We start from the raw sequence: 72,089 nt of genomic DNA, 5'->3' as shown, positions 1-72,089 counted from the left end.
GGTTACTTGATATGGGTACCTAATCAAACATAAAATCGTCACGTGCTCGCTGGCAAGTTTTGGTGCCACTAAAGAGTTCTTACTGCAGTCAACTTTGTTTACAAGTTTATAAGGATAATATACTCGACTAGAGTAGTGGAGTAATACACACTACGTCATAAAAATATCCGAAATATTCCAGACATAAGTATGTTCAAACGTACGGCTTCAAAATCGTGACTGTATTTTGAATTTTATAAAAAATTTAGATGAAAAACCTTTACATAAATGTGTTTAGTCAACGTACCTTAAACCAGCTGCTAAAATGTTACTAATTAATGTTAAGACAGTCTTTTACGCGGAAACTGACGCAAACCTCTCGGTTCTTTCACCTCACCAGCAGTATGTCTCGCGCGTAAGTAGAGTTTCACGCATCGATTACTATCCAATTTTGAGCTCACCGGATACCTGCCTCTGTCGAACATCTTTTGTCGTCCGATCACGTGCCGATGCCAGATGATTCGTCCTTTCCCAGCGATTCCATTATCGAATGCACCTTTAAAGGTTTACGCCGAAATTGTACGTACCATAGATTGGAAAAGACAGTAAATTGTGCCTTGAAATGGATCTGATATGATGGTTTTAATTGGAAGGATGTTGACTAAGTCTGCGAGTCTAAATACCTTTAAGTCTATAACAGAACAGATTTTTCTTAAAACAATAAAGATCCACCTTATAAGTTCATTGTAATGAATGATAAAAAGCAATATCGAGTGCAAGTCGAACTTGCGCTGCGAGGGTGCAGCACAAATTTGTAGATGAATATTCAGTGTCAGCAGAATCTCTCTGTAACAGTACCCAGGGTGGGGTACAATTTTTATGGTTACTGACATAAACAAGACAAAAAATGAAGAATAAAAACAGACTTTTCTTGTATAATAGAATAGAGTCTGTATTAGATTACAAATGATGAAACAAATTAATCTTAATGGTTGTGCTATAAGACAATTAATGTTTTTATGGCAAGAACCCTCCCTGAAATGTTTTTTGGTCACGGCAATTTGTATGAAAACACCATTTTTGGTTGCGTCGACTTGGAAGTTTGATTTTCTCACTGTTTTAAGACCTGATATTTGATATTGATTTCAGTTTGATACCACCACACGTTCCTGACAGACAGATAGGCAGACAGCCAAACAACAAAGTGATTCTATAAGTGTTCCACTTTTCCTTTTGAGGTAGGAACTCTAAAAACGACTAATTAACTCCTTTCTCATTTCAAGATCGTTTTATGTACTGAAAGCAAAATTTTATTTCAAAGTTATAGGTAGTCAAAGCTCGCTTTTATCTGACTTCAGTCAGACAAAGTTCAAGACAGCAATCAAACTTACTGCGTTTAAAAGTTATTTACGAACAAGTCATAAAATGTTCATGCGAGAGGAAAGTTAGAATTATAAAGAAAATTTCATTTAAAATTGTAATTGCTTATTTAAAAAAGAGTTACTTAGATAAAATATTCTTGATTATTGAGTAAAATTAAGCATCTACCGCCGGTTCGGAAAAACCTCTGTTGACAAGAATCCGGCAAGAAACTCAACTTGTTCCATTTTCATATGTCCGTCTGTGGCAAAGGCTCTAATCTTCTCCATTCTGGCCTTTCTATGGTCACCCTACCTCATGTTATCTATTTTCGCAATAGCGATAAGGTTAGATTGAATACTAAAACTATGGATTCGAAGTCCGAAATAAAATATTTGTATTATTAGTATTTGTATTTGTATGTACGAGTAATGTCGTCATCTCACCTTCTCTGCCGTCCACCTCTCTTTCTATCTACCTCATTTGCCTACTTAGTATAACAATAAAAAGAAAGTTATCCACTTATCCATCCAGCTATCTTGCTCGCTAATCCTGCCGTGAAACAGCAGTGCTTTCACTGTTGTGTTTCGGCGTGGAGAGTAAGACAGCCGGTGAAATTACTGGCACTTGAGGTATCCCATCTTAGGGCTCTGTTGGCAACGCATCTGCAATACCCCTGGTGTTGCAGATGTTTATGGGCAGTGGTGATCTCTTACCATCAGGAGACCCACTTGCTCGTTTTCCATCCAGTCGAATAATAAAAAATAAAAAAATGTTAAGACCTACTGGTTTTTAACATTAAACTATATGAACTATATTGTTCATTAAAAACGTTTCAGGCTTCCTAAATACATCATGCCAACACTACTTGTTATCAAATTAATTATAGATAAGTAACTTAGTGTCAATTAACAAAGCTTTTGTAATATCACGATCTCGACTAAATTTTGATGCTTTTTTTTCCAACATCACATTAAACAATACCATACATGCTCCTAACGAAAGCTTGAAAAGCTTGCAATCAAAGCGGAGAGTGCTTTAGGTGAAATCCTCGCTAACTCCGCTGGACCGACCCCAATCTGTTGTATCTGAAATCGCAATCCTGTATACAAATAGTTTGCAATCTACATGGCCTTGTTTCATTTCGGCAACTTTTCTGCAGCACTTAACAGATAAAAAAAATGGTTTAAAAATTTGCAGTTATCAAATCTATTGGCCGTTTGCATAGATAAACTGATTTAAGTCAAGTATTTTCGATTTTTTTTATTCCAGAAGAATAGTTTCTGCGATTGTTTTCTAAAGAATTAATATTATTCCTGTAAAATTTACTTCTTGAATAAATCGTATTTTAACAAATGTAGCAATATACCAAATGTTAACCAAATACTGTGTTGTGGATTGTGATGTATAGTGTGTATGTACGTACTTAGGGATGCAGGATTGCTCATTATGATGTTCTTCAGTCTTTCAGATTATGATAATACGATTATGACGGTGTAAATTATGATGGTGATGATAATGGAGAAAATAATTTTGTGATATCATTAAAAATACTTTCCAATAGTCAAATTCTTTTAACTTTATTATATTACAGCACGCCTTAATCTTTGTTAATCAGTATGTTTGCTACTGTTCTATTTGTAAATCATTGCTCATTCGCACATTACAAGTGTATTCTACCGAGCATGTAGTTTGCACGAGCGACAAGCGGTTCTGAAATGGTCCGAATATTGGAATTCTTGATGACGAATTGCTGTAACCGCAGTTGGAGGGATCATTTGAAGTGTATTGTAGTAAGTAAGCCTTGACGGGATATATTATGTTATGTACCTACAGTTAATATCAAAGTCGAGGTATCATTTGGGCTGAGCTAGTATAGTATCTCGACTTTAAATATTATCGTAATCTTTTGTTTCGTACAAAAGTTGCATTTAAACCCATTGTCTCTTTTAAGTAGAAATAAGGGCATTGCATAATAACTCCTGAGTTATTATTACGTTACAATCTGTATTGATTACAATCATGGCATATTCCTGTCTCCTTATCTCTCCCATATTAATCGTGTTTCCCACGACATAAAATAAATCAAACATATAATTGTACGCTCAATCATAGTTTAACGTATTATGCATTTAATGCCAATGTTGTGAAACCGTAAAATTTTCATACTACTATAAAATAAAGCGTTCCAGAATGCAGTGCTATTTTATCTATATAACTGACACAACATTAAAGAATGGCTCATAACCTCATAATAATTGCCGGAATGCAAGCAGTGCAACGCCCATTTTAGATGCGATCATAATTTTAACGAGCATCTACGTCATTGTTACGATAGTATTCTATTTTAACTAACTGGGTTTTAGTGACAATCTCCAAAGCGTTCCCAGGCCGAGGCAATGCAAAACGAAACAAGTGGAATAAATTAGAGAGCTGTAAGTAGGCAACGTGCGCCCGTCAATCCAACTCGATCTAGATTAGATTCTACTGATTAACTCGAGACCACGGTTGAAATTCATAACGTAGCTAAACATTTATAACGCTCCGATTCAATTAAAGTTTTATGTACGGGATTATAGTATATTTCAATCAAGTTCATAAGCAATTCAAATTTCGTTAATCCGTCCGAAGTATGGCTTTATACGTAGACGCAAGTTGATGGATGGTCTGATTGTTATTTTTAATGTATTTAACATTTGACAAATGCACGTGGGAGCAAGGGTATTAATTTAATTTAATTGAAATGTGTAAATTAAGTAATTACTTAGAGTGCTTTCTAAAGTGATATAAGTCAGCACAGACAACTTAATGATCTCAAAGTTAAGCTTGGACAGTAGGCCTACCATTGAAGTTAAATTGTTTTCAGTAATTTTATATTTAATTAACAAATTAAGCCGTGGGTATTTATTTTATAAATATGATTGGTCGAAACACGCTATGCCTAAGATACGTGACCGAAGTTCTGTGGCAGATGTAATGTTCCGTCGTATTTGGCCGATATGTCACACCATAAGCTCGAATTATGCGACAGAAATTCGGCTTGATTACGCCTGCAACGCTATTTCAATTACCAGCAACACATTTGCCGAAATTACGTCACATTTTGGCGTGATCAGCTACGGAATCAGTTAACACTGGACTGCATTTCGGTTGTACGCTAAACTTGTCATAATTTCTGCATTTTTTTTTATCATCATCATCATGTCAGCCGAAAGACGTCCACTGCTGGACATAGGCCTCCCCCAAAGCTCTCCACTCAGACCGGTCTTGAGCTTTCCGCATCCACCGCGATCCCGCGCATTTTTTTTTAGTATTAAAACAGCATTGCGGATGTAATCAAGCAAAAAACCGGTTGCGTAATGCGCCACAACTACCATTTATAGTAGGTATTTAACCACGAAAAACTTTTTCACGAAAAAAACGAAAACTTTATCACGAAAACTATATCACAAATATACGACTACAGTATCACGAAAAATCTATGATAAAGTTTTTCGTGAAAGAACACAAGCGCCCACAACCACATATCGTTGCGAGCTCAGCTAACGATTACGCAAATCATAAATCTCACTTAAAACGACATACACTATGACACCATTATAGGACCATTTTACAACTAATAGAAGTTATATTGTGAACATCCAGTACACCCCCGTCGCACGAAATTGCCTTTATTACGGCCGTGAGACAAGGCGGAATGTTAGGACGTTGCCCACGTCCTATAAATCACTGAGGCCGCAACCGATTCAGATTACCGACGTAGTAAACTGTGAACGGAGATGCTTACAGGATGTTGGTAACCGGCAGTTTCTTTCAAATTATTTTCGGTTTAATTAAAGTAGACTAGAGGTGGACGTTATTTCACGTCACCGTATACAGTAACTGGTGACGTGCTGAATAAATAACCAAATCACTGGTTTCACGTCAAGCGACAAGTGGTGATTGTTGTAACGAGCTATTTTTGTGGTGATGCGATTTTCGCCTCAAAGTTACAGACGTCACGAGTATTTAGCATAGAGTAAAAATTATAACCTTAACTTTATACAACGTCAAAGAAACGATTGTTAGATTATGTAATTAATGACATTACACCGAAAAACGATGCTTGTGATAAATAACGTTTCATTTCTAATTCAGTTACAGTGACTGTCACAGAACGCGTCACTGCAGGCAGTGAAAGAAACTGGTTACTAAAATCACTGTTTTTTTCTACTGGATGGCAAACGAGCGAGTGGGTCTCCTGATGGTAAGAGATCACCACCGCCCATAAACATCTGCAACACCAGGGGTATTGCAGATGCGTCACTAACCTAGAGGCCTAAGATGGGATACCTCAAGTGTCAGTAATTTCACCAGCTGTCTTACTCTCCACGCCGAAACACAACAGTGCAAGCACTGCTGCTTCACGGCAGGATTAGCGAGCAAGATAGCTGGATGGTTGGGTGGATAACTTTCTTTTTATTGTTATACTAAGTAGGCAAATAAGGTAGATAGAAAGAGAGGTGGACGGCAGAGAAGGGTAGATGACGACATTACATACAAATACAAATATTTTATTTCGGACTTCGAATCCATAGCCTTTGATTTTTGATGATGATGTTTGTTACCAGTTTCGTTTCGTTTCGCTCAAATCACGTAACGACCGCGACCCACACCTAAAGTAGACGTCCGAGTTCGAGTACTGCTGTAGCAGTAGACGCCATCTTTAATTTTATGACATTAGCGTGTCACGCGCCGAGACATTTACCTCAAGCTGAATTAGTTTTAATGGCGGCATCGCTTGTGCGAACCGTGTTAGGTCCGGCTGTCAAATTTGATTCAATAGAATTAAGTAAGTAAGAAGTAGCTTGGCGATTAAATTTTGGCATTTTACATGGATCCCGCGGGAATATCGGGACAAAAAGTAGCCTATGTGATATTCCACAACCCATACAAACTTCATCCAAATCCGTCCAGCTATTACAGAATGAAATAACAAATACATACACGCACATGCGCGCGCACGCACACTCGCACAAACTTTTTCATTTACATTTAATGAGTTGATTAGATCCTTGATTCGTTGACTGCAATTCTCAATGTTTTACAAGCCTTTTAGCGAAACAAAATGTAGGTAATGAAGTTGCATTCTGACCGGCAGCAATTTATTTCGTATTAATAAACGATCATAAACAACATGTTATGCATATAAATAAGTCACTTTTATGAATTTTATTGCTTTATTTTATTTTTGGTATGTAGGTACGTGGATTTCTTGGCATGAGAACAAACAATCAAAACGTTGTTAAAAAAATCATACAAAGTTTTCTAAAGCTATGTTAGCGCAAGTTTGATGTATGGTCTCTCAAGTAGAGGATCGTGGGTTCAATTCCGGACTTGCACCTCGTGAGTTTTTTGAAATAAGGTAATATGCAAAATTACATTAGAAATTTCACGAGTTTTACGGTGAAGGAAAACATCGTGATGAAACATGCACAAACAGCACGCGCATCATTGAATGAATAGTAGGTAGTTAAAAAAATGATTTTCCATTCGATAACACGCAATGACGAGCTTTGATACCTATATAAAAAAATCATCAAATAAAATAGACAGCAAGAACAGAGCTACATAGGTTTGAAATTCAAGATTAGATGCTAGAGAAAAGAGTTTTAGAAAGAGACAGACACACAGATTAAAAAAAAGGTTATCCAGAACGAAAATGTTCACTCCCCGTCAGTGGTAGCTCTGTACATTTCTGATATACTGCGCAAGAACTAAGCATCCGTAGAGCGAGATTGATTATGCTGTATTACTAAAAAGTACAAAACACGGGCAAGCTGCCCGCGCACAGCCGCGGGCGAGTTCCGATAGAAAATTATTAAGAAAATTAAATGATCTACCGTACGCCGTACTCAGATATGCCAATTACTGATACCATCTACGACTAGCGAGCGCCGGTGAAAAATGTGTAGGCAGCTCTAGTTGCATGTTGCGATTCAGTTATATGCTTTATCTGTTCCCCGTTTCTCTTAAGACTAATGGTAATTGATTTAGCGTTTCTAGAATACTGGTAACCGTGAGGCAGTTCGTGTCGAAATTTGTTTGAATAATGAATATTGAAAATTAGTTGTGGACAAAACGGTTTATTGCTTTTGCAAGGTAATGCTAATGTGTTGTAAATGCCTAATCTATAGTTATTTATTTGTCTAAATTGTATTATGAATTATGATTACGTTTACTAAATCGAGATCAGTTTTGATATCAATTTATAGGGTTATTATAATAAGTAAAGGCATTTACAACAGGTTAAACCAGAATTATTTATTTGAAACATTAGTTATTTATTGCAAACTACTTTTGACTACTATTAACTGGAATTCACAATTTTCATACCATATCCACTGATATAGCAAAAATATACTCGTATAGTGGATAGTGGACTCGGATAGTGGATGGGTTAGGTGTACTAGTTTACTAATTAAGCTTATTTTCATAATAATATGATGTTACTGAACTAGTAAAACGACTTTCGCCCCCTTTTTTGCAAAAATAAGATATTGCTTTAATTTGACTCATTTTAAAAAAAAAAAAAACTGATCTCATCAAATATTTAATTTAAATTAGGAGAGGCCTTAAGTTTTAGATAGATACAGCTTTTTATTTGTGCTGGCAGTAGAAAAATCCAAATCAAGCCGTTTTTGCGTTTATAATATTAGGAAGATTAAAAATCGGTATTTTCCACACTGCTGTAGAAGGCTGTATGCTGTAAAAGAATCCTGCTGCCGTCTGAGAACTCGTCACGTAGGCAATAAACGCCAGGGTCCTTTGCGAGGGCCACAAAAACTTAGCAGCCGGTCTGCACGTGAATTAGGATATTATGGATATAAGTGTTTATAGTTGGCTGATAGATTGAAAAGATAAATAGGACTGTGCCTTAATGAAAAGAAAATTGAGTGCCGAAGACGAGAATGTTGTCATCCGATTGAATTTTCATTATTTCTTAAGAATTGATGTGTTGCCACTTAATGTGCACATTAACGTGTTATTAATACAACATGTTGAATCAGAACACGTGAAAATAACAATATGTATTTTTAATTAAACAGGTTTCCTGTAAAAAGCAGTAATGGTGCGGATAATGTGTTAAAAGGTAAAAATAATCAGTATGTTATTATACCCTCACTCTCCTCGTTAATTTAAGGATTTTATCATCATTAAGATCGAAAAAACACCAAAAACAACACGTTTCTTTGTTTTGGGAGTCCTTTTTGTTGTTTTTTATTTATTTCTTGTTATAGTAGTCATAGTAATAGACACTGTGAAAATAGAGGATTGGGAAGTAAAAACATAAGATCTTGAAATCTCATCTTTTAAGTCTAGGGAGACGAAATTTTGTACGGGTATTCTTTATGCAAAGTAAATGAACTTGATATCTAAGTACCAACTTTCATATTTTGGGAATTTCCATAAGTTAAAAATTCCGAAATTTCAATTCAACTGTCTAATAACCGCATCTAAAGTTGACACGAACGAAACCGTTGTTAAGCTAGTACATAATAGCATTATTTTGTAGCTTTTCTTTAACAATGAAGCGCTACATTTGATGTTGCTCTTGCGTTTGTATGGTCACGCGCAGCGAGCACGACCGGCGTACGCGCACAGCAAGTCAAATGAATCGTAAGCTCGTGTGTAACTACGTAATTTGTATTTTATTCGTGATTTCGGTTTAAAGTTTATTTTGAAAATAAAAGCGTTGGAGTGTGTGAAGTGTTTCGGAGTGTTGCTATGAAACTTAACTTGGTTGTAATATTGTAACAGTGATTTTGAATTGTTTTTGAGTTTTGTGAAGCAAGGCAGGAGAAAAAAAACAACTTAAAGATTTTTTTGGTTTTGTATGAAAGAGAGCGTGGCTAGAGATTTGAAATTTGAGATTCCCGCGGAGTAGAGACCTATTGTTTTTTTTTTTACTTTTACCCGCGGGATAAAGCTAATTAATATACATATAAAATACATAAGTCTGAATTGAATTGCATTAATCATGGTTTTAAATTTATCGGTACGTTAAAAACAGTCTTCCATACATTGTTACCCATTGCATTCAAAAAAATGTCGCTGTATTGCATTGTCAATACTTAAACCAACTTTAACAAAATAAAAAATGGGCGCAAAACATTTACTTAGTCCCACTCAATCAAGACCAACTCCAACTCAATCGAACATATTTGGTTATCATTAACATATTTCACCTCATTATTTTATTTCACTTCATTAATACAGGCCGGTCATAGTCGCGTGCGACGACAGCGGCCCCGCCTGAGACTCGCGGGAGGACACACAACTACGCCCACTCCGCCCCTCACTAATTATTATAACCGGTTGTTTGTTGCTCGTAATTAACGGTGACCGACGGTGGCGCCACCTGTTACACTCGATTGAGATGGCGGTTTATAAAAATAACTTTTGTTTTTAATATACAAAAAAAAGAACAGTGTCACCTTTTTCGTTTTTTTTTTCGATGTGTGTGATGCTTCTAGTCTTGGTGTATGTATATAATTGAAAAAAATGTGATTCTTCTCTTTGGTCGTGCGTGGTGTTCTTTGAATGGTTTTGTGATCGTTAATTATAAATACTAGACTAGAATAATATATATAAAACTAGCTTTTGCCCGCGGCTCCGCCCGCGTGGTATTCGGTTATCGCGCGCTGTTCCCTCGGGAACTGTTAATTTTTCCAGGATAAAAAGTAGCCTATGTCACTCTCGGGCCCATAAACTAGGTATCTCTATGCCAAAAATCACATCGATCCGTCGCTCCGTTACGGCGTGAAAGACGGACAAACACACAACACACTTTCGCATTTATAATATTAGTATGGATTACTGCAGCTACATATTATTAAACACCCCGCGTTCCACGGTCGAGAAATAGACACAGGATCTTACCTACATTGTGTTTATTTGTCCAAAACTAAAATGAAACACGTGACATTACTTTTTTAGGGTTCCGTACCTCAAAAGGAAAAAACGGAACCCTTATAGGATCACTTTTTGTCCGTCTGTCCGTCTGTCTGTCTGTCTGTCAAGACCCTTTTTCTCGGGAACGCGTGGAGGTATCAAGCTGAAATTTATATCAAATACTGAGGTCTACTGACCCTTGGAGCTGTGAAAAAATTAAACTTCAAAGCCAACGCATTCAAAAGTTGCAGCCGTTTATGCTGCAAATTTTAAATTTTCGAAACTCGCAAGGGAATCAAAACTTACGATTACTTCCCGTGAACTCAGAATCTTGAAATTTGGTATGAAGGTAGCTATTTTAACACAACCAACTAAAAAAGCCTGAAAATCTTGATTTTTTATGTCTGTCTGTAAATATCAATGACCAATATAATCTGACTCTGCATACACTGAATATATTAAATTACTCGGAAAAAGCGAGAAATATCTTCAAGACACGATTCCCGTTTACTTTTATACCTACAAATGTGTAGGGAACCCTCGGTGCGCAAGTCCGACTCGTACTTGCCCGGTTTTTTTGATAATAAAGACACAGTTTCGACAGCAAGTCATGCTTGAAATATTTTCAGTCCAACTAATATTATAAATGCGAAAGTTTGTAAGTCTGTTTGTTGTTTGTATGTTTGGTTGTTACTTCATCACGTCTAAACCGCTGAACCGATTTAGATGAAATTCGGTATACAGGTAATTTGAGTCCCGGGATAGGAAATAGGATAGTTTTTATCGCGGAACATTGCATAGTTTACGCGGGATAGCGATAATCGAATTCTACGCGGACGGAGTCACGGGTAACGGCTAGTATATTTATAATTAGCCTGCGCCGGCGTGGGAACTACGACCCAAGCCCTCTGATTCTGAGAGGAGGCCTGTGCCCAGTAGTGGGACGTATATAGGCTGGGATGGAAACGATAGAAATGTATAATTATAAAGATTAACTGAATGTGTGTTTAAAATCACATCTTACTTTTTGGAATACGCGATGGAAGATCACAAAAGTTTAAAACAAATTTCTAAAGTAAAATCGTTTATTCAAATACTAGTATATGCATTTCACTGAGAGCCTTTACAACTTGCCAATAATTATACAGAGTGTACACAAGTTTCATTGAATTAATTTTCCCACTGTCATTTACCACTCAACATGGAAAATTATGCCACGAATGTTTACAAGACGATACTTATCCTGTCTGTTTAGTATCTCCTATGCAATTTCGTGTTGGTGTGAGCATCTAGGTATTTCAGCTAATGTTTTCCTTCCGCAAATTATAGTTAAGTGCAGCTAAACAGGATTCGAAATGACCAGTGTTTAAAAAGTTATATGCTAACCTGTTCGAAATACTGGCCTGCGTATTTCCTTCGTCCGTTTTTTTATTTTATGTTGATTCTAAAATTCTATTTTACTTTATGGTTCCGTAATTGAGACCCGCCAGATTAACAACCATGGCCATACATGATTTGCATTTAGGAACTTATTAATATAGTTTTAAAACAAAATAGTAGCTTTTTTAAATTTAATTTACTTGACTAGCTTTTAAAAAATGATGCACTGCGTACATGCTGGAGGGGCTTTTGCAACTTTACTGTGATGCAGTTCAAACTATCGTATTTAACACCAAAGTTATCAAGGATTGTTCAGTTGCTCGCTACCTTTTATACTTTTTCTTCTCGTAACGTTTAGTGAAATAGCTTAGCTAGTTTTTCTTAAACACGAAAAATTATTATATAGAGTTAAAATTTTATATAGATATATATAAATATAAATATTGTTAACAACTAATATATGACATTGTTGAAACCTTTAACACAAACCTTTACATCTGTTATCTGTCAATGCAACAAAATTTAACACGACATCTGGAGATTGATTCTAATTACACTTCATTTGATAATGAACCGTTGCGTGAACGGCAGGTTAACAATTACCGTAATTACGTTGAAGACAAATATTTACCATGTTACAGGTGATCCCTCGATGCGTCTGCACTGACAGGCACCCATTAATGCGAGCTCCCTGAGGCATATGGTCTTGGGGCAACATAGCAGGAAGTTCCGTGAAATATTAAATTATTACATAGGTTAGAATACTTACGCTTGGCAACTATATCCCTGAAGGTACTGTTAGATAATAGGATCATGAAGGATGAATACGATCACGATACGAAATTATGGATTGCATTTGACGATGTTCGAATGCAGTTTTGATTCCGAGAGGAGAGAGAGAAGAGCAGCGTTGTCCGTAACTATGACTGTGTCCTACGAAAACTTTGCTCTTTTCCAAGATACTCGTAAAAGTATATAGTTTGTTGGAAAAAAGAGATATTCGGTATATATTTGTATTGGTGACAGGTGAAACCAAAAATTTGTATCAGTTTAGTGGTTTCAGAGAACTCAACATAAAAATAAATACAATAAAACACAAATACGCAACCTAGTTTAGATATCGATACATTCCAGGTAGCTTTGATATTCAATGTCAACTCGTGACAGCGACTGATCTCGACAGAATTGTAAGATCTGGCAAGATATTCAGGTAGATACTATATTCCTTTTACCATTCTATCATTCTAAACCTCGCTCAGCTTTGAAATAATTTGCTTCTTAAGAAACAAAGTACGAATGAAATTTAAGAAAAATCTTTTCAAATAAACTTACTATGTTTTACGAACCGGATGCGTTTTTTTCTTAACTTTGTTAATTAAGCCAAAATGGTATAGCAATTGCACAATCCCATCAATCACATCTATTTTAGCCCACACCCACCCACAAGTGGGTATCCGCCTATTCTTTCTCACGCCTCTTGCCTGTTCGGATCTGTAATGCATTAAAACAGTTACTTGTATTAAGCACATGGAGTTATTATTATAGTAAGTCCAGTTGAAACACTTAGTCGGTTTCAAATGGTCCCACGATAAACAGTCAACTGTTTTGCAGATGTCTCACAATTATTCGTGAAGTAGGCTGCTACTACAAACTGTAAATTATTTTAAGACACAGTAAACGCGAGAGATAGGTACATTATGAACTAGAACTGGTGAAAATGAAAGTGACGCAAAATTTAAAAGCTTCTTGAAGCAAATAAAATAGTATAGCAAATACAAGGCAATCTTGAGGCCATCAACAAGAATGGTCCCACACGTTCACTCTGCATAAGCAGTTAAGATAGAATCAACTTCAAATATCTCAGCTCGATATCGCAGTGTTATCCCTTGTAGTGAAATAAAAGAACAGTACACAGATAATCGCCAGTTGTTTCATTCATATACACGCCTACAACATTCCTTTTAGGCCCATTACGGCGCTTACATTAGCGATATCGCGGAATTGTTCTGCTTGGGTATGTTTCAGTATTTACATACTGTTTGTATCTGTGTATTATGATAAGACCCTGTAATCCCGTTCACGAGCAATAAACATGTGTGCGTTATAGAGAATCGGCAGTCGTATTACGTATCTTCTATTCCAACTTATGAATCCATTATGTTAGAAAAATATATGATTTGGATTCTAGCTTGTAGCGGAAAGGGAGTTGCGTCGGATGTTTTTATAGAATATCCAGAAATAATACGTGTTCGTTTTCAGAATAATCTTTAGTATTTGCTAAAACAAAAGGAGACATTATAACATAAGAGATAAGACTCATTGTTATTACTCCTAGGTTTGCTTTTTGTTAAAATGCTGAAAACGTAGGTATAAAAGTAAAAAAATATAATATATCACGCCATAAATAATAACAAGCCGGCCACGGTTTTGCACGACCGGTGCCGCGGCTCCTTGTACAGTCACCAGCACCAATATCTGATACAACAAGCGTGCATAAATATCTGATACGACTCTATTTCTAAGGCCGGAAGGACGTGTCAGATATTTTTGCACGCTCCGCTGTGGCAGATATTAATGCTGGTGACTGTACATTGCGTACGCTACTAGAAAACGCTATGAACAAAGAAATCGCTTACCATGTCGCTGGCCAAGCGTAGTCATTGCCGGGCTGTAAATATATCTCATTCATATGATATCCAGCCTAACTATTACACGTAGACCTCCTGTCAGAATGGGAGGACTTGAGCCGTGCTCTCACTATTATAATGGATTGGGAACTTCAAAATTAATAAAAATAATTTCAAATTATAATAATTTGATATTAATAGGTGCGTATATTTAGAAAAACTCTTGGTTTGTTTGAAGTTATGGTGTTTTAACATAATACGCATTATGGCGTTTGCTTTTACCGAACAAGTTTCAAAGCAGCAACATCTTCATTCATAGTTAGCACAGTTTTTGAACACCGATTTGTCTCACCATCGATTACTAACTAAAGGTAACTACGGCTTTACTTCAAAGTATGTAATAAATTGAAGTCATTAATAATCAGAATTAAACCAAACGAAAACCAGCCGAAAAAATGTCTACATTTAAGGGACTATCCCGATTCGAAGGCACATAAGGAATAAGTAATGTGCTCAAGTTCTGTAATAAATCTTAAAAGAATGCTTTGGCCGCTCCCAAAAGGATACTCGTGGAAGCGTTCACCTTCTATTTTCCCTGTTATTTATGGGCCTATGCTTTATGCTAGAACCGCGAGCCAGGAATAAAATGGGTAACTAAAATAAATGAAACTATGTTACCATGAAAGCAGATTACTAAACCAAACATTGTATTTTAAAATTAATCGTCTTTAGACGTATGCGTGATGTAGATTCGGCTGGGGATTTAATTAAGGAGCCTAGTGTGAGTTTAAAAATGCGATTATGATCAAATAAATAAAATGAAATGTTAGATAAAATTAAAATTAAGGCGGTAGCTTTGAAGTGTAACAAGACGAGAAATTCTACACAAGCAGAAGTAGGCAACTGGAAAACGTTGGAACAGCCATTTTATTAATGCGGTCTATCCATACAAACAAAAAGCGTTTTGCCTATCTTATCTCGCCAGTGATTTATTCGACAACGTCCAACCTGTTGTCTACTTCTACCTAGGAGCTCGACTAACCTCAAATGTTAGTTCTGTCTTCCATTTACACGTAATTTACATTAAGATGCCTTCTAATTTGCATGACAGAATAACCTTTTCATAATCGTCACGTTGGTGGCTTCCAACTTAGCGATTAGCCTAATGGATTTCTCAATTTAATGAACTCCAAACTTGGTAATTGGCTTTTAAAAAGATAGGACCGAATTTACGATTGGTAACTTTTAATTTTTGTTGCCGTCTTTTCTTCGACAGCTGAGATTTTTTTCGGATCTGCTTTATTTAATCGGGAGATGTACTATCGGGGGCCGTTATTTTAAAAATATTCTGGTTAAGTACTTAAGCCCGTACGCTCGAGCTAACAACAATGATTGAAATGAAGGGTTCCTTGGGGTTCTGTGACGCACAAATCTTTTTGTTTGATCAGGCGTTTGTTGACAACAAATTCGTTGACGTTAATCCCCAGACAATGGTACTGTTCTATCCGAGAGAACCAAATGACGGTCCGACCAACGGTATCCTTTTTAAACAATGTTAAATCCAAAAGTTAATATTTATTTAAAGGATTTCGTTGAAATTATTGCTTTTAGTGAGATCCATTCAAGCGTCAAATCGATGGAAGTTTAGCCGAGCAAGTATTTTCCGAAACAAGCTTTTAAATTGTTTTGGATGGGAACAAAGAAACTTTTAAAGATTTAATCCGGCGTTCCGTGGAGGGAAAAAAACAAACATCGATTCAGGTTGAGGAATTATCCAATAAAATCGAGAATCGTCTGGATATTCGTTTATAGGGGCCGCCGCGAAACATTTAAAATTTTACAAAAAGCCAGATAATCTCTCTTAAGGTGTCAGAACCGTTCGTTAGGACGCATACCGCCGAAGCGTTGTAAATTATCCAAAGAACACTCGGGTCTAGTTTTTGTATCGTGCGAATCATTTCTAAGGCGCGAAGCAATCCAGGTTAAATTGCCTCCCATTAAACAATGTTAAAAAAGGTGTCGTGTGTGACAAAAATTGAAACCAAAGCTTTAATTTGGCAGACATATTTATTTATACTCGTTAAAGTTCAGCTTCATCGAATAGCACGTAATATCTATTTACAAATTCAAGTGAAGGTACAAAATTAATCACAAATAAATAACTTTAATTAAGCGCTTAACGTAAACTTTACAGATTTTGGTTACTTAAAACGCTTACTTGCCAAAGATCAAGGACATATTTGGCGTTTTAATTTACTCCCAGTTTCGCATTGCACTACATGACAAACTTAAGTTATTAAGTACATTGTTTAAAGCTAACATCAACTTTAAACAAATAGACGACGACTCGAGACTTGCTTGTTTACTAGTGACAAATTACACAGTAATTGTTTACGTAGAAAATCTGATTTAGAGAGTCATACAACGTCCATGGTACCAACTGTAGGAAATTTATCACCGTTCTGCAAAGTAACATTTAGAATACGTTTTTCATTATTTACATTCATAACACCTAAATATTTTTGCCGACGGACAACAAAAATAACTTCTCTGTTTTTACAATATCTCGTTTTATTTTATTTACAATTACAAATGTAACTATTTATTGCTGAAGAAGACATCGTAAGTTCACTAGAATGAGTAAGATCATCATCATCAAAAGTATTTTTGTAAAATATATCTAATGCTATGTTCAACTAAACAATAATAAGGACTAGTTGTAGAAATAGTTCTAAATTTTACTGATATACTATCAAAACATGCTTCCATACCAATTGTACTGAAAACTATACGAAATAAATAGACGTCCAACATTCATTTATGCTGTAAATACGTGTAGGTACTGTAACAGTAACTTTATTTACAAGCATTACAAACCAATTTATAATTAGAAAATTACTATTTTGATTTACTATTTTGTTCTTAACTTATTTACAATGCTAATTTTTCTGGTGTTAACCTTACTGTGATTCATAAATACATAGGTATAATTTTCAATTTACAATCGCCTAAATCTACATAGAAGATTTCTCACATAAGTAGACCATTTTATTACATTAGCATATTATTATACAGGTGACTTATAAAAGTTCATCGTGACAAAATATTTTACGCAAATCACAAAACTCATCGAGAGTCGTCACACCAACATTAGTGATTTTACTTGTCCAAACATTTTTGAAACTTTATCACATGTTTATTTATACGAAACTGCACTGGTTCCCTGTTCGTAACTTTTAAACAAAAGCGAAAATATCGTCCACAAGTTTAGGAACTGAAGGCGCGGTCTTCTAAGGACAGCATGTCAAAACTGTGACGTCACACAACGACATCCCGCGAAGCGACTTCGTTGTTTGGGGCCTGTGGAGCCAGGACAGGTTGGAAGCAATGAGCCGCCGGGGCAAAGTCCTCAACAAGCTTTCGCTTGAGAACAGAGGAGGACCCAACGTAAACGTTGGTACCAGGGAATGTGCCTCGTCGCCTCCGCCTCCACAAAACAGCAGCGAGCACAGCCAGACCAAAAGCAATCATAGCTGATAGACAACCTAATATTAATTCTGACTCAGAGGCACGCTCGGGCACGCGCTCTCCTCTCATAGAACTAACAAGGACAGACATAAGTCGGTCTCCTTCGCTGACCTGCACATCTTGGACGCTTTCGGTTGATACACGCTGCGCGCGGCTTGTGTCTATGGTCATCGTTTCTGATCTTTCGTTGTCCACACCTGGTGTTCGAGAGACCAGTTCTACTTGGATATGATAAATAGTGTCAGGCCATAAAGATAGCGTGACTCGAGTAGAGTCCGTGAAAAGATTTCCTTTTAGTCCTCCACCATCAACTTCCCAGGTTACGAGGTACACGCCACGTGCTATTCTCGGTTCCCAGGCAATCTCGCCGATGACGAGAACTTTCTGATGTATAAGAGATATTTCCTTCAATGTCCATTTGTGTTGGTCATGGTTAGAGGTGTTGGTGTCATGAGCGATCCAGGTCTCGTCAGGGCTATAGATAGTGACGAGGCCCAACGGGTCCACTACTAGCACACGCAGGAGCGCGCCTTCGTTGTTGGAAGGCACTCTGGTGGCAAGTGATTGCGTTTGTATAATCTGTCGCCATGGGCCTTCAGCAGCGCGCCGCATGACCACGTAGACGAGGGGTGCGGGCCGGGAGGTGGCGCGCGGTGCGGGGGGAGGCCAGCGAGCCAGGGCTCCGCTCACGCGCATGACACCCTCGCCTTTGGTGTGGATCACGGGCTGCGTCTGCGATGCCCGCGCAGCTTCGGTGTGAAACTCACAGGCGACTTTGCATCCGGGGAACTGCAAAAAAAAATATCATGTAGAAAGCGCGCAATAATAAATGATCTCTAGGTGTTCGTTAGACAAACTACCTACAAATATTTCAAAACAACTTGCAATGTATCTAGATCAAAGGTATTGCAATTTGTATTTGTCAACCGCATTCCGACCGTTTGCAGGTGCTTTGTCATTATTAATAAGGATGTCTTTCAATGTAGCGCGAAGTATAACAAACAGCAACGTTGATGCTAAATAATTGTCTGAATTCATAGAAATACTTACGCAAATGTCTTTTTCATCGCAGACAGCTCCCCATATTTGGTAGTTAGATTGAAGAAGTTCGCAATTCTCCCAGCACTGCAACAATAAAAATGATGTATTACGAAAAGATGTATTGTGATGAAAAGGTGTTAATGTATAATTCTACTGAAATAAAATCGATTAGGTAAAGTAATAATAGCGCATTAATGAATAAGTTTTTACCTAAAAACATTTAGTAAATGCCTTATCTTTTACTACTTGGTTCGTGCCGCGTGTGACTTCAGTCATTTGTTATTTCATTTCTAAGTGTCGCTTATTAGCAGAAAAATAATAGTTATTCGAAGTAGAACTTGTGAAATTAATCGTTTTGTTCGTAAAGTAGGTATAATAAATCATGCTCACTGTAATTGTGATTACTAAAATCAAATTTAGTTACGTAAGTTTCCGACTGTGGTGTTATAATATATGCCGCAAAAACACTTTATTATGACATTATATAAACTCACCAAAAAAACTAGTATTTTAATAGGTAATTAGTATTTTTTCAGAAAAATATGCTATGTGGCACTACGATGTGATATAGGTCAATCTTTTACAAGCTACCTAATTTAATTCCTTAATTACCACAACTAACATTCAAAGTATTTAAATGTAACACGAACAGAAACAGAACTTCGCAATCCCCCCGGAATCGTCAACACAAAACGTACAGCATTCCAATTAAGGACCGGCGTAATTGAGGCCCCGTATCTAGCCAAATTTCACAACGGTGGTCGAGTCGAATGCAGCATTTGTCATTGGAAACACTCATTAGTTGGAGTTGACGTTAACTTGACGCCAGCTTTCGGCTCGGTAAGCTTTAATAATTATAAGAACCAGCAGCCGCTGATATTAATTGCTGGTATTGACAAAACGTTCTGTCGCTCCGATTTCGAGAATGAAATTTAAAGCTTGAATTTTCGTGTTTTAATTACTGAGTAAGTGAATTAATTGCTAAATAATTTTAGAAGATGGTGATGTTGTAATGTCAACCATAGGCTGGAAATGCTTCTTTATATGTATGAACCTACGCTAATAAAATAAGATTTTCTTTTATACTCAGGAAACTATTTAACTATTTATTTCGACTCTTTGTCATTGAATAAATCTTTCAAAAATATTGCAGCTTCAAGAAAACGGTTTTTCAATTAAGGTATTCCTTTGCGAAATATTAAGTTCAAAAGTGTAAAATTTTGTTAGCGTCAAGACAGTGTAAACTTAATTATTTTTTATACGTGAAAAACAGACGGACGCCATTAGTCCATATTCACCTGGAAGCCGAAATTTACAAATTATATACGTTTTACTAAGTTAAGTAACTTCGTTTGCTTGGAAAATATAACGATACTTTAATTGTTTTAACTGACTAGCTGTTCGGATGCCACAAGATAATAAAAATAAAGAATAATAATTACAAACCTATAGTCGGGTAAAACATTCGTGTGTTTTTGATTTTCTAGGCATTTTAAAACTTGCACCACGCAAGCAATTCAAAATTCATTACAAGTAATGATTTACAACGCCAATTTTAAAAGTTGAAATACCCACAATTTATAGCTCGTAGAGTTCCATTTTGCAGTAAAACATCAATATCTATTTCCGTTTTAAAAGCTTACAGAGGTAATATGGTACGGTGAAGGGTCAAATTAAAAAGTCATATAACTTTCGAAGATTGTACTCATCAATGTTAACGAGTGTGTTTTATTACAGGTTTCAAAGAACCCAGGCATGTGAGAGTGCCTAGACTCAGATGAGTAAGTAAATGACATATTATATTTAGTAGTAAGTCATAAGTTAAGTGGCAAATATTCTTCATGGGATAATTTTTAATGGTATATTCATGTTACATTTCATACATTCATTATTTTCTCCTAGGTAGTGAATCTCTAGCTTAATAAGTTACCTGTTAGGTTGTCCGGTCATTAATTTAATTCTTCATCGCTACTAATCATTCTAGAAAATAAATACTTTTTTAGTCCAAGTAGAGTCGTTTCGGAGATTATCGTGGCTTATGTATTTTCGAATTTAGTTATTTAATTCCTCCTTTTTATTTAAAATAATAATTTTGTGTAATTGCTTCTTTGTTACATAGATAACTACCTAAACATTTCCGTATTATATGCTATTAAAGTCAAGTGTAATGAGGCTATCCGAATTGCTCATTTGATATCACACTCATAGGAAGTCAAATCAAAATCAAAACTCACCATAAAGCAATCTGGGCCTTGCAAACACGATGATTCCCCACCGGGCCGAGGCGTTGCGAACTGTGAACAAGCAAAAAAAACGTTTATTAAAAATGTATTTTATAACCTTTGCCTTTCATATGTTGCATGATAAATAACAGTAGGTAGTAGTGGTAATCGCAGAACTAATAGTAATAATATCATCATCATCCGCCGGAAGACGTCCACTGCTGAACAAAAGTCTCCCACTTAGAACGCCACACTGAACGACAACTCGCCACTTGCATCCACCGATTTCCCGCAACTCTCACGATGTCGTCAGTCCACCTGGTGGGAGACTTGCCAACGCTTCGTTATCCGGTTCGTGGTCGCCACTGAAGGACTTTTCTCCGCCAACGGTTATCTGTTCTTCGAGCGATGTGGCACGCCCATTGCCACTTCAACTTGCAACTAATAACATGCAGAATAGAAATGTTATGCGCCAGAAACGCGAAGACTTAGATATCACACACACACATATCCACACATTTATTACACTTTCAACATATAATCAGGCCATGCTTGTTTTTTATTTGTAATTACTTTCATTCATTATTTGTTATTTTAATTATTTTTTTTACTATACGTCTTTAGATAATGATTTTGTAACATAATAATGTTACAACTAGCCTTCGCTAAAGGGGCCGGTCTGAAAATCAGCGCAGGGTGCATGCTGCCATGTGTCCAGCATTCGCTGAGATTGGTACCCATTGCCGGATCGTAGCTGGTTTATTTCCAATTTTCTGATCTTGTACCGAATTTCATTGATACTCAACTGAATTAAGTATGTAATTATGTGGTAATTATGTTGTGGCAATAAATGTTTTTTTATTTTATTTTATTTTATATATGACTAAACAGCCACATTACATATTTTCCCAGCTCAGTATGAGATGCAGATAATTGTTCAAAAATTGATTTAAATACATTCATGGTTACCGTTAACTTAGTCTGATAATTATGATAAGCCCTGTTTAGGTTTTCCGCACGTAACTTTAAGCCCTGTTTAGGTTTGCCGCACGTAACTTTGACTGTTTGCCTATCTTTATTACATTTTTTTCTTTCTCATGTAGGTTAGATAGAAGAGATCCATCACTAGAGATGTTTTCCTTTTGTATTTTTTTCTGTTAATCTATACTTTTATATTTATTTTTATGTGTAATAAATAAAGAGTAGGTGGTACATACTGCTTACTGTATACTTAAATTCCTTCCAGAATCGGCGACGTCATTTTATCACCTCTCCACCTTTTTTTTTGTTATGTGACTATTTCACAAAACAAGATGTGACAGTTCTGTTATAAGGTAACAAAAACTAAAGTGCCATCACAAAAAGTAACGAACAGCGAAATGTACCTTATTTCCCTCCTTTGTGGCTGTCAAGAACGAGGATCATTTCTTTCAATTTGAAGCATTCGTAGAATGGCAAGTTAATACAAAAGGGGACATTTAATTATTCCCTTGAGAACCAATACATTATCTTTATCGAGACAGAGTTTAATACCCCAGTGGAAAGCAAAGAAAAAAAAAGTTCGATCCGAGCAGCGAGTTTAATGTATTTGATAAAAGTGACAGGCATCTGCTTACCGTCGGTCGGGCTTTTTAATTGCCTGATACGCCCGTCGAGGACGAAAGGATGCGATCACAGTCACAAGGAGGAATAAATATAACACCTAGATATCTAATGGTTCGCCGACGAACGATCTCCGAGTAACAATTCGTAGATTCGCCGAAACACCATCGGCAAAAATTAGTTTCCTACATTGATCTGTTTCAATTTGTAACATTTGCTCTTTAATCGACTCGAAATTCGAAAAGTATTACACTGAGCATGACCCGATACTCAGTTGGCCAGTTTTTTGTGGTCGGTTAAATTATTTTAAATTAAGAAACCAAGTTATCGTATTTTTAATTAAGAACATTAATCATTTACCTAACTGGCGAATTTCAGAGAAAGTTGACGAGTAAATCTGAAATTGTAAAGCCATTCCTTTTTGTCAATTGAAATGCTAATAACACTAAACTAACAACTAGCTCTAGTTACAGCTGCGTTTTTTGCGTCATTTTATTCCTTTACACTGGACAAACAGCAACAAAGAACAAGACATCATTCGGTACATAGATATTCATTACCATTAATTATAAATAATTGCTAGGCTGTCCTCTTATGACAGTAAATTATACAGTACTCTATAATCATGATCCGACATATTAAGCGACATAAAGCAAAAACTGATACATGAACACGACCTTACGCTACACGAAGACGCGTCGCATCGCACATGCCAGTATTTAAAGTCAGTTATAAACGATACATGCCGTGATGTATCATTATTTCGTGTTCATTCATCCGTGAAACGCTACTTGAGATCAATTAAAACAATGTGATCGATCATTGATACCAATCTCACGGGCTTGGGAAAGTCGTCTTTTTAACTTCAATCAATAAGGTTGGCAATATTTTGTATCGATAAACTTTAACCTTTTTATATCATTGGGTTCTGAGAAAATAAAACAGCTAGTGAAATCTTCAAATAGTTAAAGTAAAGTAAGAACTATCCCTAATACTTGTGATTGTAAAATAATATTCTGTGGTAACTTGTATTTTATAAAGTAAAGGTTTCTAATTGACACAAGAAAGCCCTACAACAAAATAAGTGGTCCTAAGTAAATATATCCACGCAGCTAAAGCTTTCTCCACTGCAAAAAGTGGTAGCGCGAAAGTTGATCCGCTCACTCACGTTCTGTGCCTCTAACATTTGAACTCGTATAAATCTTGCTACCGCCGATCAGCAGCTCGATTGACGCGACGATTTATTGTCCCACTATTACTTCTCAAGAAGGCCTTCCACTTTCATAATTTGTGTATTTAAATGACTGCATTACTGAAAGAATGAGAAACAAACGCCTGACATTAAGTACACGACAGAGTTGTGGTCTGCATTAAAAGTTTTTTGTAATTAATTTTGTTTAAGGGTACTGTCAGAAGTTCTAGCTTCGACTGTTTTTTATATACTTAAAGGGACTGAATTTGGACATGCTATAAACATTATAGAAATCCTGCAAAGTGAGAAGTAGAGTCAGTAGCAAAGAAAACAAATAATACATATTTAGGCCACTATCATTGTGGCTAATGATGCCAATCTCGGACAGAGGCCATCAAGCGACTCCGTCAGCCAGAGTTATTAGATGTAATCATCGTAATTTTTCACACAATTTCTTTTTTTGACCACGATACTATCTCACGTCTACTAATGACAACAAAAAATGTACGTGAAGTATTACGTACCTACCACCCGTACGTAACATAGGGCATTTTGTCTATACAAAGTACCTCGCTTTTTGAGTTTAAACTAGGGTTGTAACGGAGTTCTTCTTTAGCGGAGGTGGAGACAAGAAGCTTCGCCCTTGCGGAGATGGAGGTTAACAGCAACGGAGGTGAAAGCGGAAGTGGAAAAGGTATAAATTCTGATTCATTGAAGTACCTAAATAATAGAAAATCCAAAATTTCTGTTTCGAAACCTACATACTTAAATGGTATTTTTTTGACTAAAACTAGCAGTCACTTATAATCAAAGTGAATTAGTAAATTCTATTTACAAACACCGATTTTGAAGGTTTGTCAACAAACGTTACTCCTCGTGCGTTACATGTAAATAAACCGTTAGAACTCCGCAAAATTGATACGGAGGTGGAGCTACGATTACTTGCGGAAGTTCTTCACTCACGGAGATGAGGCAAAGTTCCGTTACAATCCAAGCTTAAACTTAAAACGTTTGAAATAATATAGGTATAAGTAAATGTCAAGTTTATACTTCTATGTTACTGAATTGTTTTATTTATAAACATGGCCGAGATAGCTATTTATATAAGATAGCGTTAAACGTCAAAAATCAAAACAGTAAGCCCAACGCTTGACTCTACTTTCACCTTTTCGATAATGCCGCCTAAAAAATTCAACCAATTCAATTATTGCCAGTATTGTATTGCACAGCTTCGCCTTCCAGAGCTCGAATATGAAAGTTAAACAAAACAAAACGAAATATACTTCGGCAACTGCAAAGGGAAGTGAGTGAATAATGAATGACGATTGAAAACAGCTCGGCGAGTGCCCTCGTATTTGTGTTAGATGCCGCCGCAGATTACCCTTTTCTTAATCAAACAACGTTTATTGAATATTATTTAATTAATCTTTCGTGTTTGACTTGGATGTTGAATAGAAAGTATGAAAAATGAGTTCAAGTTAGATCGAAAGCTAGTTCTTTGGGTATCGATTTATGTATTCGATATCGTAATTGATGGTGCAATCTTTAACGTCACGGTCCTACCTATGCATGTACCTACCTATCACACGTAACAAAATTATAACTCATGAGGATAGTTAATACAGGAGAGTTGAAGAACAGACTTAGACAAAGAATCAAGTTATAGCTAAACACAATAATAGGTAGGTACCAAAATCACACAAACCACGTTAACCAGCCAATCCAGCTGACCGTTAAGTATTACCAACATGATTCTCGGCGTTATTCTTCTAAGTCGTCTGTTAATAGCTCGAATCGAAAATTAGGGTTCAGGATGGATTACATTTTTTCCAAGGCGACCCAGGATCCCGACACTTAAAAGTTTACGAAATCCATTAAAGATAATCGTCCATAAGTTGGGCCCGCGGCTGCGCCCGGGCAGGAACTAATCGATCGATGCGCACACACGGTCGTTTACAATCAATCCATCAGCGTTTATGTAACGCGTAACTACAGATGATCTTCATTTATCATTTTGTTTGGTGGGTAGTGACCGGACGCTCTTGGGGGTCAAAGCAAATGCCCGTACATAATAAACGGCGGAACATCGTGATCGTTACTCCATAATATGTAAACAAGTTTTTTATTTATTTGTAATTAGTCCTACCTGTGTTTATGGATGACTATTTATGAAATCAATTTGATCCTAGAATCTGCATGCTAAAATTACAGCACTTATTCCCGCCTCTGCCGTATATTGTGTCTTATCACTTGTAATAAACAAAAGTAAGGACGATATTTACATGCCGACATAGATAGAAGGTGAAAAATATTAAACACCCAACAACTTCTGCGAGAAAAAGGAACAAAAACAGCATGAATTATGATTTCGCATAAAGATAAAATACAATATAAGCAGGCGCCAAATGGTAGCAAGAAACGTAATTTCTTAGAAGACGACCGCAGTTTGAGAAGCGGGACAAGAAATAGGGGTTGCGTTGTGTGATGCGGGTAGTGATTAAAATATTCTTGAACATGAAACCACCGTGAGACTCACTCATATTAAATATAATGACCCGGATAACTCACGTCTTAAATCGAGTTTAGCTCGACATGTTTCGGGCTAATCCGTAGCACTTCGTCTTCGGAGCAACACGACTCAGCGGCTGCTGCAACACGACACGGTGTTAAATACTCGTGCTGCGTCATCGGTGTGTGTGAACGTACCTTTACAGAGCGATGTTGTTAGTGTTGTGTGCTACCCTACATTTGACAGTTGTAATGATGATGAAAACGCGGGTAGTTGTGTGCCGGTGTCAGTTTCATCGGGTAGTCGCGCGAGCAGAGCGGCGGCGCGCAGTGCGCGTGTTGCAGCAGCCGCTGAGTCGCGTTGCTCCGAAGACGAAGGGCTACGGATTAGCCCGAAACAAGTCGAGCTAAACTCGATTTAAGACGTGAGTTATCCGGGTCATTATATTTAATATAAAATATTCTTGTTGCTACACTGTAGTTTAATAAGAAGATAAGTGCCTACTTGATTATTAAAGTGATTTTAAATACCTACTACAAAATGCGTAAGCAGTAAACAGACTACACTGAGAAAAAGTTCATTATACATATAAGTATACATAACAAGGAACGACGATGAAAAAGCTGCAATCTTTTAATCCGCAACCCAATCCTACGTACCAACCAGTTGGCCTCAACAACATAAATACGAGTATGAGGTGCATAGAAGTACGTTGCACGAGAAATGTGTTCAACGAGACTCCTACGTCAGTTGTTATTTTATTTGATCTGCAGTAAGTAAACTCTATTACCGGTCCGTTTTTACAAGTAGAAATTCGATTTCAGTCCCCTTTTCTCAGTGAAAAATGTTATCCGATAGTAGAGGGAAGAAGTAAATGAACTGTGACTGAGCGAACCCATGTTTTGAGGTCAGGATTATTAAAAGAAGCGATATCATTTTATATGATTGGACGTAAACTTTAATTTATAACTTAAAGATTTTAGGTGTTTTTCGTAACGATCGTGTCAACCGGCACGATGGTTAATGAAAAATATAACCCTGGTGGCGATAAAAGATGGCATCGACATCATTAGGTGCCCGTCATGATATGAATTTTTCATGAAATATGGACGCGCTTTTATTGCGACAAGTTCTGCGTTCTGAGGCATCTGTTTTATTATTTTCATCAATTATTTTTGTGTCAGTGCCTGAGTTTTTGCGAACCAACGGAATGAACAATTGTAACGTTCCTTTGTAAACTAGTTGCGTAACGTCTTAGAAAAGCCTTTTGAATTCCAACGCTTTGTTCGATAAATGTTCGTTTTGGGGGAATAAGGTTAAAAATTACCTAAATAACAGATATTATGGCACATAACAATGCAAGTTTAAAACATAGGCGTAGCGACGTGTCGAACCGTTTACTTATTATGAACGTATCCTGCCAATTTACTTTATTGACGTTATATTATAGTATCATTAAGTTTTTATACCCATTGCCTTTCTGACGAACCGCCTATAATTATAATGACGATCGAGACTATGGTCCTTAAACTATTTTTTAAATTATACCACAAAGGTCTCAAATCTGGTCCAACAAGGATAATAAGTATTACGAGCGAAATTGCTTAATTGGTACCTACGTTGTAATAAATAAGCAGAGTGAATAATTTGAATATAAAACCTACTATGCGGTAGTAGGTAAGCAAATGACTTTTAAAACAAGTTTGGAATTATATCTAGCTGTACGCTAATCAACTCTTCCAAAGCTATAATTATCATTAAAAATAATGAAAAAATGTGATGCATCAATCACGCTACCAATTCTTCATTAATTAGTTAGGAGTGATCTCACGTTGGTAAGCGTCAATAATTATGCGAACTATCCATTAGCACTGGGAAACTGAAGCTTTTTCATTAATTGGCAAACCATGGGAATATAATTTTTTGTATTTAATAAAATAGAAATAGAGCTTGTCGGACACGTCCAAGATAGTGTTCCGTAGACCTTTACAAAACAATCAAATAATATTTTTCTAAGGATTTCGTATTGTGTAAGGAATCTTCCAAGTGTAGGTTTTTTTTTTAAAAGAATATTTTATTTATTTATTGTCAAAATGAATAAAATTCAGTTTAGGTCATATATTATAATAATTTAGGCTACTATTTATCATAAATCATAAACTCCTAACAATTCTCAAGCAATCTTATAATTTTCGTTGTGATTTTCATATACAATTTTTTCATATACAATTCTATTTTTTTTTTTAATTTCCACCCAACAGTTTAGATTTTAGAGTGGGGGGATGTTCGATTTTAATGAAAATTTTGCATTTTAAAGTTGAATATTTCGCAAACAGATCACTAAATTGAAAAGTCATCATAGCTATATTATCATTGGTCTATGAACTTGAAATTTGATGATAATGCTTATTTTAGCGTATATTTTACCAAGAAGTACCTATCAAAATATTGATAAATTAGGCTTTTTCTTTGAAAATATTCTCATTTTCTTATCACAATCAACTTAATTTTGCATTCAAATTCGTAAGTGCCATTTGAACAGCATATTCAGAGATTTAGGTACAGAACCCTCGATGCGCGAGCCAGACTCCCTTTGCCGGCTTTTAATACAGTCTGAGACATTCTACCGTCAGCAGCATACAAGAGCATTTACCAACAAAGCATCCAAATCAAATCTTTAGGCCCTAAGTACAAAAAGTCTGGTTCACATAAATCTAGCTGTCACCCTTTACAATGTGAAAGTTGTCGTGTAAAGGCGAAGTAAATCATGCTGCCACTTACCAACAATGATGTAAATGGTTACAAACACGTACCAAATTTGATCATGCAGCGAATAAATTTAATAGGAACACAATCAAGGATTAAATTACTGGTTCATTATGCCGCCCACGCACCGTTCGTCGCAGAACACGTGCGGTGCGACACTTTGCAAGATTATTTACGAAAATGTACTTGAATAGCCCTTAGTTACTATACTTACTCAACTTACTGTACTTGGTTAAACTTCCGCGATTTTCAATCAATCAATATCCCACTCTGGACATAATACCGATGGTTATATTTCTACTATAGTATGAGCAGTAGACAACAACGACGAGGGTGTTCTCGTGAGCACGGCCGGTGCAATGTGACTGAAACATCGAGTTTAAGCAATACATCGTCGTCATAGTTCCATGTATTATCACTTTTACTATTAGTAGGTACTTATTCTGTGGTATTATATTAATTGTAGATGCTAGGCGTTGCGAAGGTATGGTAGGTATATAATATGTACCCATATTTTTTTTAGACTAATAATAGACTATCAAATTAAAAGATCGTATGTCTTTACAAGAAGTTGAAGAATGAGAAGAAATTTGAAACACGTTAGGAAGGTATACTTCATTTCTGTTTTTCAAATAGAAAACAAAAACCAAAACGTAAAATTTTCTATATTCTGTAATGACTTAATATCTTTCGAAAACGGTGGCAAAGTTCACAATGTCAGCAAATTCGTGTAAGCTAAGAGACAAAATGAACCTGCGTTGAACAGCTTTCGGCCAAATAGAGCTTATTTTTCATATGAATTACGAAATTAGTAGGATGACCGGAATTCGGGTAGACAGGCGTAGCCTTAACATTTAATATTGTGGCACATTGTGCGGCTCGGCGACCGCATATAAATGCGCTGAGAGCAAATAAAACGGTGCTATAATTTCAAATCATACGGACAGAGAATGGGTGTGGACGGCGCTCTCATTGTGTGGAAATGATGTAACCGCTATTAAAAGTGTGGGCTGTATCCCTTGAATATTTCTTGCAACGAAGACGTAGGGTCATATCGGTATTTTATATCTAACCGGAGACAATAGCATACGTTTCCAACAAGAAAACTGGCTCTGTATGTTAAGTAGTTATGGAATTGCATTACAATATTCGCCCGACGCCGACGCTAGTGCTATCACACCGATTATGTTATTAAAATGCCAATAGATTTCTAACCATTAAAGTTTTACGATTCAATTTATGTATCCTTATTAAATAACATTAATAATATGAATATTAATGACAGCCAAATATATTGTTTGAACCCCGAAACTTCGGATACTGATTTTTATACGCGCACTGTCACAGATGAAACAACGACTATAAATTTAAATACTTTATGTTAAATAAAACGGCCACTTTTATGGTATAGTAAAACCTTTTAGAATGTGTAACGTTCAAAAACAATATTTTGTGTCTGCTATAAACTACCCAATTTATTCTTTTGCCGCCATTTCAGAGCTGTATTTATTTTATAAATGCGTTTGTAACTCACCGATGATAAAATATGTCCATTTTAGATAACTTATAATGAATAAAACTGAGGTTTTCTTCGTTTATGGATTACTTTATTCTTTATTTATTTAGACGACCAGATGGCCTAGTTGTTAGAGAACCTGACTACGAAGCTTGAGGTCCCGGGTTCGATTCCCGCGTCGGGGCAGATATTTGTATGAAAAATACGAATGTTTGTTCTCGGGTCTTGGGTGTTTAATGTGTATTTAAGTATGTATCTATCCATTGAATTATATTTATCCGTTGCTTAGTACCCATAACACAAGCTTTGCTAAGCTTACTTTGGGACTAGGTCAATTGGTGTGAATTGTCCCGTGATATTTATTTATTTTTAATTTTATAACTTAGTTTTATCGCACATTTCCTTTACGTTACTTGAAATAGCATAGTTTTAAATTTCGATTTAACATACCCTTCCTAAACTGTTATTTACTGAAAAGTTGCCACACACAAAGTCCTATTTACGACAGACGTAAAGGATTACAAGAATCTCCATAACACTATTCCTCTACGGAGAACCCCTATTCAACACACCTTTGTATATTTTTGGAGAAACATAAAAATAAATCCAACACGGAGGCTAAGACAGTAAAACCCGGCCGCTACTTTTTCAGTAAGAAATCAATTGGCGATTGAGACAATGTTGAACTAAGCTTTAGCGATATTAACAGATTTTAAATTCCTATTAGTTTTTTTTTCGATACTTACGTGTACAGAATCCTTCCAACAATATCAAGGGGTGTATAGTGTAGTCTCTTTCTTTAAGTTGGTAGGTTGATATAAGCCCGTCTCTCTCAGGTCAGACCTTATCCGTTTTTGTAAGGATCACGGGCTCTTTCGACCGTGCGACAGATGTGCGCATGGATGCGGTTGGTAACGACGCATGTATCAAATCGGATAATCAATCAATTTGATTATGGTGTCCTTGAATGGTTGAACATTAATTCGAAATTTTATTTATTTAGGTCGGTCGAAGTGTCGATGTATACATATAGATATCAGAAAGGCAAATTTTAAAAATGTGAGGTAATTCAACTTTAAAAAAAACTGTCGGAATAATTGGTGATTACAATGAAGGTTATAAATGTGTTATTAGAAATTAACGCGTTGAGAGTTCAGTATAAGTATTACCATTCTATATAACATTATTATTTACTTTGTACGCAATCGAGATTTCAGTCGAAGGAAATGTGTAGAATGCAGTCCCGATGCAAAGACCGTTACAAAGCGATATCGGCACTGAATCTGATTGGCGCAATGCGAAAATTATCCTCCACAGTATTGTATGCAAGTACAGTGAGGGCGTAAATTGTTAGAAAATGGTTATGTTTCTATATATCTGATTTAAATTGACAAGTCATTTGTTTGCCTGCCGGTAGCAATATGAAAATGTTGTGGTGAATTATGGTCTTGATAGTTTAGGGTTTTGTGGTTCATAGTCTTGTAAGATAACACTTAAACAGCCACACAAGTGGTCTTAGTAATGTGATACTAGTTGCAAACACGACGTATTTGTCCGAGCTATAGTCAGGGTGGTCGTGAGTTCTTGGAATGACACAATGGGATAGATGAACACTTTTACACCATCCGTTTCGCGGTAATACATTATTTTTCATATTTTGATAAGAGTCAAGAATTTATTGAATCAGGCTTTATTTTGCGGAGGTCTATGTCAATTGACAAGATTTAATTTTTTTCAACCTCTGTAAATTACTACAGGAATCGAAAGTTTTGCCTCCTGAACATGGGAAAATATTTATTTCTCCATATTTAAAAAAATACAAAAAATTTAAAAAATATAAATGAATTTGCCAACACTACCACAGAATAGATGTTGCTTTTGCCTCTTTCAGAAAAAGGAGCCGTCATAATTTTTAACAACGTCTATCTACGTCAGATTTACGTGTTTTTTTTTTAAATAGAGACTAGACAAAAGTAACGGATCTATTTTGTGGTAGTTTTGGAGTTATGCCCTTTTAGAATAAGCACATCTTAATTTTTTTTTAATAAATTAATTAATAATCATAGCGAAATTTTAAGAATATCAGCGTCTTTCTCTTTCCAATCAGAATACAGAGAAGGAATCAAATTATTCTTATAAACATGAAATCTTGTCAATTAGATAAAAACAAAAATCAAAACTAGCCTTAGGTCGCGAGTGAGTAAAGTACCTAATTGTTTTAGTTAATAGTTCAAAATTTTTATAGATGTTTCTGATTAATAATTTAGTATGTACATACTTGTCAAATCTTGCCAGCACTTAAGAGTTAACAGGTTGAACTTTAAAATATTAAGCAGTTAACGGTGAATCTATATACTGAACGATTTAATGCCGATCACGCTCTATCTTTGTCAAAGCAAGGATTATAATTACATCGAAAATATTTCTAGATGCCCAATACAGTCTAATTTATTGAATCACGAGTTAGGTACTTCGCGAAGGTCCATATCAATAAACTATTAACTAAATACTTCACTCACCCGCGACGTTAAGGTCAGGAGCAGAGTAACTGTTTATAGTTCATTTATAGTTCGGTCTAACTGTTTAGATATTATTATTTATTATGAGTGTGCCATTTCCAATTATTCCTTCTAAACCATCAATGTGAAGTGAACTTGGTCTACGTACATACTTCCATCAAAGTCATTATAAGGCGATAGTTATGTACTGCCAATCGATGAGAAACGTGAACAATGGATCAGCGCAGCGGTACAGTTGTGCGAAACACTTCGGATCACCTGATAGGAGTGTGGTAACGAGAAACGGTAGACCCAACCAGATGTCAGGGGTCACCTGTTCAGTAGGACTGGGACTTACAAGTACGTAAGGTAGCGTGCGTGTAGGTACATAACTGCATATAGCTACTTCATTATATTACAAATTTCATGAAACTTTGTTTGGCAAGTAATAAAATAGGTATGCATTTTACATGTTTTTTGTTTTATGAGTATTTGAATATTTAGATCAGCTAAAGGTATTGAAAACAAACAAACTCTGTCGCCATCGCCATTATCCTTCTTGAAACCTCTCACTAATTATTCTAGACTTACGTAATTATCTGCTAAATGGAATAACCACTTTAGTTCCCAATTACACAGTATTCTCATTTTACTGCACCTATAATGGTAGGTTTTATGTAAAGCACCCGCAGTTATATGTTAGTAAAAGTAATCTGGAGCGCACTGGCATTGTTTACGATTAAGTTTACGACCGCGGCTCGAGCTTAAAGAATTTATCAAAGCCGTATTTCAAAAAGCATAAAATAAGAAGAGCAATTAAAGGGTTCATAACCGTGAAAGTAAATAGCCGCATTCTCTTAGGAATATTTATATAGGCGGCCGAGCAAACAGTAGCGTTAAAAGCAAAGACATGCGTTTAATCCAAGACAAACAGGCTGAAAGAATTACACGAGCGGGACACAAATACCGGAGAGGGCTCTCCCACCCTAAGGGTAAACAGGAGAGCACCGTGGCATAAAGTGAGGTAATCCCTCGTAGCGAGAGTCGCACTATGCCGGTTCAGGCGGGCACGACGATACAAAATGTAAATGGGTTACTCATAAATTCCCCGGATTAAGACGCAATCTGCATACCTACTGCATTAAAACTAGAGTGTCGAAATTTATCGAATCGTGTGTTACCCCTTTAGCGTAAAGCAAACACGGAACAAAATTCTGTTAATAGATTTGTAGCTGCATAAAAGTAGCATCTGAGATAACATCGACATAAATTATTGTTAATTTTGGAGATGTAACAATAAAATTAAGCTGGGGATAAATAATGTTTGAATATCTGTAAGTATTTAAATGTTTGATAACTTTTTTATTGCACCTTTCTTATTTTTCTTAGTCTCATTACTCACGCAGATTTGTAGATTTCAAACAAGAATAGGCAAAGTAAGTTTTGAATATGCTCACCTTAACGATCTAGCATCCCCGATCCCCATCGTTGTAAAAATGGGCGTAGATGCACATACTGTGTACTTGTATGACGCTAATTGTAACCCACCTGCTCAGTCTGCGTGAGCGGTTCGGAACAACGAAGGGGGACGCGATATATCTGTGCAATCACTCGTCTTCCCCTATAATACCAAAGAAGTGCATGTGGGAGTGAATGCAACAGTCGCAAGTGGAGAAATGTAAAAATTCAACGAAGAACGTTTCAGTCACACAAATAATAATTACAATTTCTAATTCAACTTCACATATAACATATTGTCTATAAATATAAGCAAAATATTTTAATATCTTCCTAGGACAAATAAAATCATTTATTTTATCGACCTTTTCTACTAAATTTACCACCCTGTAATGTAATGTCAGCAAATATAATGTAATGATCCTGTCATTTACAATACCACTATTATTTATGAATCATTTGCTCGCATAAAAGCATCACAAAGATAATAAAACAGCGTCAACCAAAGTGATTCAATAAAATACAAAACATCTATCAATAAATACGTTTAAGATTTCCACACAGAAAATACGGAATCCCGACGTAACAAGATGGGAAGGTGCACTTAGAAATCGTAAGCCAGTAACTACTCGTAGCTAACTTGCATGCGCCTAATTTATAGCCAATTAAGTTAGTGTTAAGCTAAATAAACTGACGCGAAGATAGCACAAGTAACCGTAATGCAACTGCCAGCCCGCAGCCAGACTAGCAGACGGTGGGTTTCAGTAGGCGCGTACTAAACGCTAAATCCTTCTTGACGATTGCTCCGTTCAAATAACCCGGTTTATCAAGCAACCAGCTTTCATTATTGCGGCACTGGTGACAAGTACACGAGTATTTGATTTATGCTATTAACTAGCAAGCTGGAAAGTGCCCCTAAGAATTATAGGTCTGGGTAGTCTTGTCTTTAATATTGCTCATTGAATCGACTTCCAAATGAGGATTAATAAGGATTTATCGCTGGTCAAACAGAATAGCGACTTTCTACTATATCAATAGCACTGTACACTAAGCTATAATACCGCGTATTATCTTACCATACCATTCATCTGTCACCTGTCTTAGTGTTTGTTCTTCAATCTATTTAAATGGAATTTATTACACCAATCTCTCTGCCGAAGGCAAACTAAGAAATAATGCGAACGTCAATCCAAGTTATGGACAATCGCAAGTGTCACTTAAACTCATTTCAGAGGCGAAGTTTAAAACGACAAAGTTGGTGAAACAGCAACTAAAAACTGCTAAAGAAGCCAGATGCTGCAGACAGTTGGAAACAACCGGGCCGAGTTGCCGTATAAAAAGTTGGCTTTTAAAACCCCTCGCTATAAATCAATAGAGCGAAGTTCAGAGGAAGTGGAAGCGTAAGGCGGATATTTACGGTGATGCTTCACCCGGTTCTGCCCGAGTCGCGATAAATCTCCAGGGCCAGTGCGCTTTGTAGCTGTCTTTATGGAGGTGCTAATCACTCGGGAAGGTGAACCCGCGCTGACTGAAATACAGAACAGAGCACCTCGACGAGCCGCAGAAACTATTTGATTTTGTTTTGAAGTTGTACGCCAGCTTTCATGTTCTGGTAAAATTAATGTTATCAAAGCGCAGATTAAACAGAATAAACTTTTGCTCCTGCCGACACCTCCGGGATTTATGCCGCGGCATATTCAATTGAATATTTTCGTAGACCCGCTTCTAATTTAGTTAAAGTTTTTCCGTCGGAATGAAATTTTCCGCTCAACTTTGATAATACTGAATTAAACTTACAGTTTAAGCCTTAGTATAAGCAGTAGATGATGTGGGGAGGTGAATTAGAAGAGGAGAAAATGGTGCTGCCATAGAAATGCCAAGCGCCTATACTCTCAGAATACTAATTACATGCTTGCTATGAATGTGCAACTTAATAAGTTTTTATTTTATTTTATTTAAGCATTTTAATTTGATTCACAGTAAGAGTCAAAGTTAAGCCATGCTGTTTAGCTTGAATCCATAATGAATCAGCAGATTTAGTTACATAAGAATATTTTGGAGGTAAAAAGTCGGGTACATTGTGTGCCCAGAATTAGTTACGTAGAGCGACCAGAGAAAGGGTTACCAATTTTTTGTGAGATAAAATCGTCACGCTTCGATTGGTATCCAATTTACTTGGCGGAGGCCGCCGGTGCTACCTGCCGCTTTGTCGCGTGGCCGTACCCGCGCCAGCACTCCGTTTGTAAACGTAATAGCCTCTTATTTGTATACTTTATAATTAAAAGATTCAAACGATACAGTATGACAAAAAGGTAATTCGGGGCACTTTGAAAATAAATTGGTTTGTGTAATAAGTGTATGGGTAACGAATTTTTGGCCTACGATTTGGTACCTACGATTTGGTACCTACGGGACCGCGGAAATTAACTTTTTGTGGGGTTTGGTTCGGCAGTAGACTAAGTTTCAAATTAGTTTTTTTGGCAGAACTGTGTTACTTTTTTATTCAAATTGACGTCAGAGAACAATCTTTATTACGGTTCGTGCTTTTAGGTAATAGACGTCTAATGCGACTCTAAGGGACACAAAAAGAAAAACTGCTAACAATAGCGCTCGGATTGTAACGACATCGTAAAAACCAAGTAAAGAGCATGTACTGACCGGGATAACTATCAACTTAGCTAAATAAATCGTTCTGCACGTTAAGTTAAATGTGCTGTGAATTAAGCAGATACTAAGTTGCAACGCAAAATGCTGAAACATCTAAACTACTTGCTTTACCTCTTGAACTGTAAGTTGTGCATCATCAAAATAATAAAATCTGCAAAGAGCGGGTCAAGAAAAGTACCTACCAGAGTAACGAAAATTCGGAAAAATGGTACAATGCTTCTACATAAATTTACTTATATCAAAAGTGAGATGATCAAAGAAAGTATCTAGAGTAGGTAATAAACAACTGATATAAAACTTGTATTTCAAGATTTTAAAAATACCGTATTTTAATATTATATTTAGTTAGTACCACAAAAAAAGTGTACACACGGCACTTGAACAAGAGAAACAAACAATTGACGACATTCCATACTGCAAGAGAATAAGTAATGTTTCTATTTCTCTAATTAGTTAACAGTTATGTGTTCAAAACAAATCTAGACAAAATAGCACTTTCTACGAAGCACCAGGACCTAAGCCTCACTGTTGTGGTTTCTCGTGAAAAGCTGCTTTGAAAGTGGGCCGAAAGTGTGTGAACGTGAAGTGTTAAGTTAGGTGTGAACAGTTACTAACATAAGTGCTAATTCTCTTAAACGGATTTGAATGTTTAGTACCATCGAAATTCCAAGTGACCTTTAGACCGTTGTTTCACTAAAGTATGGACGTTACGAGTAATGTTAGAAGTTTGAAAAGGTTAAGATTGCCCAAGAGCCGTGGTTAGTTAAGAATTTAAACGTAATGGTCAATATTCCGTCAAGTTCTGAGAAATGTTATTTTCGTTATTAGAAATTATCTCTATTGTGGTTTAGAGATGCTTTCTCATTATTAATTTTATAGTTTTCTATCTTCTTCTTAGTCGTCACATTCTTGGCAGAGTGGTCGTGGTCGTCACATCAGGGGTGGTGGCAAGCTTTACAATCCGTCGCCATTCCTCTCGTACTGCAGCCCTTGTCGAACACTCGTGGAGTGGACCGTTGATAGTTTTCTATACTTTCTATAATTAGTCTTGTAATCATTTAATTTGTTCCAAAGATGCAACAGTACCGCCGTAAAGGTGCATTGCCGGTGTAGTGACGCCTACCTATTATATATGCTGCATTAGATCTCAATAGTAAATATGCAGTCTTGTTACTACTTCAAATAACTTTTTCCTAATCGAAAGACGGATCTGCCATCAAAGTGACATTTTGAATCAGTTCCAGACACCCAGTGAAAATATATTCTTCATCGAATAAATCCATGCAGCGCTTCTGTAGAGCTGGCAGCCGTATCGAGTCGAGTTATTGTGCGATACGATACGGGTCTAAGCCAGCTTTCTTATAGATAAGGCGACTCACCGCAGCTCAGCCTGACAAATGGACGTGTCAGTATGACGTCATTGCTTAGTATAAGCCTTGAACGTTTTTATAGATAAATTAATGTGTGCTCAGGTATTTAGGATGTGGAGTTATAGTGGTGTTAACGGCTTCTTAAGGATCTTGAGTTACGATCAGCATTAAAGGTAGAGGAATATTCGACTCTTATATCAATAAGAGTCGAATTTTAAAAATCTCTATGAAAATCTTTGTTTTTTCTTCATCCTATTTATCTGTTTTCCCGTGTCAGTTACCAATCTAATATGACCCCATACTTCATACATTTTGCTTACGAACAGGGCTCTGATAACACTGGATATACATAGATATTTAAAAAATTCTACGGAACCCTCGTGGTGCGAGTCTAACGCGCACTTGACCGGTTTTTTGATAGCTATGAGAATTATACTATAGCTGTTTAGGGTAGCGGTGATTACTTAACATCAGATGACCTGCATGCCCGTTTCTCGCTTTTCATATAAAAGATAGTATTTTTTTTAAGATCTTATGAATTAGAGTAAAAACAGGTTACTCACTCGCTCGTCTGTACAGATTTGACGAAAAAGGTGACTTGTTTTATATGAGCACAGTGTATAATTAAAACAGAAAGTCCAACAGGACTTGCGAGTGAATAGCAATTCACTTAAAAAAAATACGTTAGTTTCATGGCGATACGACATTCGATGCAAAAAACCATTGAATTAAAATAGATACCTACAAAAAGCACAAAACTGACAGGAGGGGACAACTTGAACGAGAACTTCATCGAAACGTATGAATAACAATCTTCATACTCACTCTTTACTCAGCGCTACAAATCAGTGCGATGAGATTACACTGATAAAAATTAAGGATAGACTACAAGCGGTTTTAATACCATATCATATTTTAATTACCAATGCTGTCCTTATCACACGTGACTCTGAAGTCACAAAATCACAGCTTTACATCGAGTGATCCCTCTGCCCATCATGTACGCTGCGCGGTATCGATTTCGGTATCAGATACAGATCGGCTTAAAGATAACGTCTATCACGGTTAGTATATTTCCGAGAATTAATTACTAACAGACATAATGCGATTACTTATCACGCATTCTTGCGGTACCCATTGTAATCCGAGCAGATGAAAGAAGCGCCTTAAGTAGCAGGGGAGGATGTTTTGACTTAGTACTTAAGATTAGAGAGGTAATTTCCACAAAGCGCTTCTGGACTAAGGCTTCCGATAGAATGATGATTCTTAATAAGTTTTCTTGTTTATACTTAAGAAGTTTCACATACGTAGTAAAGTTAACAGATTCTTTTTGATGCTATAAAAACTTCCCTTGGGGATTTTAACGCATTATTTCTTGCTTATATCACCATCATTTTCTTCTTAATTCAGAATGGCATTTGCATACTCGAATGATGACTTATAGAAATATTTGGGATCTAAGTAGAAAAAAAAAAACTACTGCTTGGTACCGCAATCAAGCGGAAATTATTTTTGAGCGGTCGTAGGGACTGGTAGCGCAGTCGCAATTTGAGTACCAAATGAGACTATTTTATACTTACAACAAAAATATTAAGTTTAGACACTAAATTTACTTTCGACACTAAATAGAAATTTGGGCCATATATAAACGAACTAAGTACCTATTTACCGGTTTTTAAACTCCATTTAAAAAAAAAAAGTAAAAATCTTTATTTGTAAACACAAGAATGCTATACATGCAACAAAATACATCAAAATTTAAAAATAATAAATACAATAATTAAAGTAATAATAATAATTTAATTACATCTTCAAAAATGGTATGGAAAGTAGTGTTTAAATTGAAATATTAATATTGGAAAATTGTAGCTATTGAGTTTAAATTGTTAATTTGGTTAGTTATAGTTAGTAGAGACGTTAAGTTTTAATCCTAGAACATATAATGAACAACAAGCTCCAAACATAAACAACGTACTACAAATAGTATACAACCGTGCGACGTGCACATAAAAGCCGTCGTCCCGACACGATCCGAATAGCAAAAAGCTGCTGTGAACCCGTTTAATTAATCCGGGTATCAGTGTCACTAGTTATAAACTGCGGCCAAACATTTCACCCGTCACCAAAATCGTTTAGCCGCGATTCAATTTTGTTCGTAGTGTAAAAAGCCAATTAGGAACATCGGACGCGCGCACATACAATGACGACCAAGCGCGCTGCGTCCCTGCCCGTGCCTTCACAATGCACAAATTATAAACAGTCCACTTGCTCCAATACACCAACTCACATCACTTCCTGTGCAACCCATTGTCAGTTTTCAATACAATAACTTTTATTGAAATGATCCTAGAACGCGAGCCAACTCTGAATAGGAAGGCGGTAGATTTTATTTGTGGGTTCGGTTCGGACGACATTGTTATGAGCGCGGCCAATTTCAATTTCGGCGATTTCCGTTCTATATAAAAAGAATGCTTCGAACGTTCACGGAATGTTTGCGAAATGCTCCTCTAGATGCCGAGCAACAAAGACTGCCTATTATACAGACGGTTATTCATGACAAATTTATGTCAGTTACGTATAAAAGAATTGACAGCCATTCATTCATAGCGTGCGGTCGCAATAAAATTGTACGATTATCATAGAAGGAGTCTTCCTTCCTACCATTGAAAAGTGTTATAATAATGGATATAATTTGCTAGTTATATTTCTAAATTGCGGATGTGGTAAATTTTTTGTACAAAGCATAATGATTAGTGCAGATGGCAACTAGTCATTCAAAATTCGACTAAATTCTTTCACAGCCACCTGGTAAAATGCAATTATTTGTACCGAACTGGTTTTATATGATTATATTTCTTATAATGTGTGTTATCACATAAATTATCAAGTATCTTTCCACACCCATTAGATCATTATTACCTTACTACCTAACATATTACTCGCATGTGTGCATAATAACTATGTTCGCAACACTGCTACTTAGGAAGTCGTTGCAGGCATGGCTGGGCTACTTAGACTCGCTTATTATACATATTAAATAACTATTACTACTCATTTACAGCGTTGATCGGGGCTGGGCGGGTCAATGCACTGGTTCTACCGTTATCGCTGCACGGGAGACATTCAGTTCTAATTCCCAACACATAGAACTAAGTTAGGTAGTCATACTTGAAAAATGAACTGATTGATAATCGTTTTATTGCTAAGTAATGCAAACTATGAAATGGTAAATTTCAATTTGTTCTTATGTCGAATTTCTTTTGTCAGTAACTGTAGAGGAGATTATAATAGGCTTTGATAAGATGAAGTAATAAACATTTCATGAACAAACAAAACATTTCCAAAGGAAACCTATTGCAGAATTGTAGTCTTGGCAAAACAGTTTTATTTTGAATGTTACCACAAATAACAATGAAACAACGCTAAACAAATGTCTCAACAACAAAAGACTTATTTGAATGTTATCGTCTTTCTACTCATTATTATTACGAGGTTTCCATAGAAGCCTTCCACCGCCTTTATTACGAAGGAGCTCAGTAAAGGACCTAATTTTCATGCGACATCACACAACGATGTGACCGACGGAGATTAGGCACTTGTTACTTTAGCGGCTGTGTTCTCATAATGTGTGTTAATGTTAACGACCTTCTTATCTTATACGACTTCCAAAATCACATCTTCAAGGTTTTCGTTTTAATCGTTTGTTAAAATTCTAATCGGTTTGTATAACTGTTTAATAACCGTTACATTTCAATAAACGTTGATATTGATTTTTAATAACCTACGATTGCCCGATTGTATTGCTCATTAGTAGTCCAAGTGAGTTATTTGATCGTGAGGTACTCAATTGGTGCGTGATCACGGATAGGCGTACAATTCTACCTACCGAGGCGTAGGTAGCTTGTTAGGCATAGGTATATAGATTCTTAACTTGCTAACAATGTAATGACTGCGCTATTATCAATCTTTTAATCAAGCCGGGCAATTATTTAAGAAATCGCGCGATAAACATACAATGAAACACCGAACGACCACCTACACAAAATAAACAACTCTTATCCCTTTAATTAAAAAAAAGAAATAATTTATGCAACGTTGCGTAAAGACCGCATGGGGCCACAATAAGAATACTTCATTCCAAACTTAACGTCACATAAGTCGTGGGTGAGGAGGACTGTGCACATAAAAATAAAATCCTTTTTTAAATTAAAGTGGAGAGACAATGAGCAAACACAGCTGGCGGAATGCAAAACGAAGCCGAATAAAGGGGACTCACAAGCACTGTGACGCCGGCCGAAGCGATATGCGGTAGCCGAAGAGCGGAGTAATTTATGTGGAAGCAAAGTGTCAGGAATAAAAGAATTGTCACGTCACGTGCGATAAAAGAGCCCTCGGTCAGGGGAAGAATGAGCAGCGCCCAAGGCTTAGGTTGCGCGACGATCGGCGGAAAAGCTTTTTATTTAGTGAGCAGATAAGTAGCAACGGGACAACGGATGTCTGACGCGGCCAGATAGCCCCGCCGATACTCCTCACGACATCAGATAACCACTGAAGACCCTCGAGCGACTTAGGAAACGCGACCGTTAAGCAGCCATGTATTATTGTTGGGACTCGCGACTATTGCCTGCTATAAAGTTTGGCCCCAGTTATTTAATTAACAAGCGGCGGAAACGTATCTGTATTGGCCGGTTCCTCATACCGATATAACAAGCCAGGTCCCAACGGCTCATTAAAGTGTACGCTTTCATGTCGTCAAATAAATATGTCCGATTAACACGATTCACGAGTCAAAACGAGGATGTTTAGGAGTGAATTGGGGATAAACATGTAGGAACGCCTGGCGTGCGTCGCGTAAAAGTACTAATAGCCGTTTGGATATGGCAAGCCTGAACAGCAGGAAGCCTTGTCGAGCCGTGCGGACGCCGCGCGGCGCCGCGGGCGTCGCCCGTGTTTACGACACTTCGCCTGTTCTTATTGATTGACTTAGCCACAAATTAAAAAGTTTATTGCTCCATTCCATAAAGTTGACTCGGGATTTCTTGGCCAGCTGTTGATAAACTTTACAAATCCCATGGCTTCAAAACGCTTTCGGAACACTCCGATACACTTAAAATTTCGTAATGAGGTTGTTTAGAAGGTTTTGTTTGAGTTGCGGTAAAGTTGTGATTAAATAAAATTTTATCGAGGCTAACACTTATTCGCAAAAGTAAATGTATTGTTGTCTTCTTAGAACAGCCAATCGAGATATTAGACATCAAAGGGCTAATGAAATGTAATGAAGCATACGAAACAATGAGTTCTAATAAAAAGACAATAGTAGCTATTGTGTAATATGATATGATTTTACGACTTACGAAGCCGTACGTACGCTCGCCGACAACGCATTGAGGTGTCGTTTTAAAAAGTGCAAGCGATATCCGTTGCGAATCTTTCACGGTGCATGAAAATCAATTATTACAAGCGATTGACGATGAAACTTTTCATTTTGAAAATGCGGACATTCAACAGTTCGTTTTTCCTTTTTCTTTTATTTCCGAAGTATTAACAGACGTGTCAAATCATCAAACCGGCGCCCCCATTCAAAGAAAGTCCCGAGCACGTCAATTTGTTTACGAATTACGCATAAATTCGTCCCCGAAGACAAGGCATCTCGTGCGGCGATCGTTGTAGGGACATTTCAATAAAATTTACGATTGTGACTAAAATGGCGTGTCCGAGAAACAAAAATATTTCCATCTTGCGCCTCTTTTATTTTAGACGTAGACACTTACGGGTTCGTTAAAATATCTTGTTTGAATAAAATTGTCTGCGCATTTGTAACACGATGCAGCAATGAAACGGTAATATATACACTGTTCGAATATCAAGTACTTCATAACGAACTAGTTTCTTATTCTTTAGATAGTTTGGTTCATATTTAAGTTTTTAAAGGTCTGTTACCGGAGAAAAGTATATATCATTCTTGTTTCAATCTGCAATTCCTAATACCTAAGTGTCCCCGCGATTTGTACACTGCTTAAAGTCTCTAAAATGTGCCTCTATTAATCTCCTCCTAAATACAATCCAATTCTTCACTTATTTATAGCACTGTGTTGCTAGATTCCAAAATAAGTGTGTTTCGAGTGGCGTGGCCAACTGCACGCAACATTGATCAGTGTTATTGGCCATGACAGGAGACTCCGCACGACACATCTACCCCAATCGGTATTTTTGTCTGCTACGCTCACTCTTGGTGTTTACTCAGATGACTTGACTTCTAAAATAGGGTGCTTTATTCTACGAATAAATAATAAGGCAGGAATGGCCTTACGTGTCCTAGTAGGTGGGTCTTAAAAATCGTATTCTGCGCGTCATTTCAACCAATTCCTGCTTTATTTCTGAATTTTAACCAAACAACAAGCACGTCTATTTGCAGCCTCGAAAATGATTCCTTTTTGAATCATAAATCGTTTTGGTTTAAAGTATGGCCAATTTTTGTGTGGAATTTTTTCTGAGTTATGACTAAACTATGACTAAACGCAATTACAAATTTGAGAATTAAGGAACTACATTGGTCTCAATTTATTGAATAGCTACAAATAGAGAACAATGATAGATCATAAAAGCCACCATGAGTGTTTAAAAACCGTGAATGAATGTGCTGATAATGTTTCATAACGAGACACACATAACAATATGACTAACTCGCTTATAAAACTTGAATAAAGGGGCACAATCGAATCCAAATGTCACTTCGCTGTGGGTTGTTCATTTAAATACGACAGTTTTAAATTCTGAACGTTTTTCTCGTATGTCGAAAAAAAACTCAAAAGACATATTTCATTATTTTTTCCTCTTAAACAACGGGGTGCCGGTTGTTTTTTTGTTAAGAGAATGCCAACTGTGTCGCGGCCCACGCAAGCAACCATGATCGCTTCACACTTTAAGTGGCAGTACAGTAGTGATTTAAAACTACTCGAGCTATTTTGAAACTAAGACTGTAGTTTTTACAATTCTGTGTTCTCCTGACGAAGCACAGCTGGTAACGATAAAAATGGAATCGACATTAACTCATTCCAAAATTACTTGTTACATAATTTCACTAGAATAATCATATTTTTTTAATACATTTTTACAAAATGTTATTAAACATCGACTTCATCGACGTCTAGTCGAAATCTCAAATTATAAATTAAGCTCTTTTACAGGTATGGCATACTCATACCTTGTATCGACACCTCTAGGAATTTTGATCGTCTTAGATTTGAGCCTCCGATAAGTGACGGTCCCTCCATCAATTTCGTACAAAATATTTGGTAAGATCCAAAGATTCGTTTTTATGGGTTTTAAAAGATTAATACTCAGATAAAGAGATTTGGGGCTGAGACGGAACGAATTTGGAGACAATAAATTTTGACACCTATTAAAAGAAATCCACGCTAGTTAGTTTGGTGAATAATTTTACGGCATTTTATATGAAGTTGCTCGTTCGAATAACATTTTAATTAACTTGGGAATAACGAGTCTTCCCCCTTTTGTACCACTCCCCTTGAAGTATGGGCTTTCGATTGCGTGTACGCATTGCAAAGGCTAGGCTCCGCCCATTGCGGACATCCTACTGTGCTTTGTTTAAAATAACAAAGTTGACGATGCATGAAGCCACTATAAAGCTATTGTAATTATACGTTTGGACCTTTGAACTAACATAAATCCAACTGGTTAGAAAATACTCACGCCCTTCATTGGTTATTGATTGACTTACCTTTGATTTTCGATTTTTTAAGAGAAGGAAATCTATTAATAATAATAAAATACATTTTTATTGTGTCTCAAGATTACGTAACCTATAGATAAGCAACATTTAGCTTAAGGATATTAGTAACGCCTCTAGTATTCCCTTGCGATTGTAATTATTTCAATGTAGGTATAAATTTTAAACTATGTATGAATTGTGGTATTATCAAACGGAGCACAAAATTTAGTTTGAAACTTAGGCAAATATCCCGACGAAAGCGATTAGTTGATCGAACGGCGGAGTCTCTAAACGAAATTTACGAGCATTAAAACTATCTCCATTTCATCGGTGGCTGCAGGGCTTAGTGTATGCCTTCAGAACAGCTGCTTTTAATCGAATCCCAATCAACTTCGGAACGATGTTAAATAGTTTACTGAAACATTAAATATGTAATCAAAACGACCGCTCGCGCTCACAAAACTATTAAAACTGATAAACTGTTTCATAATTTTTAATGTTTATAACCGGGCCGATCTGACTGTTTATCTTACTGATACTTGTTTACGAGTTATAATTTTTACGACAAGAAACATTTTTGTGTTGATTGCAATTAATTTCGGCAGTTAATCTTGTGTTTCTCTCTAACATACTTCGTTGCTCGACTAATGGTGCTTGTACAGTAATTGTGCTTAACATAAAGATCTATCAAGAGATATATCGGAACGACAAATCATTAGATGGGACTGGTGGGCAATTGATTTCAAACATAGATACAGATAGGCCATTAATTTCTTATTTACCGAACAGTGTGGGCGTGTTTTGGAAGGAAACGGTAGATGTCAAAAATTGGACGTCGACACAATGGTGGCGAGAGGATTAAAAGCGAAGCGGTGTAGCAGTAGCGGGCACATCATTTATCAGTGAGCAAGTCGCTCTTCCGCGCGCTTTAATGTCGCTAGATGGGATCGGTAAGGAAAAACATACACTCGGAACGGGTCACATTAATAAGGTGGAATTTAAAAGCGTGCTCAGTGTGTTTTGTTCATTAGTGGGAAATTTACTAGGCATTTCGTTAATCAAACGATCTTTCCTAATAAAAACAGTTTTTTTTATTTATTTAATGCATCATAAGTTAAAGCTTTAAAACCGATATTTATTGCGTTTGTCAAAGAATTCCGTATTCCTTTTACTTAATTTGCCATGGAACTTGCTTTATCGCTGGATCGCGTGACAAGAAACTCTACATCAATTTTGGGACTAACGGAACATCATGTAATATCCAGTAATGACGTGTTTCTCTTACTGTCATTTGACACTGTACTATTATATGTTGCCTCATCTGCGGCTAATAAACATTCATAATAATTATCATATTATTTAGTATACCGAAAACATTAATTCATCAACGTTCAATTAATGTATGAATTGATTCTTCAGTATCACAATTTTACAGAGCTGTTTTAAATACTTGTACGAATTTTAAAAAGCTTTATTATATCTCCGAAAACTATTCGCCAAAGTACATTTCGTATCAAGAATGTCGTATTGTCTGCTGTCATCTTATTGAATATCTCACTCTCAACTTCGTCAATCCCATAATCGGCTTTTGATATTTCGTCACAAGAACAGTGATACCTATCAGCGTCAAAAGAACCCAAACGCTTAACACCAAGCCCGATTGTAACATCAGCTTATTGACAAACAAATAAATTCCAGCATCTTTATCTCCAATCTTTTAAGAGAAACCCGAAACCTTAAACTTGCACGTTGAGCATACAGTGTTAACTATTCATTTGGTGTCTAGGGAATATATTGAACAAAAGACGGGCTCAGCAGACTACACTATTTCTCACTACATCGGTGCGATGTAATCAGAGAAGACGACGTGTCGCGCTTATTTATGTATGAACGGGGCGCGGGCGAGGGTGGCCCAAACGTGCGGGATACAAACAGCATAATATTGATGACACTGCGCTACGAGGGGTCATGAATCATTAATCGTCTGCTCTCGTCTACGGCTCTATTACGACTGCCTTGCCAGATAAGGCAAGGCCCCCTTCTTAGGAGTCGTATACGAGTAGAGGTAATACCATCTCGCGGCTCTTAGTCCGATAGCGTGCTTACCTTTTTAAAAAATTAACGTCTCGTCATCTAACTGCAGGTTACATTTTTATTGCATGTTAGAAATATTGTATTATATTGTATTGTATAACTCTTTATTGTACATAAAACATATGGAAATTACAGTTAACAAGAAAAAGAGACACAAAGCACAAAGGCGAATTTATCCCGTAAAGGGATTCTTCCAGTTAACTTTTGAACGATTGGTAGGACAACAGAAACAAGAGTAGACGTAGACACTACAATGGAAAGAGAAAGGGATCGAAAACATTAAAATTTTAATATTCCGTCGTATTTTTCATATAACCTCATTATCATAACCCAGACTAAGCAAAATAAAGGTAATTAAATCCCCGAGTAAATGGACTGCACATTACTCGATTTACTTGGGGTCGAAGTTCCTTGTCCGCAGTTTCTACTTTGGACACTGTTGTGTTGTGCTGCTGTGTTATCTTCCAAATTTACTTTTTTGGGATGTCTTTAGTCAATTACCCCTATCCTTAACACAACATACCTATCATAAAATTTAAAAAAGTTGTTTTAAAGATAGATAGCAAGCAGTACGTGAAACCTAATCAAATCAAGCTTCTGAATCAACTTGACCATTTTCAATTTCATCAACCTATCAAAAAGTTGTGGGTACAAAAGAAAATAAAGCAAAGCTGAATACAAAAAGCGAAGGCAATTTAACCTAATCCAGTAAGCACAGACATGGCTACTTCCAAATGAACTCAAACGTAACAAAAACAAATCTTGAACAAAAACGCAGGTCATTTCGACGTTGACTTTCTCGTTTATTTTTTCTAAGCACTGCGGACCGAGGACGTGCATCCGAAACCTTCACTTTTTTTTCGATTTTCCGTCGAACAAAATTTTTATTCTACCTCTTGTGCATGGCTGAACACCGATAAAATAATAATGCTCAGTCCAAAGTAGCCGCATCAAAAGGGACCGTAAGGGGAGGGCGGAGAGTTCCTAAATTTCTAATCGAGATTTTATTTCGCAATCGACCGGCTGGTTCTTTATGGTTTCTCTTTTTGCATTATTTAGGGTCTCAAGGTGAAACGGGTATTTTAGGTTTTTTATTAGTTGACGTAAGTACTGCTATTTGGCCAAGGTTTAACAGTCGAGTATTCATTTACCTTAATAGTTATTAAAATTGGTTGGCAGTCCTCTACTGTGCGTTTTTCTAGAAATTTCCTGCCTCGCACAGCAAACTCTGGAATGAACTATCGCCTGCGGTATTCCCGGACCGATGTGATCTTCAAGTCGTCAAGAAAAGAGCATACTCCTACCTAAAAGGCCGGCAACGCACTTGTGACTCTTCTGGTGTTGCAGGTGTCCATTGGTGACAGTAATCGCTTACCATCAGGCGATCCGTTCGATCGTTTTCCCCCTATTCCATAACAAAAAAATCTTACATGTTTAAAGCAATGCTAGCGCCTATTTTGGATGCAGCAGGTAAGAGAAGGTGACGTGTTAAAATTTGGGAATGATGTTTAAAACTTATTTTAATATTTAATACAAGGCATTTGTCAAAAGCTTCTTGGATGTTTGTAACTTATGAGTTCAAAATATGTGTTGTGTGTTTATTTAAATTCATATCGTGTTTTTGAAGCTCACGATGTCACTAGGGGCAAGCTTTCTAAAAAGCATTCAACCCAAAAAAAAAACACAAATGTAAAATTGTAAACAAACAAATTTTCAAAAGCTCGTGTTTCAATAAGACTCAATAGATAATAGGTTTAAAGGACATAGAAACAAAAAGCTACAAAGAAATCACTCAACTTTTTAGAACATGTAAATTTTTCTGTAGTTTAAGAACACGCATAGTGTTACTTAAATACATACATACTGCCTCCTCATATTGGACTGCATTACACCTTACGTTGTTAAAAGTTGTTTGCGTATTTTTTACGAAATGTAAAAGGCTATTTAAATTCACAAACGGTAAAAAATCAGGGATCAACTCTGCTCCATTATAGGCAATTATGTTTTTTCAACCCGCCTCATTTCCTGGTTATACGGCTACTCTAATTTTGTGAACAATAAAAGCCTTTGCTGCCTATCCTTCCGCCCTTGGAAACGTCACGCACATCCCTTCGCAAACAAAATGGAAAAAAACGCTAAAATGGCGGCTTATTGTGCACAACTTTAGTCCTTTGCTTAGTCGCAGGTAGAATAATAACAAAAAACTTGGGGGAAAAAATTGGACGAAGCGTGATCATGCCCAAATGCTTTAGATTTATCAACATATGTCGATTTGATCCACGAGATTGGCAGGACCCATATCATAGATTTTTTTGTGCAATGCCTGCCTGACATTTGGCTAAAATTAAATTGGCTCTGTGTATGGCGATAAAAATAAAAGTATCCGTTTATACTTCCAAATCAATAATTTTGCCGCAACTCATGATATCAAATTAAAAATGTCTTACTGTAATTAATGGACGCCCGAAACTTTATAAACCAGCGCAATCCAAATATGTTAATTAAAATTGAAATACGGAACTTAATAATAAACATAATTTATTGGTCGAACGAGAGCTGAAACAAATAAGTTTATTACAATTCCAAGGGATAGATATAAAATACATTTATGGAGGCTCGGTCCCGATACCGATAACCAGCCAGCAACCTGTTCCCAATGATCAAAATAAATAACGCAACCAGTTTAGATAAATTGTATCTGTAAATATTGGTCGATATAAATCGTACTTATCGATTTAGAGAGCTAAGATAAACATTCTAACATACATAATTGCGTTTTGCATTTTTTTTATAAGGTGAGACATTATTGATGGTGCTTGAAGTAAAGAAATTCAAACAAGTAATTTTTCAACAAACTGCCGTCGAGTTTTCGACAGCATAATAAATTAGGTTCCCCTACCACGACATTTTCAATATTTTGGTACGAAAGGTGAGATAAATTATAATAAGTGGCGTGATTTATTAACTTGAGAAACTGTTTGATTATTTTTACGTTTCTCTAGATATTGTTTTAGTAGGTCCCTAGTAGTATTATTATTTAATTATTGAGTGGCAAGCCAATTTGATAACAGGTTAATTCAAGTTACGGGAAGGTATTTTTTTTTTATAATTTATTGAATTATAATATTGAATGAACTACAAGACACATTTTAGTTACATGTTGAACTTAGTAATAATGCAACAGAGTTAGTCAACGTTACAGTTGTTTGTCGTTACAAACATGGAGTACCTATTTAAAAACCAAATCATTATCTTAAATCTAAAGTGTCATCTAAAATTACAATGAATGTGGCTCCTTCCGAGATATAAGAAACAAGGGATGGATTATCTACGTAAGATGATATACTTACTACAAAGGGTACCTAAATTTAAGAACACTGTCAACAAAAAATCACTTTATTGTACCTACTTATTTCATCGCATCATTGAGCCGGCTCGATTGGTCTTTGATCTATGATCTGTAACGATCCTAATAGGTAGGTTGCTAATCAGCCTGAACACAGGATTATCGAGGGTCTAACGGGTAACGGATGGCCTTCAGTGCGATTGATTGAGGGACAAATGGACAAAGCAAGGGTCCGGGATACGATTCTAATTTAGAGGACCGCCATGTGGCTTCCTTAACATAAACCTTTCTTATACATCTAACAAGAGCTTCATTGTGTTCCACGTTCTTTCAATTTATTTCCGAATTTATACGGGTGAAGGATCCAATTTATTTCGTTAGTATTCTTTAGGAAAATCTTACCTTTTGCAAACACGTCGCTCTGCACTGCGCTACTCGCAACGGTGACGACACCTCCTCTTCAGCTAACACTCCAATCCATGATATAACCGAAACCAAGGAGAAACTATACAAAAACATTTTGGCACACATTATCTTTGGTATCCCTGCAGTTCTCAACAAGAATTACGGTCAAAGCTCCTCACTTATCATAACGCGCACGTAAATCCAAGCGATAAGGTGTTGGTCATAATATAGCTTTTTTAAATGTTCTTCAGATGTCAACTGCAAAATTTCAACAGTTTTTCATGTCACGAAAACATGTTCATTTAACAGTTGACTAAAGTCGCTTCCAGGTTCATCAAAATTCACGGATGATGATAAACGATCGTAGTTCCATATCAAAATTTGATAGAGCACTAGTATTTAACGTAGAAACGCACTAGAAAATGTTTTCACAACTCTGATCGTTCTCCTGAGAACAATTTCAGATAGCCGACGCTACCGCGAGCGCGGTCGAATGCGGACTAACCACCCCGCCTGAAGAAGCTCGGCTCCTCTCCCCTCCGTTGGTTAATTTCTATTCTGCTCTCGCTCGCTCATGAGGGTTCTCGGCTGTCTCTTTCCTGCTGAGGACAAAGTATACGTTCATGGATACTACTACGTATGTCGCTCTCTCTGTCGTCTCTACTAGTGCATATATTTTATTCTATCTCGTTTCATCTCGGGCGGTTTTACGTTGTTTTTCGTTGATGCAGTTTAACGGATAGGAATGTAGTGGTTATTGTTAGACAAAGACAGTGGTAGGTCGTAGAAATTTAAGGGTTGTTCAAAAGGGGTGACAAAGAACCGAGCTAATTCAGGGCCTGTGTTTTTATGGGAGCTCATGCGGTAAAAAATATCCCGCCTCTCTCGTTTGTTCAACTTTATGGTTCTCGCGTCATGAAGCCATATTAATAATATTAATGGCTGCCGCATCATCCACACTACTTTTTATTATCAAAGGGTTTTATGAATATGTTATTAAACAGCACTTTATTCCTAATTTGTATTTTTTATATTTCCTCTGGATCTGATTTAGGACGTAACGATATTTTACTATAATTATTTCCTCATTAACGGTTAACATGGCACCAAGCCACACACTACTTAATTGGGCCCTATTTTTTATTCGCCGTTGTCATAGAACTTTGTAACAGGCCTAATTATTTTCGAATAATGATGACAAGAAAGAAGTTTGGTTTACTTATGTTTAATCTGGCACCTCTATACGTAACGATGTACCTTTGCACGCTGAAAACACATCCGAAAAAAGCTTGAAAACCGATCACTATACTCAAAATACCACACCCTTGATAACCATAAGAAAAATCTCTCCAGGCGGATGTTATTTTCAATTTGTATCGGCGTTTTATGTATAAAATGATAATTGGTGCTTAATGTTGAGTACATCTACCAGGTCAAAGTCCCTTGAAAATTGGTGCCTAATGTTGAGTACATCTACCAGGTCGAAGTCACTTGAAAATTTACACCACCTAAGCCAAAAATATAAAGTTAGGTTGGGTAGGTACGCATGCGTCTTTCTAGAAACGTTTTGATAATGAAGAAAAAGATTTTACCTAAACCAGCGTATCGTGTCACCGATAAATCTCCAGAACACAAAAATAGGTACAATATCTGCAAATGGCCGTTCACAAAACCTGCAAAAAGATTAAATAAGACTAGGTACAGTGTACGTGACAGCGCACAAGCCTTCCTACGTAAAGGCATTTTTCGTTTTCTTTCTTTAGGCTAGTTCTATTCATCCTGCTGTCTTTAATCTTCCAGTCTTCCTAGACTTTGTCTAGACGGAACCCGGTCCATGGTACATTCACAATTACGATACGCGTCAGCTATATTGGGAATTTCTAGTTTATTATAACGGTAGGTAGTACTAAAAGTTCAAAGTGATGTACAATCAACTACAACACAACTTCATAAGTTGACCGACTTGTATAAGTAAAACCGGCCAAGAGCGTGTCGGACACGCCCAAAATAGGCTTCCGTAGCCATTACGAAAAAATTAAGTAATATTTTTCTAAGGATTTCGTATTTTATACGGAATCTTCCAAGTTTAGGTATATTTTCTACCTTAGGCTGCTATTTATTCTTAAACTACTAATAAGTCTCAAGCAAACTTAGCCGTTATAGTTTTTCTTGTAAGTTTGATATACTTACTACCATCCTAAATTTTTTCAAATTTTTCCACCCATCGGTTTAGATTTTAAAGGGGGGGACGCTCGATTTTCATGAAAATTAGCACTTTAAAGTTGAATATTTCGCAAACAAATCACTGAATTGAAAAATCGTCTTTGCAAACCCCTAATGGTTTCAAAAGACCTATCCTAATATACCCCACACTATAGGGTTGGAGGAGAAAAAAAAAACACCCCCACTTTACGTCTATGCGAGGTACCCTAAAATAACACTTTTTTTTAATTTTTATTCAACCATTTTGTCGGCATAGTTTAAATATATATCCGTGCAAAATTACAGCTTTCTAGCATTGATAGTCCCTGAGCAAAGCCGCGGACGGACGGACAGACAGACAGACAGACATGGCGAAACTATAAGGGTTGCGTTTTTGCCATTATGGCTCCGGGACCCAAAAAAAACGAAAGCAAAAAATAACTTTGTTCATCAAACTGCTGATTGATTTAGGAGTTATTGCGAAGAATTCTTATCCCCCCCCCTTTTTCTTTGATCCTCCACTGCCAACCTATTTTTGGTAGCGATGTAGCAAGGTAAGAAATGGTTTTGGAATTATTTCTAAGATAAATGTTTTGAATAATTCAATTATTATGGTTCCCTAAAAAATGTTTTCTTTGTTGATTTAGGAGTGGCCTCATTTTCATCTAGAATTATTTAACGAGTTTCAACAAAAAAATATATAAGTACTCCTAAGTCGGCATCCTAAATAAGTTACACAAATGTATCAAATCATAGCAACACTACTTTTAAAAACTATCTTTTACTTTAACAATCTCTAAAACTCCCACAGGACCTTTAGAACCATGGCAGAGTTTAATCCCTCCGAGGTAAGTGCTTGCAAAACCATAAAATACTGAAGCTACGTCCTTGATCCCTTACACAAACCACGAACTGGAGTTCATACTGTTGACAGACGATCCGTAGTCAGCATTTTATGGCTGGGCAGCGACTGGCGAGCATTGTCGAGCTACGAGTGAAGGGTTTACAGCCCAAGGCCTGGAATATAAGGATTTCGGATCGACTGGGGAAATAAATGACAGTAATTAACAATGTCAAAGTCAAGTCTAATTAAGTACTGCTATTAATTCTAGGCCTTATAATTTCTAGAAAGCTATAGACGCTGGAAAATCTATCGCTTGTTTGGAAAAAAAACAGAAGATAGGTACCTATTGAGAAAAAGATCATGGTGACAAAGAAAGTGTGATTTTATAATGTTGTTATAATACACGTTATGTCACTGATGAGTTATATCATCATAGATAATTCATTTTATTAGGTATAGTAGATACCTAATTACTTGAGGAATCATGTAACTATCGACTTAAATATCCGTTACCAAAGTGTTTCAGCGGGAACCTATTCCTAAGGCCCTACTAATTTTGTCTGTTCTTCTTTGATAAGACCGTTTCTTTGGAATTGTAGTACGAAACCCTTTGCGTGCGAGTCTAACTCGCTCTTACCCGTTTCTAAATTTACCGTAATAACAAAAGATAGAAAATTGATAATTTGTCCTCCTAAATTTCAACTAACCGCCAACGATTTTGTAGCATTTGTCACTTCATCCTGTATCTAGTCGCCTGCTGTTAGTAATTAGCTGCCTTGTCTCGAAACAAAATTACGACGCGCCGCACTCCAGTGTTCCTTTAGTGCCTTTTTACCGTGCAGGAGAAAGTGTAGGTACCTATTACGGTGGTATACATATAAGTGATTTTGTGTAGACATATTTACTGCTGTATACAGGATGATTCGGGAGACGTGAGCAGGACCAACCCTCAATGATTGATAATGGATCGTTCACAAGCATAATTTAAGTCTATGTCAATTGGAGTTGTGTCTCGTACTACGAGTACAACGATACTTAATTAAATCAACTCTGGTGACAACTGGCTCACAAGCTGTAGGTAAAGGGTTAATACCAGAATGTCTTATTTCATCTATAAATATTTATATAACTAGGTAAGTTTTGTAAACAAAAACAAGAGTCATTTTATAAGTTGTAATTTTATTTCGATATTAAATAACGTAATAGGAAGAAGTTAAAATGTTGAATATGGTGCATTTGTGACCAAAATTTGATAAAAATTATGTTGGGAGTGGATGGATAGGTATAACAAGTTTCAAAAACATTTAACTTTTTATCTTTATGTACAGTCTTACCCGGCGTCCCGCGCTTGAGTTGGTACAGACAAAGAAATTTAATTACATACCAGGGTGGAACCTTCGTACCTACTACTATTTTCATGTTGCCATCCCATACATCTGCCAAAGTAATCATAGCAAAATTGGTTGGAAACTGTTCTACATGGTACAGTCACCAGCATTAATATCGCCCACAGCGGAGCGTGCTAAAATATCTGACACGTCCTTCCGGCCCTAGAAATAGAGTCGTATCAGATATTTATGCACGCTTGTTGTGTCAGACATTGGTGCTGGTGACTGTACCTACGTGATTCAGTTTCCTCGACTGTAACATTGAATGCGAGTGGTACAGGGCCGCTCATTATAGCGTTTTCTATGGGGACCCTATGCCCGGCAGTGGACGTATTTCAGCTGACCATGCGATGAAAAAAGCCTTAAAACATTTGAGTTGTAAACTTTAAAAAATCACACAACTGGTAAAAAACTGGAAAAAATCGCACAATCAAAACGGCGTAAGTAAATACTATTAAAGGTTAGCCATAATTAAAAAGAAAACACCTCAATCAACTTTCATATTGCACTACGACCCAGATTAATCTCAGAAGCAGAGAAGCAAGTCAACATTCCGAAATTCGTTGGAAAATTTTCACGCTAACCGAAAAGAGTAAACATCTCGATGTACGTTTTGTAGTATCATATGCCATGCATAAAAACGACTGGGGAGTCCTCGACTGTTTCCACTTTTGCATTGATTTTGGCAAGAACTGGGGAAGTATTTGAGCCGATATTTTAGATATTTGCTACAAAGTAAGAGGAAAAAGTGTCAAATCATGTTTAAATTTCCACCATCTTATAAAAAATAGATGCAGAGTCGTGTTGTTATTTTGATATAATTTTACTCATAGTATCTACCGCAAAGTAAGAGTTATTTAGGTAAGAAAATATTAAACTAAGTGACACGTATTTAAACAATAATTGTAAAAATAATTGTTTTGGCTTCTGTTAATACTGTCATGAAGACTTCTCATAATGGTTTTTTCTTAAGCATCTTCAATATGTACCAACATACAACGATATCTATAAGTTTTAAATAAAATCGTGTATTTTACATAGATTCCACAAAGAAGCAAAGAAAAAAAACCAGCATTTTTCACTCTTTACATTTAGTAATATAAAAGCAAAATCTTATCTTAAATGAAAGATGTTCTATTGCTGAGGTATATGCATAGCAAAGCTACGAGGAATACAATATAGTTTGTTCCCAGCACGAGCATGCTTCTAGGTAAATAGTATTTTTGTGTCATAATTGAAATCTCCAAGGATCCCGGTTCAGAATCGTCATCATAATAATGCATACTTTCGTTTATTTCTCTGGTCTAAGCTTTTTTATTTTGCTCGGTCTGCCCGCCTGCTATGCACCTAGATGCTTGTAATATTAAAGAGAGCTCCGAAAATATTTTTAAAATATGCATAAAAAGAATAATTTCAAATTTAAATATACTTAAATGGACGAATGTTTGTATGAATATGGACTTGATATTTTACAGGTTTTTTTTTTCGAAACCCAGTTACGTAATGTAAATAATACTAAAAATGAACTAATTTATAAAATTTAAAAACCATGGGGTTTAAAAAAACTAAAAAAAAACGGCGAACAAAGCCTATAGGTACATAATAAGTCGGGGCGATTCAAAATCGAGACCAGCTCAAAAAATCCAAGTAACAGATCTTGTCTATTGAAGTTTAAGTTTAACAGTGTTATAACATTATTTGCTTTCATTTGATACCCACATTGTTACAATAAAAATATTTATGTATATATCCCCGTTAAAAATATTTTTCACCGACGCCAAATTTTTAAATGCACCCGATTACATCCTATGCCACTCTGATAGTTTTAATAAATCTAATGATACTTCATATGAAGATAACCGTCCAGCCGTTTAGGCTGCAGAGAGGATCAAAAAAATCGACATTCACCAGTATAATAATATAGCCTTTCTGTTCCGAACTGGTAGTTTTCTATTTTTGTGTATGTTATTAATTATCATAAAATGTCCCTCAGTTCGGTGTGTCTTTTGACATAGGCCTCCTCCAACTGCCTCCATTGGACTCTGTCAGTTGCAACTCTGGTCCAGTATGGTCCCAGGGTTAGGCGGAAATCATCGTCCCATCTTCTTATTGGACGCCCCCGTTGTCTGTTTCCATCTCTTGGGTACCAACACTGAAAAAATAGCTGGAAGGAAGGATAACTGAACTATTATGGCTACTTGACGTTTACTAATTATGAACCAAAATTATGCTAATATTGCAAAACTGATTTTGTAAGACATCACCTAACTTTTAGCTACTTACTACTCGTAGGCCTTAGTTTTGTAGTCACTCAAGTTATGTTACAAGAAACATTTTTTTTTTTGTTACTGTTAGCAAACCTTTTTTTTTCAGTGAATATGTGTCACGACAAAGCGTGCATGAATAAATAAATCCATACTTAATATTATAAATACGAAAGTGTGTTTGTATGTTTGTGTGTTTGTCCGTCTTTCACGCCTTAACGGAGCGACGGATCGACGTGATTTTTGGCATAGAAATAGTTTATGGGCCCGAGAGTGAAATAGGCTACTTTTTATCCCGGAAAAATGCACAGTTCCCGAGGGAACAGCGCGCGATAACCGAATACCACGCGGGCGGAGCCGCGGGCAAAAACTAGTAATAAATAAATCTGATATGATCAACTCTACTTCTAGGGCCGGTAGGGCGTATTAGATATTTTTGCACGCTCCGCTGTCTGTGGTAGATATTAATGCAGGTTACTGTACATATATATGCATATATACATTCGCAAAAAAAAAAATAACCCACTTCAGGTAGTTGGGTAAGAAGAGGGTTACCCTCTTGTACGAACCCGTCTCGCACTTGGCATATTTTCTCCACTTGTGATACTATTACTTGCACTATCTCATCTTTTTTCATACTCTGTAATGAGAAATGTACAGTGAGAAGATGGAACTGTTACAGCAAAGCAAGAATAGAGCCATCTTTCCATATTTAACTATTTTTATGGCATTATTTTTACAACGAAATGAGTTTTGCAGATTTCTTGCAATGGCGAGAGGTCTCGACGTTCGCTTGTAGCAATGTTTATTTCATTGCGATATAATTTGACTCTTTACTTATTGTTTGTTTTGACGACCAGATGGCCTAGTGGTTAGAGAGCCTGACTACGAAGCTTGAGGTCCCGGGTTCGATTCCCGTGTCGGGGCAGATATTGTATGGAAAATACGAATGTTTGTACTCGGGTCTTGGGTGTTTAATATGAATTTAAGGATGTATCTACATCTATATAATTATATTTATCCGTTGCTTAGTACCCATAATACAAGCTTTGCTAAGCTTACTATGGGACTAGGTCAATTGGTGTGAATTGTCCCGTGATATTTATTTATTTTAATTTGCGCTTACAACGAAATGGTTGAAATGAAATTAATCTCAAATGCAACTTTATTAGGTTTTTCTTTTCGTGTGAAAATGAAATGAGTTCAATTCGCAATGCTGCTTAATTCACTGTTGTTCGCAATCGCACTTTTACTGTCACACATTAATGTTAAAACTAACGATATTGCACCCGCAGTTCTGTTTCACAAAAGAACGATTGCCAATGGATGGATCACAATAACTTTATTTTCGACCTTCGTTTAATTTTGGATTCTCCAGTTTTTCGTCATTATTGTACAAAGCGAAATTTTTACCTATAAATAAAAATAGTGGTTATAGTTAATGCTGCAACCAGCAACTGTTAAAATTAGTCTGATTAAATATAGAATGTTAAAGCTTCGTTAAAATTAAATAACAAACTAAAAAATGGTCAAATTGTATACAAAAAATGTATATGCATTATATGTCTAGTACTTGTTGGGCCAGGAAATTAATTTTGTATCACGTATAAAAAATCACCTTTATTTTACATTGTTACCATTTCAATTGTTTTTCAAGTTCGAAATGTCGAATATTTCACAACTTTGGGATAAGAAATACCTGAGATCATTATTTATAGGTATAAACAAGTATTAATACTGGCTACTAATTAACTAACAGATAACTCACAGTCAAGACTACTGGAGCCTGAAATCTGAAAATTGAAAGACATTTCTTAAAGAGTTAACAAATGCTGATCAAAACGAATCCAAACACGATATATCTGCTATAATTTTATCAAGAGTGTACCTACTAGTGTTCTGGAAATCCTGGCTGCAGCATCAGACCGAGAATTCCATAATCTTGCATAGTTATATAGCATACATGGGTGTTTCAAATTTTAGGTCCCAAATATGTTTGAAAGTAAAGTAAATATACATTATGCGTCTAAGATTCCTACCGCAGCGAACAAAAGAGCTGATGATCTTGAAACGGCTAAACCGATTTTGATAAAATATGTCTAAGATCCATCGCTAGAAAACCAGCTTTCAAATAAAAAAAAACACATTCAAATCGGTCCACCCGTTTAAGAGCTACGGCGCCACAAACTTATAACCCCTCTTTTTGCGTCGGCGGTTAAAAATAAGAAATGTGCCCAAAAAGATTTTTCGAAATTCTTAGGGAAAAAAACTAGGAATTTTTTATTATACCACGCAAGCGAATCCGCACAAAAAGCTAGTTTAAAATAAAAACTCTTGTCATAATAAAACCTATTTCACGTTGGCGAGTTAACCACGTCGCACCATCGTTAAAATTATATTCTCCTGTCAAAATACCTTCGTGAAACGAACTGTAGAAAAACTCGTATTTCAAAAGTTTGCGAGTTACTCCTTTGAAGATATAAAAGAGTTTCTTGTCTCAAAGGAGGCGATGAGCTCGTATCGTTACTTTGATTAGAACTTCTACTTATTGTGTTAAAGTTTGACCGAAGTGAAGGAGATGCGGGTACCTACCTGTAATTTACATAAAGATAATTAGGACATGTACGGGAACTGCCCTAATTTAAGTTGGATTGGATAAGTTTTCTTTTATATTTCACTAAATTAGGTTGAACGAAGTTGAACTTTGAAAAATTGTATTCGCGGCGTTTATTGGTGTTAAAGAGAATGTTACAATTTTAAATATAATCGAGATAACTAGGTACCTGTGAGTCTTAAAGAACACCTCTTTGCCTAAATAATGCAGGAAAATTACATAGCCATAGCATATAATTCATTGAAATACATATTATAACCAAAACGCAAAAATGTGAGTAAGTGATCATGGTGATATGTTTTTCTTTTTCTTCGTGTCTTGATGAAATATGTACTAACCTAACCTATTTTAAAATGTTTACCCATAACTTAATTATGTAAAATGATCGTTACTTAAAATGTTAGTAAGTATTTCAATCATTTTATAAAATGTCATTATTCCTTATAAATATCTAATATGACAAAAGTTGATAATGCTAAACGAGTGTTATGTAACTTCAAAGTTATGCTTTTCAACGGTTATGCATTTTGATGCTATGCTAAACGTTTATTATGATTAACGTTATTTAGCCCAAATGTTGTTATACAAAAAGTCTCCATACTAATAAAACGTCACCCCTAAAATACAATAATACAATACAATACAAATATTCTTTATTGATCACCAAAAGCAGTACAGAGACATTACAAAAATAGAAAAATTCAGGTAGACAATAGGCGGTCTTATCGCTAAAAAGCGATCTGTTCCAGACAACCAATTTCTGAGAAATTAATAAATATGAACAGACTAATGTAGGTGGCAGAGATAACAGACAGGAGAAACGTAGAATTAATAGACAATAAATAATAATAATTAGACACTTTGGATAGCCCTGATAAAACTCCCTTCATTGCAGACCCTGATGTTTGCGTTTATAGTCCAATTACAACTTTCAAGTTAGATTTTACATCCTGAGTACGAGTTTTTCCTTTAAGTGAAGTTTTAAACTCACAAGTCTCAAGCAGGAAGTATGAGCGTTCCATTAAGTTCGTTGAACAAAAAATATTCTTATAAAGTTTATACGGAAATGAATATACGTTATGAAGTTTTGTCTATTCAGAAAAACGTTGGTATTTAAACTAGCTGTCGATAGACGCGATAGTAATTTTTAATAATTCTCCGTCCAGTGTTGCAACTGTAATTTTGTGTAAATTTGAGTTGCCGTATGTGAAAGCGGAAATTGAAGTATCTTGATATAAAATTTAAAAAAAGTGCCGAAACTAAATAAAAGTCTATCTTTTCATTGACTAAATAATTTAGACTTTCGTGATTGTCACTCACAGTCAAAATACGAATAAACAAGTGTTGGCACAAATAAAAGTGTCGGCGTCGGGATGAATGTTCGGAGGAACGATCCGACGTTGTAAGTGTTGTGTGTCGGTGTGATGGGGTGACAAATAAAAATGACCAAGTGCGGGTAGTTCCAGATACGAGTGCCGGTACTATTTGTGATCAAGTGTGGGTAGTTCGAAGAACTCACGCTGCTAGGCAGACTTGACACCCCACACTTCAGTCTACTCGTGACCACGGCCACTGTAATGTGGTCGAAACGTCGAGGTAAATATTACTCGTTTGTTTAGCGTGATAAGTCCTACTCTCTAAAGATAAGTTACTCTGAGGATGAGCTCTGGTTGAGTTCGAAACGAGTCAGTGTGGTGTGGTGGTGGTGATAGATAGGTTTGTGTGATTTGTGTGTGTTCTTACAGTGTGGAGGTGGAGGAACTGCATGAACACGCATATTTTGCATAACCTTAGCGATCGTAAGGTCGCGGGTGAGCAAGGAAATTCTTTTAGTTCATTGATAAGTCTTGATTATGGTATTTTGACTACAAATAATTTAACACGCAAATTTCCGTAAAATTTGACACGGTATATAGCAGCTTTCTACTGCAGTATACTGCATATGGTATACCGTACGTCTGAACTTTTGAATGGCGAATTACCGTAGATATCAATCTCAACACTGTCTCCATTTCTGTGATTTTATTAGCATACTCTTTCTGTGTTCATTTTATCTAACAAACTCTCTTGGATAATGCAAGAAGATCTCAGAAGATGTATTTTAAAGAGGTAAAAATTGTAATTTTAATTTTGTACTAAATGATACACTTACATAATTATATACTTGCGTTTCAGTATATATGTCTGTGACGACCAACAGATTTTCCAACCGTTTCTGACACAAACATTTTCAAACTAAGCAACAAACTGCGCGCAATTGCGTTCAAATTACAACTATTGAAATAGAAAACTCCCTTGCGTCTGACGACAAAAGGATTGCAACGTCAGCGTTTGCTTTAAAGAAACTTTCCCGGTCTTACGTCTCACCCTCATATTGGACATAATGCGGAAATGCAATTTCCATAAATTTTACACACAGTGAGCAAAGTCCCGACCGAAAAGATTGGACGTGACCAAGCCGTAATAACCCTTGTCCACTTGATAGGGGTTCTGATAACCATATCGAACATTATCTTTGCAAAATTAAGCGGCCTATAGTTCCCAATCATAGGTAGAGGATCGTAGCAGTATCATTGGGTACCTAATAGTAGATCGTAGGAAAAAAGTTAAGGTAAAAAAAACTAAGAAAATGAAAAAAAAAACATTTTGAAATATTTTTTTGGTTACGGTAAGAATGCATATTATACAGCGAAGTTATTTTCCTTGTCTATTTTCTATAAACACTTGTAGGTAAGTAATAATTTATCAAATACCTTCTTGTCCGTCACAATTTTTTTATATTGCAAGCCTTTTATTAATTTTTATGATTCGTGTATTTGTTTCTTTATTTCTTGTTCACTTTAAATCTCGCAATTGTGTTCCGATCCGATCCACTTCTAGTGGCTGAATTAACTTGAAACACTGCACATATTTCGAGACCCGAGGACACTGCAATAGTAAAATACTGACAGCAAAAAAGCTGGATCAAAAAAATATTTTTTTAACAAAAAACTTATTTTTGCACGTAAAATGTAAATGTAGCCCAAGGCAATTTACAAATGACACGAGCTGTATATTTTACAACGTTATGTTACAGAAGATTATATAAGTACGTATCCTTGTTAGCTGCGAGGGACGTGCGGTCGTAACAAACCAAATAAATTATAAAAAGAGATCCGGGAAGGAGACAAGGCTTTTCTTGAGACAAGTCGTAAATTTAATGGACGGAGAAATTCCTATTTCCCTTGCCTATTTTCGTGGTTAACTTAGTGAAACTATTTTCTGCGGGAATACCTGAGTAGATTAGAAGCTCTCGTTTTATTGCTGAACCGCATTCTGCTTCAAGGCATTTACCGCTCGCACTTGCCTTCTAATGATAATAAAGACAAAATTTTCAAGACACACCGTCATCTTTTTGGTGCACATAACTGGTCACTTTTTTACTTGCCGATATTATAAATGTGCGTGCGTGTGTGCGTGTGACGCTCTCCGACGGAATCTGGATGAAATCCGGAAATCTCAACCCCTAGTTTTATTGACATTAAATTTGGCACTTGTGTTTTTTTATTGAACGCATGTGCAATACCCCTGGTGTTGCAGATGTTTATGAGCGGTGGTGATCTTTTACCATCAGGAGACCCACTTGCTCGTTTGCCATCCATTTGAATAAAAAAATAATAAAAAAAACAATGAACCCATCTATTCGAGGCAACGTGAAGACCCCGTAATTATTGGAAACCCCTGCGCATATTTTTGCGAAATCGGACTTTAAATTTTAAATGCCAGAGGAGGCCGTATTGTTTAACGTTTCTGCATGACGCTCGCGATCGCAATCAAATGACAGTTTTTGTACGTGAAATCTGTCATCGCGAGCATCAGAAACGTTAGGCAATACGGCCTCTAATCTAATAGTAAAGACAAGCGAAACCGCGGGCCTTTAGGCTAGTTTTTTATAATTGTTAAGATCACTCCAAGGTATCAAACATGGTTCCGAGTGTAACTAACTCCCTTAATTAACGCAGTCGTTCTCTCATTCGCCTCAGAAATTGCTCCATTGTACAAAATTTTGTAACGTTGTAAAATTCTTCGACCGCATCAGAATTACCACGGAATTACGAGTATAATTTAATTAAGATATAACAGCACCTTTAATACCAATTAGTCACACGATCCATAGTTTGGGCGTATTGGGTAATTTGAGAGGTTGATGGGTTTAGTGCGGCTTTCGTTATACCACCTACTTCGGATTGACCAATCAGACGCGGCCGGACATCGGTCTTCCAAGGCTTCATTGATTTATCACAACACTTGAGAAGATTCTTCATTCAAGTTACTACGAACGTGCATCGAAATAACGAAGTGTTATTTTTGGTTACAGCTTCTCAATCACCTTTTTGCAATCTCAGTCTATAAATTGGGTTATTGACACCATAAAATAATATTTGCAAGACGCGACGCGAGATTCAAAATGTATCTCGGAGTAAATAACTGAAAAAAATGTTTTGCTGCTTTGAAAGAAATAAGAAACTTGCTATTTGCCATGCAAAATCCATGAGAGAGAAGAATCATAATTATCTCGACAGTTCACAAAAAAACCGGACAAGTGCGAGTGCGGTTCCGTATCTATACAACATTAGACATTAGCAAAAAACGGCAAAAAAAATAAAGTTTGTTGTATGGGAGCCCCCCTTATTATTATTTTTTATTTTAATGTAATTATTTGTTTTTAAAGTGATTATACAACTAAAGATTCTGTGAATATTTCTAGCGTCTACCTGTTGCCGTTTTAATATCAGGCAAAAAACGGCAAAACAATCACGTTTGTTGTATGGGAGCCCCCTTAAATATTTATTTTATTCTGTTTTTAGTATTTTTTGTTATAGCGGCCACAGTAATAAATAGTCTGTGAAAATTTCAAGTGTCTCACCTCGACATTGGCGGAATCATCGATAGTATCGATGGAGCTATACTTGCAAGAATTGAATTGAATTGGGTTCCGTTGGCACCCTTCGGGTACAGAACCCTAAAAAGTACGGCCATGAGGGTTTTTTTTTTATTCGACTGGATGGCAAACGAGCAAGAGGGTCTCCTGATGGTAAGAGATCACCACCACCCATAAACATCTGCAACACCAGAGGTATTGCAGATGCGTTTTCTTGCAGGCAAAATATCACTAGATGGCGTTAGTACCTACCTATCGAGAGATTCATTTGACGTAACGGACTTGCTTGCGATTGACTCATTTAAGGCCGCCTTACACATGCTCGTTACTAGCATGCTAGTACCTGTAGTACCAGTACTTATGACACTAAAAACGCATGCTTAATAGTAGCACGTGTCCTATACACACATGCTAGTAGGTAGCATTTGCTCAATAAAAGCATGCTTTCGTGCAAAAGCCGTGGTGGCCTGGAAAAGCCGTGGTGGCCTCGTGGTTTCACCTATCGCCTCTCAACCAAAGGGTCGTGGGTTCAAACCCCGGCTCGCACCACTGAGTTTTTCGAAATTCATGTGCGGAATTACATTTCAAATTTACCACGAGCTTTGCGGTGAAGGAAAAACATCGTGAGGAAACCTGCACAAACCTGCGAAGCAATTCATTGGTGCGTGTGAAGTTCCCAATCCGCACTGGGCCCGCGTGGGAACTACGGCCCAAGCCCTCTTGTTCTGAGAGGAGGCCTGTGCCCCCAGCAGTGGGACGTATATAGGCTGGGATGATGATGATGATTTCTTTTTTGTTTTATATGTGTTTACTATTTATTGTTTTTTTTGTTGTATTTGTGTGTCTTTGTTTTTGGAATTGAAATAAAAAATACAAAAAGATTCCAAAAAACCAATCTTAATTTGATTGCTTAATAACGACATCTCTTGTCCGGGTGAGCGGTTAGTTCTAATGGGGTGCTGAAAGTTTCTCGATGAGGGCTACAGCATAGATGTCGCTAGTGTCGCTGCTTAAGTGACTAAATAAGAAAACAAACAAGCTGAGATATGTGGTGCATATGAGAAATTCGTGTCTGTATCACTGTCCAGTGGTGGTGTAGTGGTATAGCACGTGGCACGGAATGCCGAGGACCTGGGTTCGATTCCCAGCACTGCTCTTATTTTTCTGGTTTTTCTATGCATTATATTTCAGTTTGTATTTTCGATATGGGTTTTACGGGATGACCGTAAAAGTAACAATAAATTTAGGATTGAAATAAAAAATACAAAAAGATTCCAAAAAACCAATCTTAATGTAACAGTAGCTTTAATTATTGATCCAATCACAAACGTGTCAGTTGTTAAAGTTGTCAAACGGCCGTCACTATACTAGCGCCAACCAACGAGCCACAGAAACCCTCATTCATTGATGTTATTTTGTTACATATCTACCTTATTAAAACAGTTTAGTAACAAAATAATGTGTGACAACATCGTTACTTTCGTAAAGGCTATTTGTACATAAAGTAGGTGAATGTAAATAACAAAATAATATATAAAGTCGGACTTACCCCGCAAAGGGAGCACTTAACCGAAAGAAAAATAAGTAAGTATGTATTGTATTTCAGAAAATGTTCGAAATATACCCGATAAAATGTTTTATTAAATAATAGCATGAAAATTATCCGGCAGGTGCTTAATTATCCACAAAACAATTTTTCATTACTGTAAATGAGAAAATAATTTTATCAGTTTCAAATAGGTAGGGTAGACCGGGGACAACTGAAACGATTTTACCTTAACCGCCTGTAACTTTTTTATTTTCATGGTTAGAAAGATGTAGACCTAAATTATTTCAAGTTTAGTTATCTGGTCCCTAAATAAGATGAACTTGAAAGGTCTAGCATCCATAGTTATTTGTCCATAACGTAATAAAGATAATGGGGCAGAGTGGTTCAATTGACCACACATGGCTGACAATTGAAACACTATGTGGGGTCAATTGAAACACCCTAATATTTTCGGCACAATTAAAGTAATTTATCTGTTATAATCTTTTTCATCGCTACCATAGTATACAATGAGCTCATCAAAATTCCACATGCATAACATAAATATTTTACAATTTATGACCTTCTGAACATCTCGATTTAAAAAACGCGCATAAAAAAAATGTATAGGACTTTTAGCTGTCTTTGTTGCTGTTACCTTATAAATTTAACTTAATCGAAGTAGTTATGATTCAAGAGTAAACAAAACAATACAGAATTAAAGTGGAAAAAGCATATTCATTTTTCATACAAAAGTGCTTGTTTCAATTATAACAATGTTTCAATCATAACCACTCCGATATTTTATTTATAAAAATATTTAAGTTCATATGCCAAGATGAAATAAAAATGTTCTTAAACTTTTTCTGATATAAATATATGAATTCCATAAAAATTTAATGAAAATTAAAAATTAGGTCTGTTAGAAATGTTCTTAATATATAAGTAAATGTGTCTACTCCAATAATTATTCGTGATACTTATATATTCTTTATAAACGAAAAATTTTTAATGAACGGTTTCTAAAGAAAATAAAAGTCTATCACGAATAATTATTGCATCAGACACAATATATACGAATACGATACGATAGAACAGTTCAATCAGAATACATTTTTAATTTTAATTCAATTTTTACAGCATAATCGAGAAAAACTAACAAAAATGCACCGTTGCCAGCTCAGCAGGTATAAACGCTCTTACAATAACCACCTTATCTGTTAACAATTGTAGGTACCTACTTATAGTCAGTCTCGTGAAAATACTGAAGTATGTGTAGTTTATACCTAACGCCTTTATGCGAATTTGAAAAAGGAATATTTTTAAATGCACATCAAATAAATAATTGCCTATCAATTTATTCTCATCATTTATATACCTTTGTACATCAATTAAATTATTTCAATACAAATAAACTAAATGTTTAGCAAAAACTAGTACTGCAGATAATTCGAAAATATACATCAACACAAACTATACAAAATACTACAATCACATCAAAAATACTGACTGCACGGCAAAAATACTGACTCCACAGCAAATTAACTAGAGCGTGCGTAGATGATACTCATTTTCATAGCAAAATAACTTTTACTGTAAATTTGGCACCAGAAAATTAGGTATGACGACGAACGGAGCGAGAAGGATCGTCATTGGTGTATCTATGGTTATTATTCAGGGGAGGCCTGGCCTAGATTTTTGTGTGAAGATATCAGTATTATATAATTTTGAATCGGTAGCCCAACAAGCTGGGGTGGGTAATAGACCATACTGGGGTGGGCACGGCCCACCCGGCCCCCCTCTATACGCCTATGAGGAGCGTTAGGTACAATTGTGACCAGAACCTTATTTATTTGGCCCCTAATAGTGCTGGTTATGTAAAAAGTATACCTATACATGCTGAAAATAAATTGATAGGTAATTATATATTTGATGTGCAAAAATAGAAGCTATATAAAAAAAAGAGTTACAAGGTTTTGTATTTTTTTATTAGGTTATATTTTGAGTGGAGTATTTTGCTGTGTTATCCGTAATTTTGATTCGATTTTTTTTTTAATAAAAAAAGTATTTTATGTGCGTTTAAATACTATCCTTTGAAATATATATTAAAAAGTATTATTATTTAGCGGTTTTAATTTGACACTACTAAATAAAATATTTTTAACTAGGTCAAAAATAGCAGCAATGTTTGTGATCAGCATTTGTGCATCGAACACAGAACCTCCTTATATTTAAAGTGGGTTACTTTTGGGGACGATTAAAACGCGTGGATGATAAAAACGTTTCAATCGTCCACAAGCAAGTTGTTTCTACCGTCCCCACATCACATTTTTTAATTCAAGGTCAAATATTACTCATCAAAGACACTCTAAAGCTGATCCATAACAATCAAAACACGCGTTTATTCCTTACTATTACCCTCCAATAATTTAATCAGTCAAAATACAAGAGTAAACAAAGTTATAAGAAAACATAGTAGATCACAAATTCATGTTTTTGACTGCGAAAAATTTCGATGGCTCCTCGACAAGTCCACGCCGCTCGGTCGCTCGAGCGCTATTGGTCGAGGATTCAGCCGTGGCCGACCGCGTGTTCTGAGTGTTGCGTCATACCCGTAGGTATCATAGTTTTCGAGAAATTTGACTTGTTTCAATCATAACGTGTTTCTATTGTCCCCGGTCTACCCTACAAAGGCAAAGGCCTACTGGTTGTCAGAGCGTGGTAATAAGCTCCTTATGTCAAGCTACGTAAAGCTTGTTTCATATTTAGGGTACCGCTAAGGCTCGAGAAACACATAGAAATAACCGTTTACCTTTACAGGAAATAACAGTATATTTCACGTGTAAATTTTTATTAATTTAAAAGAAACTGAAATCATCTGTAGCTTAGTAGAAATTGGAAAAAAATGTAGGAAAGTTTCTATCTATAAACTGGGCCGTCAGTCAAAGTCAATGGAAATCAGGAAAAACACGGTGTATTAGCATTAAATGTCTCGCGTCTTCCTCAAAGTTAGCTGAATCGCTCTTAAAACAAAATGTATCTATTCCAAACTTAAGTAATTTTAAATTCACGCATGTCTCTCCCTGTGACATCATTAAGACTTTTAGATTATTGAAAGTAAAAAAACGGAAGACTTGTGGGGCGTCTCAGTTAAGGTTCTACATTCCATTTTAGATGTCGTTGCTCCAACTTTAGCATTTATATTTAATAGCTGTATAGATGAAGGCGTATTTCCAGATTTGATGAAATATAGTAAAGTAGTTCCTATTTTTAAATCAGGTGATAAAGATAATCCCTCTGATTATCGTCCTGTGTCCATCCTATCAGCGTTTAGCAAAATATTCGAAAAAATAATGCTGACGCAAATGATCTCGCATTTTAATACCCATAAAATCATGCATCCACAGCAGTTCGGATTCACAAAAGGCAGGTCTACTACAGACGCGGGTCATAGTTTAGTTAAATTCATATTGCAAGCTTGGGAGGAATCACATGACGCTATAGGTGTATTCTGCGACCTTTCGAAAGCTTTTGATTGTGTGGATCATGATACTTTAATTTGTAAGTTAAATTTTTATGGCATTCGTGGCCTCGCTTTAGAACTCATTAAATCTTACCTCACACAAAGAAAGCAAAAGGTAGCGATTAACGGAACGGTATCGGAGGGATCTGTGGTCGAAATGGGAGTGCCTCAAGGATCCATTCTTGCCCCATTCCTGTATCTTATTTATGTAAATGACCTTACTTATATGGTAAGCCAAAGTCGGGTATAGTTATGTTTGCTGACGACACGTCTTTACTGTTCAAGGTTAGTAGAAAAGATACCGACTTCATTGAGCCCAATGAAACCCTGTCCGTGATATCCGCATGGTTTGCTGCCAATAATTTGTTACTAAATCCTAAGAAAACTAAATGTATTAAATTCTCGTTGATAAATTCATCTAGCTCGAATTCAGTTTCTAATATAAAGTTAAATGGTCAAACTATTGAATTTGTAAATCAACAGTATTTTTAGGAATAACGCTCGATTCTAAACTACAGTGGGGACCTCACGTCACAGCAATCGCGGGTAGATTGAGCTCTGCTGCTTTTGCAGTTTGGAA

At 36.3% G+C, this 72,089-nt stretch overlaps 1 protein-coding gene across 1 annotated transcript; it reads right to left on the bottom strand.

Moving 5' to 3' along the window:
* Positions 1-16,327: 16,327 nt before the first annotated feature.
* Positions 16,328-52,721, bottom strand: LOC141429648 (uncharacterized). Its single transcript, XM_074090071.1, has 4 exons — positions 52,223-52,721; positions 21,083-21,142; positions 18,858-18,932; positions 16,328-18,596 (listed from the first exon to the last, which is right to left on the bottom strand). The coding sequence occupies exons 1-4, from the start codon at positions 52,349-52,351 to the stop codon at positions 17,598-17,600; spliced, it is 1,263 nt and encodes a 420-aa protein (XP_073946172.1). The 5' UTR covers positions 52,352-52,721; the 3' UTR covers positions 16,328-17,597.
* Between the last annotated feature and the right edge of the window lie 19,368 nt (positions 52,722-72,089).

Source organism: Choristoneura fumiferana, chromosome 7 (genome assembly GCF_025370935.1).
Source record: "Choristoneura fumiferana chromosome 7, NRCan_CFum_1, whole genome shotgun sequence".
Taxonomy (NCBI): Eukaryota; Metazoa; Arthropoda; class Insecta; order Lepidoptera; family Tortricidae; genus Choristoneura; species Choristoneura fumiferana.
Note: the sequence above shows the minus strand (reverse complement) of the source record. Positions and strands in the feature narration are given on the sequence as shown.

Coding starts and splice junctions, on each gene's coding strand:
- LOC141429648 (XM_074090071.1), bottom strand. CDS start 52,351: ATGTGTGCCAAAATGTTTTTGTATAGTTTCTCCTTGGTTTCGGTTATA. Junction 18,933..21,082: donor AAGGCCCAGATTGCTTTATG/GTGAGTTTTGAT, acceptor TTATTGTTGCAG/TGCTGGGAGAATTGCGAACT. Junction 18,597..18,857: donor GCGATGAAAAAGACATTTGC/GTAAGTATTTCT, acceptor TTTTTTTTGCAG/TTCCCCGGATGCAAAGTCGC.